Raw genomic sequence first — 57479 nt, forward strand, 5'->3', positions numbered from 1 at the left:
CAGTCTTGACATCTTCGATTATATGGCCAGAAGAGGACAGATTCTCCTCCTCACTGTGAACTGCTTTCACCACCACTTTTGCATCTCCTTCTAGAATTACTCTGTTGAAGCCAAGAGTATTACACAACTCCATTGCATGCCAAAGTGCCACAGTTTCAACCTCCACAGGATCTTGGACTAGATTCTTTTTGTAGCAGGCACAAGCCATAATATCTCCATTGTCATCTCTCAAGACTATACCTAGTCCCAAACTATGTTTACTAAGGAAAGCATCCCAATTGGCCTTGATGAAACCTTGCATAGGTTTTAGCCATTTTTGATTAGCTCTGTCACCCCCTCTTACCCCATTTGATACAAAAACTTCTTCATCCTTCTCTTCCTTTGAGCCTTTCAAAAGTCATCAATCATTGCATTGGCAGTTCTTACCAAATACCTAGGATCCTTGAATTTATCTTCGAAAATAAAAGAGTTTCTCCTTAGCCATATCAAACGCATTAAGACAGCTGCAAATTCTAACTCTTCATCAGTCCATGAACTTGTCCCATAGCAGTAGAAAGTTTTCTTCTGCATTGGGCCACTTTTGAGCAGCTCCGAAGGACACAACCCATACGTCTCTTGCTGCTGGGCATTGCCATACAACATGCATAACAGTCTCCTCCTCCTGACCACAAATTGGACAGGTTGCAATCTCCACCACTTTCCTCTTCCACAAGTTTTTCTTTGTAGCTAATAGGTCATTCCACAATTTCTAGAGTAATGCTTTGACGACTCCTGGCACATTCAATCCCCAAATACTCTTTCATTTCATATCCTTCTCACACTCTCTAGAGGTTTCACCTTTAAGTGCTCTTTTCCTACCCTGCTCTACAAAGTATGCACTCCTCATAGTAAAATATCCTTTGTTAGAAGGCCACCAAATTAACTTGTCATCTGAGCCTAACTTACTCAAACTAGTACTGCATATCAGATTTGCTTCTTTGGTTATGAAAGCTTCCCTCACCAAATCCTCATTCCAACCATTTCCACCATAGTTCAGTAAATCTCAGACCCTTGCATTGCTATCAAGAATCTTGATAGCAGATTGAACACTGAATGATTAAGGAGAATTAAGCCACTTGTTACCCCACACATAAATACTTTTACCATTCCCAACTTTCCGCCTCATCCCCTCCTTTAGTAAGTTCAAAGAACCCCAAATACTCCTTCAAATTAAAAATGGGTTAAACCTAAATTAGCATCCAGAAGGTGTTTAGCCTTAAAATACTTTTCTCTAAATATAGTAGCTGCCAAAGAATTAGGAAATTGCAAAAACCTCCAAGTTTCTTTGGCCAATAAAGTTGTATTAAAACTTTCAAGATTTCTAAACCCCATGCCTCTTTTTATTTTCAGAATCCCCATATTTTCCCAACTCTACCACTGTATTTTCTTTTATCCTGCTGCATTGCCCCCACCAAAACCTTGAAAACATGCTATTAATCTCTTTACATAGGTTCTTAGGCAATTTAAACACACTCATCGTATAGGTGGGTACTACTTGCAACACTACTTTGATTAAAACTTCTCTACCTGCTGGTGACAAAAGCTTATTCTTTCAATAGTTAATTTTTTGCCAAATTTTGTCTTTAATACTGTTAAAAGTATTATATCTGGATCTTCCAACCATAGAGGGTAAACCAAGGTATTTTTCATAACATCCACAAGCCACAGATCTCCCTTCCTTCAAAATTAAAACCCTTTCCTCAGCCTTAGTTTTTGAACTAAAGAAAACTGATGTTTTTTCTTTGTTCATAAATTGACCCCAGGCCCTCTTATAGACCTTTAGTAATCCCATTAGCTTCTGCCATTCCTCAGCTTTTGCCCTACCAAATAGGACACAATGATCTGCAAAGAGCAAATGATTTATCCTAGTGCCCCCTTTTCCCATTGTGACACCTCTTGTTAGGCCACTTGCATCAAAAGAATTAAGCAAAGAGCTCAATCCTTCTGCACACACTAAGAACAGATAAGGGGAGATGAGATCCCTTTGTCTCAAACCCCTCTTCGAAAAAATTCTCCTCCCTGGCTTACCATATCTTAAGACTGAGTAAGACACAATAGACACACATTCCATGAAAAGATTTATCCATTTTTCACAAAACCCAAGCTACTTCATAACAACCTTTAGGTAGCACCATTCAATCCTATCTTATGCTTTAAACATGTCCAGTTTAATAGCCATAGCCCCAACCTTTCCTTTTAATCTAGTCTTCATAGCATGGAGGGCCTGATAAGCCACCATAATGTTGTCAACAATCAACCTTCCTAAAATGAAAACACTCTGTGTTAGGGAAATAATCACTACTAACACCTTCTTAAATATGTTAGCCAAGACTTTAGAAGCAATTTTATAGACCACATTGCACAGACTGATTGATATGTACTCACTAACAATAGCTGGATTTTTAACTTAAGGAATAAGGGCTAAATAGGTGTAGTTTATCATTCTATCTAATCTTCATCCAATGGTTTTGATAAAAACAAGCCCCTAAACCATCTGATCCAGGGGATTTCAATGGAGCCATTTGTTTGATTGCTAATTCAATTTCAGCTCTGTTGAATGCTTTTGATAAGCTTTCATTCGTCTCCTTAGTCACTCTTGACTTCATTACCCTTAATCAATCATTTAACTCCTCTTGAGTTGGTTTTGTAGAAATGAACAACTTCTCAAAATAATCATTGAAAGCTTCTTCCATATCCTCCCTACTGGTCAGCTTGTATCTTTGTTCATTGCAAATATGAAATATCCTATTTTTCCTCTTCCTTTAATTGGCACAAGCATGTAAATATTTAGTATTTCGAGCTCCATGCTTATACCAATGTTTTTTAGCCCTTTGTCTCCACTTCAAATCCTCCTGCTCAAGCTAGCCATCCAACTCTTTTTGAATCTTTCTGATCACAGTAGCATTATGGCTCCCTTCATCCATCTGTAAATACTTTAAAACCTCAGATTTCTCATTAGTTTCTCTCACCTTATTTCTCCATAGATTTCTGCTCCACCTCTTCAAAGACCTAGTACACCCATTAATCGGCCCTTTCAGTTTCTCAAATGGTCCTCTTCCCAAATCTGTTTGCTGCCAGCTGATTACACTCAAAGAATAATGCGGTAGTTATAGCACAACTTTGGGGTGTAGATTCCACAGAGAGACAATTCAAAGAATTGTAGAAGGAACAAATAAACTAAAGAAATATATTAAATGATTAATGGAGAACAAATATTAATTTTAAATGCAAATTAAAGTGAAACAAAATGACTAACGAAAAAAATACTCAAGTTTGACAAACAGTAAAGCGTTGGGAATCACTTGCACAAGTCTGGTATTTTAATTATTCTTAATTCAGTGTTTTAAATTTTGTACCGTACTGGCCGGTACGGCCAAAATTTTTCGTTTTGGCCGTCCGGCCGGTACAGGTACTATACTTGTTCCGTACCGGCCAAAATACCAGCCGTATCGGCCTGAATTTCGACCTGTACTGGCCTATATTTCGGCCTGTGTTTTTTTTTTTTTTCATTTTTTCAAACTACAAGCTTATTTTTTAACCCCCAATTCAGACTAAACTATTTATAATTTATATATATATGTATTTATATATAATTTATTTATATATAGACTATTATTTTGAAATATAATTTTTATATATATTTATATATATAATTTATTCATATACCGACTATCCCGAAACGTTATCCCGAAACGGTACCGGTACCGAAATATTTCGTTCCAGTGCCTTGACCGGTACAGCGTTCAGTATGGTATTCAAAACATTGTCTTAATTCATTGAATAACTCAATTGGGAACACAATTCCCAAAATTTCCAATCGGAAGGTATAAATTTATAAACCAAAATTAAACTAAATGTAATCCTTTAAAAAATCACTCACCACTTTTAAAATACGTAAATTATTATCACTATTAAGAAAATCCAACGACGACAATATACTCAGAAAGTGATATTGTAGCAAAGTCTTAAATCAATATAGATAAATAATTGATCCAAACATAATTAAAGAGCTAATCCATTCAATACAAAAAGTATGACTGAATCCATAAACAGAATAAATTTTATGATTATTTGGAGAAGAAAAACATCAACAATGAATTGAGAATGATAAAACAAAAGAGTTTTAGTAATTGAAAATTAAATACATAAATAAAAAATAAATTTAAAATATCATCTAATGTGCAAGTTCATCCCTAGACCTACTTGAGAATTTAGTTACCCATAAATATAATGGACAACAAAAATCTCAAGAGAAAAATAAAACAAATGATGGCCATGGAAATTAATTTCATCTCTCCCTCTTCAGAACTGAGCCATCTCTTCCATTATGAACTCCCAATTTCGTGCTAATGAAATATTTATATAGGGTAGGAAAAAAAAACTCTAATGTCTTCATATTTTCTTATACAAAATCGCTTAAATTTTAGGACTCATCTTGGTAGCCACGTACGTGCTTTAGGAGTTCGAATTTGAAAATTTCTGTTAGAAACAACTTTGTAGCTCTTTAAGATATATTTTCAAAGCATCAAGAATCGTATCAATCTGATATTTGAACAGAAAGTTATGATTAAAATACAAAAGTATGTACGACTATCTTCTAGAGAATTTCGGACTGACTTTTTCTGTTGATTCGAATTGCTCTCAAACCCCATCATTATTCTTATTTGAAGAGTCATACACTCGTTGAAAGCTTTTAAGTTGTTCCAATGTCTTACCCACTTGAAAGTCCTTTGAATTTGACTGGGTTTGGACTTGCTCTTTTATAGACTCTGAAATTAAACATAAAAATCTGTTCAGAAGTTTCCCAACGAAAATAGAAACTCAATTAAGGAATACACATTAATTCCTATGATTTCTATTCACATTTTAACATTTTTGTCCAATAATAAAATATTTAGAGTGCACTTTCATACACTCATCACAAGCCCTCCCTCACCACTTTCTCACAATCTGTTTCTGTAGCCCACCATACCTCATACTTGAAGTTCCTGCCACCATATATAGCAGTCCCATCTATTTGTGAACAACTCAATAACACAAGTCTATGATTAGAGCTCCTGGCCACTAGAATCTCCACATTAATCTCCTTTTGTGACTCAATCCATTCTTTGTTAGCAACCACTCTATTCAGCATTTCCTTTGTAAAAGTGTCATCCCCATGCCTATTACTCAGAGTGAATTTGTCTCATTTTCACCCTAGATCAGATTACCTTCCAGCCTCTAATGCATTCCTGAAGTTGTTCATCAAATTATCTCCTTTAGGCCTTCCACCTTCATTTTCATCATTTGTGAGTATTTCATTAAAATTGGCAATGACACACCATCCTTTGTTACCAGTCGGCATGAGAGAAGTTAACAAATTCCAAGCCACTTGTCTCTTACTAGTCTAGGGTTGCCCATAAAACCCTATTAAGAGCCATTTTTTTCCTCTCTTCATTGTTACATATCCGAGCACATATGTGCCTTTGTGTAAAACTCAGTATCTATACCATTCCCTCATCTTTCCAAAACAGCACTAAACCACCCCCTCTTCCATTCAATTTCACCCCAAAACACCCTTCCATCCTCATCCTTCTTCTTATGCCATCCAACCTGTTTGTCTTCAATTTAGTCTCCATCACAAACACTACACTAGGCAACTTTTCCTCCACTTAATAGTAGAGGTCTTGAACGGTTCGAGAGTTGCCAAACCCTTGATATTTCCAACTTAGTATTCTCATAATGCTTGGCGTGGTTGTTGAATAGCCTATGCCAATCGTTCTTGTACTCCTCCTTCCAGCCATTCTTTTTTCAATTTTTGTTTCTTGTTTTCCATCCCCCCATATTGCCACACAGCTCTCCCTCACAAGGCCTTTTAGCTGCTGCAAATTGGGTCAACCTCCCACTCCTATTGCCCATAGCCCGAGCCTTTCTTTTCCATGATTTTACTTTCTTTACCATATCCTTTAGAACCTCATTCTTCTTCAGCCTCACCTCTTCTATTAAGTCTATCTCATTAATCTATGTTTCCTTGACAAATTCCTTGAGTGTCATCTCTTCTTTTCAACCTACCTCACTACCCTATGTCTTCTTCACTACCTCCTCAATCCTTACTAACCCCATCAGTATCCTTGAGGCCACTGTCACCCCCAGTTTCCTCAGCCCCTTCACTCATTTGCTTTTCATCCTCATCAGTAGCATTACTCACCACCTGCATTATCCAATTTTCTTCTCTCAGTTCTCCTTTCCTCCATTATGGCTTGACTCCACCTCTTCCCCTACCTCCATTCTCCAAGACCTCATTCTGCTATTAGCTCCATTGTAATCATGACTACTATTTCTTCTCCTTACTGAGGTCACTCTTAACCAAGCCCCAAACTGCTCCTCCTTTTCACTACTCCCTATACTCAAATATTTTTTCTCGCTACAACTCTTAGAATCATGGATTATCCTACCACATGAGAAGCATAGGAATGGTAGTTTTTCATACCTGGATGGGATCCACATGCTATTGCCCTGTGGTTCTTCCCCTTGAAGAGTCTTTGTTAAGTCCATTTCTATGAGGACCCTTAGGTAGTTTCCCCATCCACTTCCATCTCCTTTCACATCGATATCCATCACCTTCCCCACTGTGTTTCCCAGCTTTTCTCCTTTATGTTTTTTCATAAAAGCCAGGGGCAAGTTGTACATATGCACCCATAACTCCTCACAATCAAAGCATATCTTCATTGGAGGCGTGAATCCATCAAACACCTTAAGAACCATCAACTGATTGTCAAATAGCCATGGCTTCCCTTCCCACACTCTCTGTTTGTCTGCATGGTTTGCAAATGTAATTATAAACACATTCTTCCCTACCTCTAAAAACTTTGCTGCCTTACTGAGTTTCCAAACCTTGGCCATCGTGGATTCTATCACCCCAGAACTTATGTTCCTCTCCAACCATAGTTTACCAACCAGGCTTCTTTCTCCTTTGCTCCTTATTTCCTTAGGTATGTCCTCACCTAGCTCAACATTCATTTTTTCTTCATCAGTTTGCCTAAGCTTGTCCCACTGTTTCTCCAAATTTTCCATCATCATCAACCTTTTTCCACTCCCTACTACCTCCAACACTCATTTTATGTAAGAGATACCACTAACTCCTCCCTCAATCCACCAAGAACTGACAAGGAATCCTTCTCTTTGAATCTTCCTGCCACCTTGCACTGCTGAGCCTTCTCGTGGACCACCTTACACCACCCTGTACCACCGTACACTGTCAGAGGTCTTCCTCTTACTCCCACCCTGCTCTGCCACAAAACTGTCAGAATCTTTCTTGGGTATAGTACTACCCGCTTCTCCTCTCTTTCCATTAACGCAAACCAGCTTATCTTTTGATAGATATTTGTATCTCCCAAGAATTCTTGGCAAGGGGTCTGATGCCAACGTCGAATAGAGAATGTATAGTATAAGATGATCCAAAAGTAATCGAAAGTGCCACATTCATAAAGTGGGATGAAAGTGAGATGATATTAGTACTGTAGAAATCTATCTATAATAAAAGAGCGAGTTTAGACCTTAACTCGTAGCAATTCATGTGATGACTTGGCCCAAATTTCCCCTCCACAGATTCCATCATGGATTGAAATATCCCTCCTAAAGGTATTGATCCGACCAGCGCGCCCCTGCTACAGTTTCAAGGTTGAGCTAAAATGCCCCTACTACAGAACCAAACATACTAAAATACCACTACAAAATTTAACTAGATAGAGACGCCCCTAGTCCAAATCAAACCATGAAACCAGAAATCTTCAAAATCATTGACAACCAAAAATCTCCACGACCAAAAAGTTGCTAATCATGGAAGAGACACAAACCCACTGTGGTGTTGTTAGTATGAGAAAACCAGACCAATTGCTGCACTGTGGGTCTCAGTTTACTTACCTAGCTTCTCAATTGATGATCTAGAAGACACGGTTGTGTATGCATGTAGGGAGAAAGAAAGAGAGAGAGCCACTTTCTTGGGGTTGGTGGAGGAGAGTTGCAGTATAGAATGTCCACCACTTTCAAATGCGAGCACTGCCATATAACAACTCCAAATTAGAGCTTGTCTATGCATAAAGAACGATGATCATAGGGAGAAGAAATGAGATAGGAAGAAGAGAGAGAAGATGTCGCTGATACGGAAAAATAAGATCAAAATGAAGAGAAATTTTGATGAAGATGTCTATGCAAAATGATAATAGCACCCATCAAATAAGTGTATGGAAATGCAGAAGTAGGGGTGATTTCGAAAATGCACCCTTGAGGTGCGAATTCCCTATGTAAAGGTGCGAGCACTTGCAAACATCACTATATATTTTTTTATGGTCACCCTTCGATGAGCATTAACCGTGTAGCCGGTAGAATTTGCTTGAGCTTTAGGATGCGAAGAAGACTTCTACATAAACCAAGGGTGAGCTTCATTTTTCAGTCCTACACTTCATTTTTCTTCCAAGGGTGCCAATTGGTGGTTTGGTTGGCATTGACATGCCTTTGGTTCATGTGACATGGGTTGGGTTAATCCTAACCTTCAAGAGTTGTCAAAGAGTGATGCAAAACAAGTTCAAAAATAAGAATCTTAGATTTAAAAATATGAAGAAAAAGGTTTCAGGAAAACTATTTTCCTTCCTCCCATCGTTTTGTTTTTTGCCCTATGTTCATTTCTTTCATCCTACCTTCATTTTTCCGTCTGTGCTTCTTGTTTCTTTGCTATCTTTCATTTTCTATTGTACCTTCACTTTCCTTCCTACCACATTTTTCCATCCTACAACATTTTTTCTTCCTACCTTAATTTTTTCGTACAAAGTTTTTTTTTTCCTTCATTTTTTCATCGGAGTTTTATTTTTCTGTTCTACCACATCTTTTTGTCCAACGACATTTTTCCGCCTTATGTTCATTTGTTGATCCTATCTTATTTTTCCATCCTAAGTTCATTTTTCCTTCCTAGCATCATTTCTTTTTGCTTTCATCCTTTTTAGGTCCTAGGTTCTTTTTCCGTCCGAGTATCATTTCTTCGTGCTTCATCCTTTTTTACATCCTAGGTTCTTTTTCTGTCCTCCCATCCTTTTTCCATGCGAGCATTCTTTGGTCACCCCTGAGTCTAAGCACTTGCCTCCCATGTATTTTGAAAACATCACATCTAGTTTTATTTTATTTTATTTTTCTTAAATTTTGAATAGTTTTTATAGGGGTATTTTGCATGTGCCTTCCTACTAGTAACTCTAAATGTATAAGGGTATAGGTCTTTTTCATACTTGGTTTGGTTCTAAATGTTTGTATTCTAGTTGTAACTACTATGTTTCTTGATCAGCTACGGAACGAAAATTCGCCATTAGGCCATGATGTTCTGGCCTCATTAAAAAAAATAATACAAACAATTAATTATAAGTAAAGTACAAGAATAACAAACCAATTCATTAGCTAAAATGGGCACTAAAAAGCTAGAGTGTGTAGACCTTTGATAACATTTTCAAAAACTTGAATGAGTTAAGAGATAAAATCAAAGAGCTAAACTTCACCTTGAATTGAATCAAGCAGAACCAGAGGAGGTACTATTTGAGACATTTTAGAATCAATATGCTATAGCTTTGTAACAAGAGGAATTTTATTGGAAATTGTTACCAAAGGGGATCAAAACACAAATGATTTCCACAAGATGCTACTTCACAAAAGAAAAAGAATTGTCATCTCTTCTTTAGCGTTACCAGATGGGACCACGACAGATAATATGTTCTATATTCACTCCACAACAGTGGATTATTGTCAGAATCATCTTTCAAATGAGGGTGTTGATATTCAAGTTGATGTTTTGAATTTAGTGCTTTAATAAGTCACTACAGAGTATGGTGTAATGTTACTGGATAAGCCTTTTTTGGAGGAGCTTAAAGAAGAAGTATTTTCTATCCCCCATTGACTCAGCTCTGAGACCAAATGGGTTCTTATTTACCTTCTATACATTGAGCGCTAGTTTTTGATTCAAAATGATCTCCTAGAGGCAATCACTGGGATTTTTCAAGGATCTACTTTATCTGATTATTTTAAGGCTTTAGTAATGAGTAAAATAAGTGAAGATTGAATTTGAAAAAGACTTCTTTATTTTCTGAATGAATATTATGTACAGTGATAATCAGGTCGTTCGCGTGGATAATCATGTCGTCAACATATAGAAGGATGATAATAGTACCTGTATCAGTGGTTTGCAAAACAGCGTAGAGCCATATGAGTTGGGAACAAAACCTGGCTAAGCGCAAGGAGCATGTTTTAGAACATAAAGAGTAAGATGAAGGAGGCAAACTTTGTGAGGAGGATGCTCATTGCCAGGTGGAGGTTGCATTTATACTTTTTCAAAGAGGTCACACTTCAAAAAGGCATTATTGACACATTTGATAAATTTTAGTCTCAAGTTGGAATTCCAAGGAAGCATCATGAGTGTGATTGTATTGAGGTGCTAGAAAATCCCAAGAAACTTTTGCATTCCCAAGCTTTGGAAGCAGACTATGAATAGAAGGAATTTAAGTGTTGATAAACTAGAAAAGTATCTTAAAGTGCATGCTATCCCAATCCTCAACACGTGAAGCAAAATCACCTTCAATCTCATCATATTTAGGCTTAGGTAGAGAGATTTTGCCAGACACATAACCCCACAATCGACGTCCTCATAGAAAAACCTCCATATCTTGGGTCTGCAATTAGAAGAAATTTGATCCATTCAATATTGGATCAATTAGATGAAATTTATGGCCAAAATTAGAAGAACTTTGAGCTATCGAGAGAAATCCAATGCAAAACTAGACGGAAAATATGAAACCAGTGTGACAAATTGAGTAGGAAGCACCTGGTCGATATTCAAAATCAACGGTCAAACGAATGATGTGGCACTAGCTGACATGGGCTACTGACATGATGCTAGGCGTGGGATCTAGGGTTGACATGGCACACTGGGATGGAGACACGTGTCTTCGATGTTTGTTATTTGCGCAGGGAAGTCTGTTGACATGTGAATGGCGAGCAATTTCTTTGGGTGGCACGTGCGGCCTCCGTTGGCCTCAATTTTTGTCTCGTTCAACTTGAGGGCCAAACGTTGGTGGGCCTTGGTGGCACGTATGATGGCAGATGAGATCAGGTCTTTCATAAATAAGAGAATTTGTACCTTGGGAACTAGATTTTGGAATTTGATTTTAGAACTAGGAGCAATGAATGTTGGAAAGTATTGAGCGGTGATTGAGCTGAATTATTGCATATTTTATATATTTAGAACCAATATATTCTATTTATTTCATTGCATTATTATTAATTTTAGATGAAAAAATAGTTAAGAAAAATAAATCCGAGTTGTATTTCAAATTGGTTAATAGCATGATTTATACTTAATTTAATAACTTGTGATTTAATTGGATAATGTTCATTCGCATGCATAATATATTTTTGAGATTCTATTATTCTTTTTTTTTTATTATTTCTAATTTCTATTATTTTTATAGGTTAAGAAATGAAAAGCTTGATAAAAGTCAAGGTACCAAAAGGTCAAGAAATGAAAAGCTTAAGAAAAGTCAAGTTTATAGAATGGATACACTTTAGTATTTTAATCATAACTTTCCGCTCAAATATCAAATTGATACGATTATTGATGTGTTGGAAAGCTATCTTATAGGGATACAAAGTTGTCTCTAATAAGAATTTCCAAATTCAAACTCCTGAAGTGCGTACATGGCTGCCAAGTTGAGTCCTAAAATTTAAGCTATTTTGTGTGCGGGAATATGAAGACATTAGGGTTTCTTTTCTACCCTATTTAAGCATATCATTACCATGAAATTGAGGACTTTTGCAGAGCAACGTTGTACATTTGAAGAACTCTTCCAGGGTCCAATTGCCGCTCCAGCCACCTCCTCCATTGCCTACCACCTCCATCTCCATTCATTTGGATTGCTCTTTTCACTCTCAACTATTTATTTAATTTTAGTTTAAAGTTTATGGAGTAATTTTGAGATTTTTGGCTTAGAAATTTGGGCAATTTATTTGCTATTTATTTTACTTAATGTCGCTATTTTTCTTGCTCTTTTAAGATTTCATTGAACAGTGATTACAATTGCTATGGATTAATTTTGAGAATTCGTGATTTGAATACAAGGATGAACCCTAGAATCTTGATTTTGGGGCTTTTCAATTTTTAGTTCGTATTTTGTCAATTACTTTCTAATCTAGTTTAATTCTTAACTTAATTTTATTAATCTCTTAGCTCAATGGCATATTAGATTGATTAAAGTTTAATTAGGACTTAAATAATTTCAGTTTTATTGTTTAATTTTCAGATTAATTAAGATTGTTTAGTTTAGTTGATTCTTTGATTGTTAATTTCAATTTGTTAGTCTTTTACATTTCATTTCGACACTTAAAAATCTAAAAATATGAATCTAGTCCATGACTAGTGCCCTTTTCATTCTTATTGCACTCTTCTATCTATTGCACATACCATCATTTTTATTTTCTCTTTGTGAATATTTTCACCATTTTAAACAAGTTTGATTTTAAGTAACTTTCCATGAGGAGACGATTTAGGAATTTATTCCTAATTATTACGCAACATCCTCCTGCACTTGGGATAGCCTTTGTGCCATTCATTTTTAAGTCAATCAAGTTTTTGGCGCCGTTGCCGGGGAATAGTTGCTTGACGTAAATTTAAACTCGTTATTTTTATTTTTTTATTTTTATCTCAAATGTTTCTTTCACTATATTATCTCTGCTTACATATTTCACTTGTCACTTACTACTCAGTCATTTACTTGAACCTTACTTATGGTATTTGGACTGATGTTTCATGTTATGGATAAGGGACAATTCAAATAGGTTGGTTAGAGTTATATTGAGCATTGAGAGTAGTATACACAGCCTAGAGATAAATAGCTCTTCTGTTTTTTTTAACAGACGAGGACATTGAAATTGAGCAAACCATGGCTGCACCTGCACCACGCACTCTTAGGGATTATTTGCAGCCCAGTTGCACCACTACACCATCATGCATTATTTTATCTAATGATGCACCTAATTTTTCTATTCAACATGGTATGATGTCAGTGATACCTCAGTTTCACGGGATGGATTTTGAGAGTCCTTATCAGCACTTGATAGATTTTGAGTTGGTCTGTACTACTTTTATCAATAGAACCACTACTGATGAATTTATTAGATTTTGTTTATTTTCTTTCTCTTTAAAGGATAAAGTGAATATTTGGTTTAATTCTTTGAGGCCTAATTCTATCTCTAGTTGGTCTGATATGCAGCGTGAGTTCTTACAAAATTTTTTTCCTTTTCAGAGAACTCAGTATTTACAAGAACAGATCAGTTAGTTCAATCAATAATCTGACGAGACTTTCCAGGCCAGCTGGGAAAGGTTTAAGGATTTGGTGAACATCTATCCACATCACGGTTTTGAATCTTAGAGGTTGGTGAATTATTTTTACACTGGTCTCACTCCGCAATGCAAGCAGTTTGTTTAGACTATGTGCAATGGAGAATTCTTTAGCAAGGAACCTGATAGCACAACCACTGATGGCTATTGCTGGTGGGGGCAGATATGAGCTTAAGGAGGACACTGACGTTCAAGCCTGAATAGCTGCATTGACTAGAAGATTAGAGGTCATGGAGATGGAAAATGTGAAGGTCATGAAAACAGTAGAGACATGCTCTATATGCGCTGATTCAAACCACAAGACCCAAGATTGTCCGATTATGCTAGTATTTTAGGAGAATGGCTCTAAGCAGATGCAATCAGCGAACTGGGTAAACAGAGTACAAAATCAGCATTTCTCCAATACATATGATCTAGGGTGGAGGAATCACCTAAATTTCTCATGAAGGAATGATTAGTCTGGCCGGTCTCTACCACCTTCTCAACAGCCATTTCATCAGGCTGCTCCTTAGCACCAGTATTAATCAGAGTTCTTAGAGCTATCATTTTGTAACACCTTCGGGATTTCAGCCTCATGTAGCTGCACAGAGTTCTCAACCTCAATCATCTGCAAAGAAGTCTCTAGATGACAGTATGACACAGATGGCCAATACACTTCAGCAATTCATGTAGATTTAGACCACCACAAACAATTAGAATACTCAGGCCATAAATGACTTGCGGGGCACCATCAATAAGATGAGCACGACATTGAGCACTCTAGAGAAAGGGAAATTCCCAGCACAGCCTCAGCCTAATCCTCAAGTATACCGGCAACAACAACAACAAGTGCATAACGTCTCAGGGGAGGTTTTTGAGATAGCGAAAGCCGTTCTTACTTTGAGAAGTGGAAATGAAGTTCCCCAACCAGAGATGACTATGGACACACAGGTAGTTGCTCCTACACCTGAAGATGCAACAGAGACTAATGAAGCTGAAAAAAAAACCAAAGGTAATGAGACTAGAATTGAAGAAGCCTGCGAGTGCAGATGCTGAAATTAGTAGGGGTACCAACCTGTGGTTCCCTATCCTCAAAGATTGGCAGCTAGCCAAAAGAACAAATACCACATTACTATTCAGGAGATCTTCAAGCAAGTAAAGATTAATATTCCACTCTTGGATGCCATAGAACAAGTTCCTTCATATGCAAAATTTCTAAAGGACTTGTGTACAGTGAAGAGAAAGCTGAATGTAAAGAAGAAAGTTTTCCTAACAGAGCAAGTCAATGCATTGACATTGAGTGAGACTCCTTAGAAGTTTGGAGATCCCGACTCTCCCCACATTTCCATTATGATTGGTGAGTCACGCATTGTGAGAGCTCTACTTGATTTGGGGAGTAGTGTGAACTTGCTACCGTTCTCAGTGTATGAGCAGTTGGGATTAGGTGAGCTAAAAAAGACCTCCATCAAGCTACAGTTAGCTGATAGATCAATCAAGGTGCCGAGGGGTATTGTTGAGAATGTGCAGGTCCAGGTGGACAAATTTTACTACCCAGTAGATTTTGTAGTTCTTGATATGCAGCAGCCAGCCATTACTATTTACTAGGCGCCTGTCATCCTAGGGCGCCCATTCTTTGCTACCTCCAATGCACTGATAAATTGTCAAAGTTGAGTACTGAAACTCACATTCGGGAATATGACATTGGAAATGAATGTGTTCAATACTTGCAAGATGCTTGGTGATTGCGACGAGATAGAGTTGCATGCTGTTGATGTGATTTCAGAGTTTGATGAAATAAAGAGAGAGGCCTACGACAATTCCCGCATGGCAAAGGAGCGAATGAAGGCCTTGCATGACAAACATCTTGTCCCTGATCAGAAAGTGCGCCTCTACAATTCAAGACTGCATCTTTTTCCCAGGAAGTCGAAATCTCGATGGAAATGGCCGTATCTTGTAAAGAAGGTTCATTCTCACGGCACGGTAGGCATTTTCAATCCAAAAAATGGCAATTGCTTCACTGTCAATGGACAACGTCTAAAGCCGTTTCTGAATGTCTTTGATCCACACGAAGAGATCTTGCTTGTGTAAGATTCTAGGGAAGTGTTTTGATCTTTTTCCCCTTTACAGCTTTCTTTACTTGCATTTTGTTTGTTTTTATTTGTTGTTTTGCTTTGATTTTATATTTCATGTTGATTTTTTTTTTGCTTGCTTATTCCTGTGCACTTTGTTTTCTTTCGTTCGATTCATTGAGGACCATGTCTCTCACTAGTTGGGGGTAGCGTGTATTCACAGGCTTAAAAAAAAATTTAATATGATGTGCATTGATACATATATGATTGACACACACTCAATTTCTGGTATTTTGTGAAATCTGAGCATCTTGGTGGAGTAGTTAAGAGAAATCATTTTGTGAAGATTTATTTTCAAGCTTAAGCATAGAGCATGATTTTGATGCATCATATTTTGTTGATGTGTGGCTTGAAAAACCGTGATGCTATACTTATTGAGATGAGACTTGATAACATTTTTGTAGAACGAAAGACAAATTTTGAAGGACATTTTACACGTGCTTACGCTTGTAATGTTTCTTATTTACTGTTCACTGATTTAACACAGGAGAAGTAAACTATAGGACTATCGAGCTATGCTTCAAAAAAGAAAAAAAAAGGAAAGAAAAGAAAGAACAACGAAGAAGAAGAAAATGAAAAGAAAAAAGAGAGATTTGAAAAGATTAGAAAAACAAAGGGATAAAGGTGACTTAGTGAACTTTCCCAAATAAAGGCTTAGAAACTGTTACCCAAAACTTTGGTGGTTGAGTGTTCAACCTTTAAAAACAGAGCTGGCATGAAAACTGTTAGTCCCTTAGGTTTTGAGGTAGTTAGAATCAACAATGATTAATCTTAAGGTTGAAAAACCCTATGACAAATCATGACTAGTAATGAGGAACACACAGTCAATTTAGCTCCACACACACATTTGAGTTCTAAGACATTTGCCTCAATTCCATGTGAAAGATTGTTGAGATAGTCTTGGTGGATATAGCCCCTAGGGGTTAAGTAGTAATTTGTCACTTTCGTGAGAAATCAGAATTGTGTTTGATTGTTTCTGTTTGGATTTCGATCTTTATGCAATATTCATCTCAATTAATTTTTACTATTTTGCTCAAGGATTGGCAAAACGCTAGTTGGGGGGGTGTGATTGAGCTGAATTATTGCATATTTTATATATTTAGAACCAATATATTTTATTTATTTCGTTACATTATTATTGGTTTTAGATGTAAAAATCGTTAAGATGAATAAATCCGAGTTGTGTTTTAAATTGGTTAATAGCATGATTTATGCTTAATTTTATAACTTGTGATTTAATCGGATAATGTTCATTCACATGCACAATATATATTTGAGATTCTATTATTCTTTTTTTTTTTTCCTATTTTTTTTTTTTATAGGTCAAAAAATGAAAAGCTTGAGAAAAGTCAAGGTACCAAAAGCTCAAGAAATGAAAAGCTTGAGAAAAGTCAAGTTTACAGAATGGACACACTTTAGTATTTTAATCATAACTTTCTGCTCAAATATCAGATTGATACAATTCTTGATACGTTGGAAATCTACCTTAAAGGGATACAAAGTTGTCTCTAATAAGGATTTCCAAATTCAAACTCCTGAAGTGCGTACGTGGCTGCCAAGTTGAATCCTAAAATTTAAGCGATTTTGTGTGCGGGAATATGAAGACATTAGGGTTTCTTTCCTACCCTATTTAAGCATATCATTAGCACGAAATTGGAGACTTTTGCAGAGCAACGCTGCACATTTGAAGAACTCTTCCAAGGTCCAATTGCCGCTCTAGCCGCCTCCTCCATTGCCTACCACCTCCATCTCCATTCATTTGGCTTGCTCTTTTCACTCTCTACTATTTATTTAATTTTAGTTTAAAGTTTATGGAGTAATCTCAGTGATAGGGTTGCTAGAAAAAAATTTGAAAAAAGTACTCAAAGAGTCCACGTAGAACTTGTGGCTCTGATGTCATGAACAAAACAAGTAAAAATAGAATTTGAAAAGATTTCAATATTTTCTAAATGAATGTTATGTACAATGAGATTACCTATTTATAGAGAAATAGGCCAAGTGAAATAAGGATGTAAATAAATGCAAGATCTCCTAGTCTAGGTTATATTCTAATCAAAATAATATATATATATATATATCAACAAATGATATGGCTAGTACCTAAAGTTTTAGGCCTATTAGCTTATGTAGGTCTCTTGGAGGATTTTATCCCAAGAAAATGATTAGTACAAGCTATAAATAGACAAGTCCCACACAGTCCCTTTGTGAAAAAGTGAACCTTATCTCAAAATTGTAAAAAATACCTATTTCTTTTAATGGAACTTACTTTTTTACAAGGGTTTATGCAAGACTCATCTAAATCAAGTTTTGAAGGCTTTTAGTTTCTTCAACGGGTGGATTTTTATGGTGCAGTGGTGCTTTATGTTGCTAAAGTGCATTTCCTTGAATTCCACTATCAAGTATTTTCCCTTCAAATAGAGGATTATGTCAAGATGATCATTTATTTCCTTTTCTTTTCATATTAAGTGAACAAGTTCTGGGTAGGGGGATTACAAATCTATGGAATGAACTACCTTGTAAAGGCCGTAAGGGCTATCTTCCGATTACACTTTTATTGTTTGTTGATCATATTCTTAATTCATTAATGTTGCAAAGAAAATTTTAGTCAAGCTACTTGTTTTTTTTGCTCTTCTTATGAGATACCTTGTGGGAGCTAATAAATCCTCAAATAAGCAGTTTTCATTTTCATACAAAGTTATCAAGAACTCGAAAGTTTATTATTATAGCTACTATTATGTTTCAAGGTGAGGGTTTTCCCGTCCCCACCCTACAAAGTTAGAGGGGAAAGTTGGGGCCCATGTACCTTGGTATCGCCCACAGTGGGTAGATTGGCCCTCACAACAGTCCACCCCACCTGCCTGCCCACAAAGAAAAACAACTGGAAACACCAAAAAAATCCAAAACAACTGAAAACCAACAAATCAAAAAACAACAAAAACAAATCCAAAACAACAAAAACAAAACATATTTGAAAAATGATAAATGGCCATGAATGGTCGTGGGTCTCTTCGAAAACCCATAGTCATTCATGCTTCAAGAAGGAGGTGAAGAAAACCTGGAGGAGGTAGAGAAGGAGGAGAGGATGGGTGCACCACTGTGCCGGCGAGAGGGGGAGAGAGTGAGAGATATTGAAGGGGGCAGGAAGAGAGATTGAGAGAGCCAGGGAGGAAAGAGAGAGAACGACAGGAAATAAAAAGATGGGGGAGGGAGGAGTGTTAGGTTCAAGTTAAACCTAACCCTAAAACAACATTGTTTATGTCGTTTTATTTTTTATTTTTAAAAAAATATAAGATACAATAATGTCGTTTTATTAAAGAAAATTGTTGTTTTTAAAATATATATGTATATGTATCTAGGCTGAGCGGAAAGGGCAAACCCGGGGCAGGCTTGGGCCCAGCTTGAGCCATACCCCTGGTTCCCAGTTGCATGCAAGCATCCCTCAACATGCCCCTTAATTGCTGATAGGGGCACCTGTCCCGCCCAAGCAGATGCCAAATGGGGTGGGGCGGTGTGGTAGGTGGCGGTGCTCCACTGCCCAGCCCTACTAGGTGCTCCTTTTCATTACAGAAGGCAAATTCATTAGATTTCCTCCTCCCTATTCTGGGGTGAGTTTGAAGACCACTAAAAAGAAAACTGGGTATATTTGCAGACCAATTGAAGAGGGTGGCCTAGGTTTGACCAACAAGACGTGTTTAAAGCCTTTCGTTGCAATTGAGCCTGGCAGATAACTACTTCAAATTCATTATGGGACAAATTCATGCAGAGAAAGTGTATTTGAGCAATTTCTAATTTCTCTCAAAATACAAGTTAAGCCACGACATTCCTCTTTGTGAAAATCAATTTTTAAATGCTTTCCTTTCATTCTAAAGGAAAGCACATGGAAAATTAGAGAGGGAAATATCAATTTTTTTGTTTCAAAACTGGTGTTGGGGCTGTTTGTTGTGAAAATGATGTTAGAAAAGTAAAGTAAAACAAGAAATCAATCACATGACACAAAGCTTTACATGGTTTGGCAATGTGGCGACATACACGGAGCTGTAGAGGATTAAATTATCACAAGGAATGTCAAAGCACATTGTGGGGGCGGAATTTCAATGCTCAGAACTGGCCATACTATTCATTATATGTATATATAGGGTTGTATGACAAACTCTAATTTTACAATTATCACATTATTGGCTCGAATGAGCCTCGAGCGAACTCTCTATCTAATGTCCACTCAAGCGACATGTCGAGCGAGTGTTGAATGAAATCTTTGCCCTAGTTTTGCTCGAGTAATTTGTCGCACTAACATTGAGAGAACTTTCTGTCTGGTGTTTCGCTTCAACTTGCGACTATCGGCCCAAGCTTCATTGAAACTCTACCAAAAAATCATAATGATTTATTAGCAGGTCGGGTCATCAAATCGGACCGCCACTAGAATAATCCAAGCTCTAGAAGCCTAACAATCTCCCACTGGTACAGCCAACACGACCATCTACCCTTAAAACATAAATCCTCCACCTCTACCCCTGTCTACAAGCTAGAAGACCAACTAAAGTTGTTCACAACTTCAGCTCCTCACATGTAATGCCCTAAGTCAACGCATCTGTATGGTAAATCTCAACTCCCATTGCACTGGAATATCTAGTCTCATACAAACTTTGGAACAGATCAAAGAACCAATAGTTGAGCCCTCTCTAAACTTGGCAATTGACCCTTTCTCCTGCTGCCATCTTGTTTAGTCTTCAATTGTTGTGCAGTGCTTGCTTCATCCTTTGAAGTCCAATCAGCTTCTTGACAATTGACTCCCATTTGCTAGAACTCCCATCTTGGAATATCTCTACGTAGTTTTATGGTTTCCCACTTTCAGTCAGTAGGATATAGTTCAAGGTGGATGAATACCGCTACGGAGGTCTGGTCATCTAGGAAGCTTTGCGTGCATAAACTGTGTGTAGATGATCCTAAATCACTAGACGCACTCTCCCCCCATATATGATTCCTTTGCTTTGCACTGTAGTCTCAAAAAATTTACCCAAGCTTTTAGATTTAGATAAATTAGGAACTGCAAAATTGACCCCCTTTTGCTTCCCTAACCTCACGTTCAAAAGTGACTTCCCTTTCTGATTTATGTGACCAAGCTTGTTGCGCTGCAACTCTATATTATTCTTTACTTCAGTGACATAAATCACATCACTCGGTCTGAATGTCGTATGTAGAGTATATGTTCTCTAACCACGAGCCAAAACCATCACACCTATTGTCACCTCTTGAAAAGATTACCAAATGATCGCTATCGTCAAGCTGTGCCACAAATATCAGGTATTGCTTCAACTCGGGAGTGTCTCACTTTCTTTAAAGTCCACACATTCCTGTTTAGGATTACGATGTGCACATTTCCCACTCTTACTGCATCCATTGCTTCTCTATCAGCCTTCTACACCTTACCAAAATCACCAGCAACATAGTTTTACATGATTTCTCAATGTGACGTGGTGTGAAATGATGCCCATAAATCCAAAACCTAGTCCTTAACCAGACTGTGAACTACAAGAAACAGGGCATCCTATATTTCCTTAATCACCACGTTCACACCGTCGTCCTCAAACTGCTTTGGATTTTGGCATTCTTTTGATGTGGCTCATTTTGCCACAATTCCATCTGTTGCCCAGACTTTGACTTGCTCTTGCCCCTATTCCTGAACTTTGACTTGTCATGTCCCCTGCCTCGAGTGTCAACATATAGGGCAGATCCCGAACTTGAGATCTCACCAGAATCTCTTTTTTGCCTCTCCTCAACAAGAATCAGATATTGGGTGTCTTCGTATTTTAGCTTCATCTTCTTGGCAGAATTACTCAGTCATTCTTATAGCCTCCCAACTATTCAGCAATGATGCCAATAAGATCAATGCCAAAATCTCATCATCAAACTCAATTTTGACATACGGAAATTGATTTGTGATAGTGTTAAACTCATTCAGATGTTGGGCAACAAACGTACTTTCTGTCATCTTCAAGTTCAACAGTTTTTTCATCAGATGCATATTGTTATTCGCCGCCAGCTTTTCATACATACGAGACAAAGTCGTCATGAGATTTATTGTAGTCTTCTCCTTGATAACGTTGTGTGCAATTGATCTCGACAAGGTTAGCCGAATAACTCTCAGGACTAGTCGATATAACATGTTCCAAACAAAATCCTCCATGTCATTCAACTTCTTCCCCAATAGAGGGAGATGGAGTCTCTTCTCGTAGAGATAGTCTTTTATCTGCATCCTCCAGTACTCAAAGTTTGTACTTTCAAACTTCTCAATCTCAACCTTCACTTCTTCTCTTGTCATCGTTCTCTCTTAGACTCGAACTTGGCTTTGATACCGGTTGTTGTGAAAAACGATGACAAAAAGTAAAATAAAAACAAAACAAGATATCAATCACATGATACAAAAATTTATGTAGTTCGGTAACATGTCTACATCCATGGAGCTACAAAGGATTTTATTATCTTGAGAAATTTGAAAGTACATTGTGGGGCGAAATCATAATGCTCAGAACCGGCCATATTGTTGATAATAAACAAATATATAGGGTTGTACTACAAAAATTCTAATTTCACAATTATTACATTATTCACTCGAGCGAAGTGTCAAGCAAGCCTTGAGAGAACTTTCAGTCTGATGTTTGCTAGAGGGACATGTTGAGCGAGTGTCGAGCTCTCTACCTGAGTTTCGCTTGAGCGACTTATTGCATAAACGTCGAGCGAACTTTCTGTTTAGCATTTTGCACATTAAAACTCTACAAAAAAATCGTAACGAATCATTATCAGATTAGATCATCAAATTGGGCCGCCACAAAAATAAATTACACTCTACAAACTCAACACGGTTCTCTCAAAACCAAAGGTTTTATAGTTTTGTACTGAACCTCAACTGATGTTAAAAGAGGTTATGGTTGGTGGAAGATGGTGCATTCCTTTGTTACATAATAGTTGAGGTAATGATCTAGTGCAAGAGATCTCCAAACACCTAATAGTGTTAAGGTCTGGGATGGATATCAAATTATGGAAGCAATATGTAGATGTGGTTTTTTGATCTAGTATTGCATGCGTTTAGAAGACATCATTGCAATCTCCTTGCATATTACTTGTTGAGTTGTTTATTATTTAAACTTGCAACAAGATTATATTTTCATTGAGACTACTTTATGAGTTGACAGACGCCCTAGCTGCAACTAGCACTTTGGTTGTGAATCCTCACTTGACCAGAAGGGTCGGTAACGATCATTGCAATTTTACATATCCTGGTGGCTACTTTGGTTTCTGGTTTTGTTCTGTTGAAATGGGCTCTGTGCTCTCAACTAATTTCCCCCACTAGTTTTCGTAATACCAACAAGAAGTAATGTAAATATCATTAGTATTAGTGTTGATTCTGCTTGCACTCCTAATGTACTTCCATCTTTTTGGTGAAAAGAATAAAGTTTTACCCGTTGAGTTCTACTTCAACTAGCTAGTATGTCTTTCTTTTATAGTAACAAAGGAGGGGTGAGATTTTAGATTCTAACCCTACGTAGGAATGAGCCAAAGAAATCATCAGCACTTTTTCCTTCTAAAAACAAGATAAGTTTTACAATACACATATTTTTCTGCTTTACTATTTTTACACGTGTATATAAGAAAGCAGTTAACTTACTATTATTGTATTTTGACTAATGAGGGTTTGGGAACAACTTTGTATATAAAGCTCATGTAATTTCACTTGATGAATACAACAGAATATCTTCTTCTACTCTGGAAATTAGTTCCCTTAACATGGTATCAGAAGAAATTAGGGTTTCTTTCTAGTTTCCTCTTTCGCGTAACTTTCCTCTTTTGCACAACTTTCCTCTTTCAATCATGACTGAAGGTGATCGTGTACATTCCACTAATTCCGCTGTTAATGTCGAATCTAATCCAAGAAGTCCCTATTTCCTCACCAATGCTGATCATCTTGGCCTTGTTTTGGTGAGTGAGAAACTGAGCAACAGTAATTACCATTCGTGGTCTTGCTCAATGTTTCTATCCTTGAAAGCGCGAAATAAACTCGGCTTCATCAATGGATCTCTTCTTGTTCCAGCCAAGATTGCTGTTCTGTTTCCTTTTTGGAGCAAATGCGACACCATTGTGTTGTCTTGGCTTCTTAACTCTTTGTCTTCGAAAATTGCTCAGAGTGTAATCTATGTTAATTCCTTTCATGCAACGTGGCTCGAGTTGAAGAAACATTTTTCTCAAGGTAATGGATCTCGGATCTTTGAGTTGAAAACTGCTATTTCTGCATTAAGTCAAGAACAGAGTGTTGTTAGCACATATTTCACATATTTAAAGGTACTATGGGATGAAGTTTTGAATTATCAACCATTACCTATCTGTCATTGTCATGGTTGCACATGCAATTCCTCAAAGATTTTTGCTCAATATCATCATCAGACCTATGTTATGACATTTTTTATGGGACTCAATGATGTTTTTGACAATGTGAGAGGTCAAATTTTGATGATGGAACCTTTGCCTTCCATTAATAAGGCATTTTCTCTTGTTATACAAGAAGAGAGGCAGCAAATTGTTAGTCATCATACTTCTCATTTTGCCTCTGTTGAAGATGTTGCTTTGGCTTCTAAATCTAAGAATTCCTTTAAGAACATTAAAGGAAATGCACGTAGCAGACTTCTCTTTAGTCATTGTGGTCTTGTTGGACACATTATTGACAAATGCTTTAAAATGCATTGTTATCTTCCTAACTATAAGTTTAAGGATAAATCCAAAGCTGGATTTGTCTCAGCTAATTCAGTTCAACAATCCTCTATGGTTGCTAATAATTTGTCCAACAATTTTCCTATCAGTGTGGATCAATATCAACAATTGCTAGCTTTACTCCAACCATCTCTTTCTGCTATCACTCCATCAGTCAATATGGCCTTGGTTCCTAATTTCTCAGGTAACCTTACTTCTTTTTGTCTTGATACACCTTCCATTGGTTCCTTCTCTTGGATAATCAACAGGGGAGCTTCAGACCACATGGTCCATTCTCCAAGCCTATACACCAGCCCACCTACTGTTGTATCCATTTCAGTTCAACTGCCAAATGGTACTTATGCCAATGTTACACACATTGGTGACATTATTCTGAGTCCCACCCTCACCTTAACCAATGTTCTATGTGTCCCCATTTTTTCATTCAATCTCATTTATGTCAGCAAGATCACCCAATCCTTAAACTATTGTTTAATTGTTAAAGCTGATTGGGATGGGTGAATTGCATGATGGCCTCTACAAGTTGACTATTTCAAATTTCTCTGCTATACACAATTATTCTCTCATCCCTACTTGTGTTTCTGTCCAATCTAATGTAGCCTTGTGGCATTTAAGATTAGGACATTCATGTTTTTCCAGATTACAGCTTTTGAATAAGCACATTCCTCATTTGTCTTCTAAGTTTGATTCATGTACCACTTGTCTTATTGCTAAACAAAAACGTTTGCCTTTTCCAATTAGCAATAATAAATATATTGCTTCTTTTGATTCAGTGCATTGTGATATATGGGGTTCAATGTCAATTCCCACAAAAGAAGGATTTAGGTATTTTCTTTACATAGTAGACGATTTTTCTAAAGTGATTTGGATTTACCTAATGAAATCTAAATCTGAATTTGGTTTCCTTTTGCAGTCTTTCTTTGTTCATATAGAAACTCAGTTTTCTGCTAAAATCAAAGTCCTCAGGTCTAATAATGGACTTGAATTTGCTCTAAAGTCCTTCTTTGCTTCTAAAGGGGTCCTTCACCAATTGAGTTGTGTTGCTACTCCGCAACAAATTTTTATTGTGGAGCGTAAACACCAACATATTCTCAATGTGGCAAGGTCCCTCCTCTTTCATGCTAAAATTTCTGTCTGTTATTGGAGAGACAGTGTGCTTACTGCTGGTTATCTCATTAATAGAACACTAAGTCCCCTTCTTTTCAATAAAAGTATTTTTGAACTTTTATGCCATAAAGTTCATTCTTACTCATATCTTAGAGTGTTTGGATGCTTGTGTTTTGGCTCCACACTTTCTTATAATCGATCCAAGTTCTCTCTAAGAGTTGTAAAATCTATTTTTCTAGGCTATCCCTTTGGTGTTAAGGGTTATAAATTTTTGAATCTAGAGACTCAGATTTGCTACATTTCTAGGGATGTAGTATTTCATGAAGATGTGATTCCTTTTGAAACTTCTTCCTCAACACCATTTTAGCCTCAAGATTGTTCTATTCCACTTTCTGCTCCAAATTCTGATATTCACCTTCCACCTTCCATTTCAATTTTAGAATCTAATTCTACTATTCCAGTCCCTTCCCCACCTACTCAGTTTGATCCTCCTCCAAGATCAACTCGAGATAGATATCCTCCTTCCTATCTTCAATCCTACCATTGTCATCAGGCTACTTTGCAATCTTCTCCTTCCTCTCATCAACAAGCTGCTGGGTCTTCTCCTCAGAATACTTCTCATCCCCTCAATAAGTTCTTGACTAGTGATAGATTATCTCATTCTCATAAACACTTTATTCTTGCCACTTCCACTCTATTTGAACCCAAGACTTTTTCTCAAGCTATGTCTTACCCTGAGTGGAGAATTGTCATGCAATCTGAAATATCAGCATTGGAAGAGAATCATACATGGGACTTTGTTCCTTTACCTGTTGGAAAACACCCTGTTGGTTGTAAATGGGTGTATAAACTGAAATTTAACTCAGATGGTGGTGTTGAGAGATGTAAGGCTCGATTTGTAGCTAAAGGTTACACTCAATTGGAGGGTTTTGATTACCATGAGACCTTTAGTCCAATAGCTAAGCTTACCACAATTAGGTTTTTTCTGTCCATTGCTGCTGTTAAGAAATAGAACATTATTCAAATGTATGTGAATAATGCTTTTTTGAATGGTGACCTCCATTTGGAGGTTTATATGTCTTTGCCACCTGGTTTTGACAGCAAGGGGGAGTCTAAAATGGTTTGTAAGCTTAAAAAGTCATTATATAGCTTAAAACAATCCTCAAGACAATGGTTTACCAAGTTTTCTTCAACTTTGATAGCTGCTGGTTTTACTCAGTCAAAATCAGACTATTCTCTTTTCTCTAAGACTGAAGGCAACTCAGTCATCATACTTTTAGTCTATGTTGATGATATTTTAATAACCAACAATGATGTTGCATATATGACTTATTTAAAAGCATATCTGAATGATAATTTTAAGTTGAAAGACTTAGGCCCTGTAAAGTATTTTTTGGGTTTATAGGCTGCTAGATTTTCTAAAGAAATTCAACTGTGCCAGAGGAAGTATTCTTTAGAAATTATTTAGGATTGTGGCTTGCTTGGTTGTAAACCAGCAAATTCTCCAATGGAACAAAATCTGGTTCTTAATTCCAGTGATGGTGATGAATTGGAAGACCCTTCTCCATACAGAAGATTAATTGGCAGATTGATCTATTTGACTATTGCAAAGCCAGATATTACTTTTTCTATGCAAAAGTTAAGTCATTTTATGCATAAGCCTCGAAAGCCATTTCTATGCAGCAGCTCACAGAGTAGTCCAATATATCAAAAACACAATTGGTTTGTGTCTGTTTTTCTCTGCTTCTTCCACTGATCTTCAACTTATGATATATACAGACTCTGATTGGGCAGCATGCCCTGACACTAGGAGGTCTGTTACTGGTTATAATGTGTTCTTGGGGAATAATTTAGTCAGCTGGAAATCAAAGAAGCAACACACAATTTCCAGATCTTCCGCAGAATTAGAATATAGGGCAATGTCAGCAGTTGTATGTGAAGTGATTTGGTTAAAAAATTTGCTGACAGATTTTGGTATCAAGCACTCTCAAGCTGCTCTCATGTATTGTGATAGTCAAGCTGCAATTCACATCTCATCCAATCTAGTTTATCATGAACGGACCAAATATATTGAATTGGACTGCCACCTTATAAGGGAGAAGCTACAAGATAGGATTATCAAGCCGTTTCATGTAAAGTCTACCAACCAAATAGCAGATATTCTAACTAAAGCTCTCGGATTGTATCAATTTAATCATCTCATTGGCAAGATGGGACTAGTAAATATATACAATCCATCTTGAGGGAAGTAATAAGCTTTACAATACACATATTTTTCTGCTTTTCTATTTTTACACATGTATATAGGAAAGCAGTTAACTTACTATTATTGTATTTTGACTAATGAAGGTTTGGGAACAACTTTGTATATAAAGCTCATGTAATTACACTTGATGAATACAACAGAATATCTTCTTCTACTCTGGAAATTAGTTATCTTCACACAGGCGTACAACACTCTTTCTGTCTCTTCCTCTCCCTCTTGATTCTGTGTCCCTTTTAAATCTAAGTGTCTCCGTCTCTTCCTCTGATCCCTAATGTTTCATTTCTATAGTACTTGACTTTACGCCTTCCCTGTTCCAGCTTATTTATATAAATGCGTACAATTGCTAAGAGTATTTAACACTGAAATTAATAATAATATCATTTGAGCATTAACTAATTAAACATACATCCTTCTTATGCAATAACAATCTATCAACATATAATTTTCGTTACGAACTTATAAAGTCGCGTCAGAATTATGTAAAGCTCTAAACATATATAATTATGATGACTTTAGTCTTGAAACCCAATTAAGTAACCTATTTTGAAAATTTAAAGGCCATTTTCTGTTTCAAACTTAATATTCTCCTTTAGAGAAAGATAATTTAATTTAGTTTTAGTATATTAATCCATTTATAAAAATTTAGATATCACAATAATCTTTATGAAATTACTTTAATTATTTCGCATAAAACAAGAATGGTGCAGGGTATCTCCTCCTATTTCGGTAACTGGAAGACTTCCTTCACCATCCGCCTTGTGCCTTCTTGCCTGAAGAATTCCTGGAGAAACTCTGCATAACGATAGCTCCGGTAAATTGGAGGATGTTCCACCTCGTCGATCAAATCCTCAATTGGGCCAATCACAGTGTCCAGATTCGGCGCATAAAACATTGCGAAAGACACTCGTAGCTGTGTTTTGTTGGTTACGGCCCTGTGGTGCACACTCTTAAATCTTCCATTGCTCAGAACCTACATGCATGCAAATTAAACCCACACATAAATCCATGGTATCATGTCATGCTACGGATAATCTCTCTCTCTCTCTCTCTCTCTCTCTCTCTCGTTAAAGGAATTATATAAAAATAAATTTACAAACTGATTAGACTTGATATGGTACGTTATATTCATGTAAAGTTACTTTTATTATAAAGTAGATTTAACAGATTCCATGAAACTATATCAGCTTGTAGATTTATTTTATGTAATTTTTTTGTGTCTATAACAAATATCATATATATATAGGAAATACGCATGCATATATATTGGTTGCGATCCTCTCAGATAGAATCGTTAATAATCATTAACGTAACTACCAATTATAACATCTATATACAACCACGTTGACCCACCTAGCTAGCTAGCTGGTAATTATGAGCACAATTAACATGGGAAAAGTGTCTATGATTGTGAAATTACCACTTTTTTCAATTTAATGGAGGCCAGTGTGAAGTCAAGATAATCCATCTCATAATGTACAAAGTGGAAATATTAGATTTGCAGACACAAGCACTATTTAATCGGGTAATTAATTAACAGGTGTAGTCACTGCTCCTATTAAGGGTTTTTCTATTTTTTTTCCTGGGTGAAGTAAAATTAGAAATAATCAGAGATGGAGTTACCTGCATCTGATCACCCAGATTGATGACAAATGCATTTGGAATGGGGTCAACTGCTACCCATTCCCCATCTTTTAAGACTTGGAGGCCAGTCACTCCTGCTGATTGTTGGAGCACCGTGAGCGCTGGGACATCAGTGTGAATAGCCAGACCCAATGTCAGGTCAGGGTTCGGACATGGTGGATAATAATTAGCTTGTGTTCTTAGTTCTGGCGGGTCCCCCAGTCTTTTTTGCAAGAAATCTTTCTCCAACCCAAGGGCTTCGGAAATCAAGCTGAAAAGACTAGTGATCAAGGTACCAACCTCCTTTGCATATTCACCAAAAGCCTCGCTAATCAATTCAAATTCATCTGTATGAGACATATCACAGAAAAGACACACCCACACCCACATCCACATATAAAGCTTGTGTATCTTAAGAGGTACAATTAAGGAGAATTAATACCGGTATTCTGGTGGGTTTCTTGGCAAGAGACGGGCTAAATCCTCCACCCGATGCCAAGGATGAGAGAAAGTTTCACTCCACATTGAGACCTTCTCCTGGCCTTCAACCTTAAGGTTATAATGGAAAACTTTTACCTGCTTGGTATGATCTTCCGTGACAAACTCTGCTCTTTCTTCAGGAGGCAGTTCGAAGAAGTCAGTTATGGCAGTCATCATTCTGTCACATACTTCTTGAGGGACACCGTGGTTGATGATTTGAAAGAAGCCGTATTCCTCACAAGCCTGTGATATCTTCTGAAGCAAGAGGTAATGACCATTTTTGCTGCCATTGTCATTCAAGTCAATGACAGGAACCGAGGCCAGGGAGGATATCTGTGCAAGTTGCGGTCTTTTGTCCTCTGGGAGGATGAACTTTGAGGTAAGTGAAAGAGGTATGGCTGAATTAGCCATTTGAAAGGATTGCATCTGATCCATGAAGATTATTTGAGAATTGACAAGCTCTGCCTCTGGTGAATCAGACAATTTGACAACTACGACTAACTTAAGGGAATCAAACTAGATCGAAATTTTATTGATCGTTAATAAAATAATAAAAGATTCTTTAGAACCTTTTTTTCTTCCCCTAGTTAGTCTCTTCACGGAACACGCACATGGTGATAATAATTATTCAAATCATAGAACGGCATAATTAAGAATCCTCATTATTTTATGGTTTCCTTGACCTGAAGGGAGATGATAGAAAATGGCACCGTAATAAAATAAGTTATCACAACTTTGCTTTCCGAACCTTGGCCTTCGCTATGAAAAACCAACTCTTGATGAGTTTCGTTCCTTGTTGAGACAAAGTTAAACCATAAACAAATTAAAAGAATAAAACATAAGTTACGATTTGAGAGTGGATTTGGAGTTGACAGTATGGGTAGAAGTGGGGTTTAGCCATTTTTTTTGGCGAGATGAGGTTGATTTAGAAGTTCAAAGTTATTCTCAATGCCATATACATGCAAAGCTGAGATATGGAACATAGAGGGATGAATGGTAATTAACTGGTTTCTAACTTTCTATGGTCATCCCGATGCAACACAAAGGAATGTGGGTTAATGAAACATGTTAAGAATGTTAAAAGCAGAAACGAATCTTCCATGGTTGGTTATGGGTGACTTTAATAATATTTAATATGGCTAAAAACAAGGTGGTTTCCTAAGTTTGCTGTCCATAAAGTCTTGGTACTTCCAACAATCTCTTCACTTCAGATCATACTCATTTGTTTCGCTATGTTTCTATTCGAGGACAGAGCTATACTACAAAGAAAACCCTCTTCCGATACAAGGCTAGCTAGGTGGAATTTGGAAGAGGAATGTCATGCCATTATTCAAGACATTTGGTCGAAGAGGGATAGTTCTGGAGGAACTTTGTCATAGGTTTTGGACAAGCTTGATAGCAATAAACAACTACTGCAGTGGAATAAGATTAAGGTTAGGGGTTTGGATGCAACTCTCAAGACATAAACAAAGGAGTTGGGACAACTGCTGTGCAATATGGATAATATTTCCATGTCTTAAACACGCTCTCTCCAACAGGAGATTACTGATTTAATGGACAAGGAGAACCTGGTATGGCAGCGGAGGGCAAAACAAAACTAGCTAAAGTATGGGAAATAAATACACGTTTTTATCATATGTGTGCAAATCAACGAAGGAAGAGGAATTTGATTACTAGTGTGGAAACTGAAGATGGAATGGTTTTACATAATGCTAAGAATATCAGTATTGCTTTTACAAATTGCTTTCAGAGCCTTTTTACATCTGGTTCAGATTGTATAGAGGCTAGCCTTGCTGTGGTGGAACATTGTGTGCTGAAGAAATAAATAAGGAGCTGACGATGAAGTTAGGACTACATTATTCCAAGTGGCCCCATTTGTAATCCCCCGGGCCTGATGGTTTTTTCTGCAAAGTTTTTATCAGTCTCAATGGGCTGCTGTTGGGGGAGATATTACAGGTGCTATTTTGCAATACTTGAACTTGGTTGTCTCTAACTTCAGTAAATAAAACTTATATAGCTCTTATACCTAAAGTGAAAAGTCCCCAAAAGTTGATAGATTTCCCATCAGCTTGTGTAATGTGTTTTATAAAATTATTATGTCCTAACAAATCGCCTAAAAATGTATTACCTCTTATTGTTTCATCTACACAAAGCGCTTTTATCTTGGGTCGACTTATTACAGGCAATATTCTAGCAGATTATAAGACTCTTCATACAATGCATACACGTTTAGGAGGAGGGGTTGCGTATATGTCAGTGAAGTTAGATATATGTAAAGCATACGATAGAGTTGAATGAGATTTTCTAAAAGCTACGATGGTGAAAATGGGATTCTATATGGATTGGATTAATCTCCTTGTGGATTATGTTACATCTGTTTCATACTCAATACTCTTTAATGGAGAGGCTCAGCAGAGTTTTTCTCCGATCTTTAAACCATGCGGAAAGGAAAGGTGTCATTACAGGAGTTCCAATAGCTGGAGGTTGTCTCTCATTTTCCTAAACAAAACAAACCCATTGAGTGTCTAAAATGCTTTCGGGAACATTTTTTCCCTTGCAATAAATAAGAAGATGAATAAGAAGCTTTGTAAGTTTATATGCAAACAGTACCAATAATTACCGAAATGAAATTCAAAACTTTATTTTGTATGTAAATACTGCCTTGAAGTTCCAACTTTCAATAGTTATGATGATGACAAACAACTTGTGAATTCATCACTTATTCCAAATATTTAAAGTGATGAAAATAAGTAGATTTTATTATTTATATCTTTAGCACTCCTTATCACAAAGTGAGTCCAATACATGAAATATTTAATTAAATGAATAAAATGTACAACCAGGATTCAAACTCAACATCCCTATTAAGCTGATGGAAGTAAGAAAATTCTATTACTTGTATTTTTAACACAATTCCTAAATCGTACAACACTAAGTATTCAACTGGATATACGACACCATAATTAATCAATTGTTCCAAAATATAGAACTGCACACTACACCATTATCATTCACTGGCATATGCGACCATAATCAGCTGCTTACTCGTATAAACATCTACACATGCTACAAAATATATCTATATATGCATAACCCCCCAAATACTCAGAAATCCAGGTCAAGGGAATGATAGTCTGACTGTCTGATAGAATCACAATTGTTGATCCAACCAAGGGTCTCTTGAAGTTTTTCTGTCTCCCGCATATCCTAAACTTTCTGAAACACCAGAAACAAAGTTATTCAACAATGAGGTTCCCCAGGCTAGCCAACCGGTTTGAGCTTGTTGCTTGTCCATTTCAAGCATGTTCCTCCTTTGCTCCTCTGCTCTGATATCCAGCAACCTCTTTGCCATGAACTCAAGTACAGCTTCTACTCCTTTATTCACAATCTCCATGGGGGGTATTATGAGAGGATTCTGATCCAAGTTGAGTTTCCTTAGATTCTTCAGCTCGCCAAAAGAGTCTGGAAGAACTCGGATTTGGTTGTTACTTAAGTCAAGCTCCCTAAGGTTCATTAGATCACTGATTGTTTCAGGAAGCTCTGTCAAATCACTGAAATTACTGCTGAGGTTCAGGACCTCAAGATTTGTCAATCTCCCAATAGCATGTGGCAGGCCACGCAATTCATTGAAATGAACATCTAGATATCTCAAAGACCTCATTTCACAAATTGATGCTGGAAGAAAACGGATTTTATTCAGTTGGATGGAGAGCCTTTCAATATTGGCTACTCCGTACCCTATATTTGTTGGCAGACACATCAAATTGTTAAAGCTTGCATCTAACTCCACCAGTGAGCTGAAAGGAAGTAGGAACCAATCATGAATAAATGACTCAGTGAAGATTGCCAAGAAAGAAAATAAAAATGCAAAATCTACCAGGACAGTAAAGAATGAAGGGCAATATCAGGAATTAACCTGCAGCGAGAAATTGCTTCAGGGAGGCTATTTATCTTGTTTCCTGAGATATTGAGGACCTTCAGGTTAAGCAAAAGCCCAATAGAATCTGGCAGGGACACTAAAAGATTGGAAGAAACATCAAGCTCCTCCAGTTTCTGTAGCCGTGCTAGTGAATCGGGAAGGACCTGTTTCCCCTCAGGAATAAAGCAGATATCAAGAACACAAAGAGAGTCTAAAAGCCAGTTACTCTTTTTGAACAAAGGAACAAGAGGAAGTTTCTTTACCACTCGGCATCCCTAATGTCTGTTCCCATAAGTCCTGCTTGAGAGTTATGGTCTAGTTTATCTAAAACAATAAATGAAGACTACATGCATCCTACGACTCAGGTTCATATATTGGCAGCTAAATGCAGTTGAATAATCTCCTCAACTTGCAATTAGCATGGCAAATGGCCGACATTCTCTTTTAAGTTTTAAGTTCTGTACATCAGAGACCAAGTTTAAAGCCCACAAGGCCACAAACTTTTGCAATCAGAACAAGATTATACATGTTAGTTGAATACTCGTGAATATTGCACATATTGGGATGTCGTTCACATTTACTTCTTGTTGAATGAGTCCTTTTCTTTCTTCTCTTTTTCTTACGATCCTCAGAACCGAGTGGAAGTAGAAGAAATATAATAGAAATAGCATGGCTTTACTGTTTCCAAATTAGGCACTTTTTTTTCCTTTTGTGACCATTAATGGTTTAATTTCCATTCTTTGCCAATTTTTTTCTTGCAACCAAAGAGAGCGACTGAAGGAGGGGTGTTTAAAGCTTAGAGAGCGAGAGAGAGAGAGAGAGAGAGATAATAGTACTAACCTCTAGCTGATTATGGGACAGATTGAGCACGATCAGCCCATGAAGCTTCCCAAAAGCCTCAGGAAGAAACCTCAGCTGACGCCCACAAAGATCAACCCTCTCTACAACCCCACTGTCTGCCTCCTTCAATATCCCAATAACCTCCTCACTGATCACTTCCTGCTCCTCTAATTCCGCCACAACCGACCCATAAACCTTAACCAACCTGTCCTCTACTCCTCTCAACTGTCTCTCATATTCCTCATGCATGTCCTCCAACCTCATCGCCGCCTTATATATCTGCATATCTGCCTCTGCTACTTCTCCGAGCTCGTTTTCATTCTGTACCCCGTCAACAACACCTTTAACCGTAGCGTGTGTTTCATTTACTTGCAGGTTCTTTTGGAGTTTGGATTGTTTCTGCTTGATGTCGGGGATGGCTTGTTTAAGTGCGGCTAGAACCTTAGGGTGGTTGAGATAGGGCATCTGGGTCAGCAGGGGTTCTTGAAGCTGTGGTGGAATATGGGATTTGGGGTTGAGTAGGAATAGGACATAGGAGAGAATTGGGAAGTCTGTGGGGTTTGGATCCATTGAAATGAGAAAGCAATGGAACGGTGAGCTTGCACAGGCAGAAAAGACGGAGATGAGAACGAGAATGAGGAGCGTGCGAGGAGGGAAGCCTATGGAAAATAGAGAAACTGGAAGGTTCTTAAGAACACTGTGGGCCTCTGTTTGATAGTTAGCCATAATGTCGTTTTCTGAATATGGCGTGGCAACATTGAGAGATAGATGCTGTTTGCCGCACTTTCATTGGCCGGTTGTTTTGAGCATTTTAAGTCAACACGTCAGAGATAATTTTCTAATAGTTGGAACTTAGCCATGAAGCGTAGGTAAAGAGAGGATTAGACTTGTGTGCAGATTACTTAGAGCGTCAGTGCTTTGTAGACCATTCTGGGCTGTCCTCGAATCTTCCAAATTAGACTACATTTGATTTTTTTTATTCTATTTGTTTGAACAAATTACACCCCGTTTATCACACGATACTCGTAACCTGCACTCCGCAGATGTGCCACTCGCTCATTTTAAGGCTCATCTGCAAGTTTGCATTTGTTATCACCCAATCTTCCACTCAGGCATTATTACAAATACTGGAGCCAGTTTTCACATAACCACATGTGCGAGAAGTGGACTCATGTAATTTCTGAGCAGCAGTAAGACAGAAAATAGAGAGTCTGAGGTCGTAGAGACCAGAAAAGGCCATGAAATTCACTCTAGTACCAGCCCCTTCTCCCAAAAAAGAGGGAGAAGAAATCAAGAGAAACTATTATCTATCTAATAAATAAAATATTTCAATCGTGATCAAGAGATAGCTATCAAAATTTCATCTGCTTTAGTAACTTTCCCTCTTTTCCCAGTGAGGTTTTAAACAAACTCTACAACCGAACAAGGGTATCTCTGATATTTGCCCGTTTATAAGCATAACAAGTGAAGCGATATATGCTTTAAGCACTCAGTGGGCAGCCTTTTGTCTTTCATCAACATCTTCGTGCTCAACCTAACAAACAGAAACACAGTTGAAATATTTAGGATCCTGATGGTATATAGCTACAAACAGAAATACGAAACAAGTAGCATATATTTGCGAGAGAGAGAGAGAGCGAGAGATTATTCTCATCTGTGCATTGTCTAAAAAAGGTGTGAAAAAATTCAATAGTTCAGATAATTATGAAGAGAAAATGCAGTAGGATACTATAATCTTGCCCCACTGCATCCACTCTTGATCTATTCTCCACCCCTACCTCACTTTTCCCCCCTTTTTTTTCCTTTTGATCAGAAAGTTTAGTAATATGCCAGGGGACAATACCAAGATACAAAAGAGGACCACATCCACTTTTGATCAGGTAGAGTATCAACTAAAGCAAGAAATAGAAAAGGAACCTAAGTGCCTCTTTGAGGATTGCGCAAGTATGAGGGATGGTGGACTGCTGGGTGGGGACCCAAGTTCCAACTATGTACTCTTGGATGTTCAGAGCAACAAAATACTTAAGACATACCAAATCAGATGGGATTCGTAACAGACATTAAACTCCAATGTTGTAGTGTTTTACAAAATTAATTCTAAAATTCAGACACATGCTCCTTTTTATGATGAAAGACCTGTTTGCCCATTGTTTGGAAGATAAAAATCCTCCATAAAATTACAGCAAAGAAACATGATATAGCTGACCCCAACTATAGGAGAATCTGTTTACCAGAGCAACATCATGTATGCTAGCATTCTTATAAAAATCAGTTGCATATGACTATTAAGTGCCAGCACAATCACCATAGTATTAAGTGATGGTGCATGCTATCAGTTTACAGTGAAATTTAGCCATCCACACCAACCCAATTAAAAATGTACACTATATTAGCATTAGCTAAACAACAACAGGCTGTAAGTCTATACTGATAGAGAATTATTCGTACCATACAAACAGTTTGAAATTTGAATGTAGCACAATGTAAAAACACCAAAATTTCATTGGACATTACCTCAACAAGCACCCTTGCTCTCTTCTTCAATTTTGTACCAGGTTCATCTTTCCCAAACTTTCCTAAGCTTGAGGTTGCTTCCTTCCTCACTCTCTTGCCAGCAGTTGGTTCAACCTCTTCATCATCTCCATCCGTTTCAACTGCATCATTAAACTTCTTTTTCTTACTCCATTTGAGATAGACAGACAGACAGACAGACAGACACCAAATAATTCTCTCACGCACTTCCATTACTATATGCACCAGCACATCTGAGAATTATCTGACACATGCTTTTTTCCAATGTTACACAATCACACTAAGAATTCTCTCGAGCACTTTTCTCCCACTATTTAATTTTTTTTTTTTTGACAACAAACCTTGGAGACCGTACACACAACATGTTTTTTACCTGGTTAAATCCCAAACCCGTACAACAAGCCCGGCATCACCCCAGGTAACTCATCTGCTTTTAACCATGGGCTGTGACCCCTAGAAATTGTTTGCACCCAAGGGTTCAAACCTTAGATCTAAGCGGAGCATGCATACTCTCAAGACCAAGACCCTTACCCTTGAGCCAACCCCTAGGAGTTTCTCTCATTATTATATACACCAATAAACACACAGCCCCGGAACTTATGCTTTACTCGTAACGCTAAAAAAGGACAGCCTACTTAGCACAAGTAATTACTCCATCTAGTCTAATTTAAATGCTTGATTTGAAATGACATGATTATTAATATCAATAACAACAATCTTTACCATTATCATAATCCGCATGAGACTGGGAAATTGCAAGACCATCAAAATCTTCTATATCCTCTCCCTCTTCAAGTTCCTCATAACCCTCAACATATTCTATCTCTGGTTCCTGCCATTCCAAGAAAAAATAAAAGGGCACTTAATTATCTAGGAGTAATATCTTGAGTGACCACAACAGTAATCATTAATATTCAAAATTATAGTTATAAGAAGCTCAACAAAAAAGGATTTTACAAATATACCATCTCATCTTCATCTTCGCTAGCAGCCTGCCCCTCTTCTATATCAAGAACTTTGTTGTATTCCTTAACAGGATAATTGTATATGTCACCATAAACTCCTTGCTGAAGGCGTTCTAATAGTTCTTTTTCAATGCTCTGCAGAAAAACTAGAGTCTAAATGAGAGCTGTAAAGACAATAAATAGTCAATGTACACCAGTAGCAAGAGCTCATATACAACCTTATCCAATGCTGCTGCCCTTTCGGCCTTTTCCTCTCTTCTAGCCTCTCTTTTCTTTTCCTTCCTTGGTGTTGTCATAATTTTCTCCCTGTTTAGAAACAGAAACAATTTTCAATATTACAAAGTCCGTTAGTGAGGAATGACTATTTGACCAAGAAATATTACAACTGGACCCCTTTCAGTATCAGAACACCTAGTCCAAGGGTTGCCAATTGTTAGCACAAGACTTTTAATGTAACACCCAAGTCCAGCACCAAACCGCATTCTAAAACTTTTTGGGTTTATACGTATGAAAAGCCCACTTGAGATTAACGAGTAATTTTGGAATAGACTACAGGCCCAATTTTTATTTTGGCGGATATTGAATTTTTATTGGACTTGCTAAATAAGTTAATATCATTAAAATTTTTTGGATTAGGTGGGATCTTTTTATAAGCTGAGAAATTTCTAGGACTAGTTGTATTATTTTTAGAGGCTGAGGCCCGTAACTCACAAAAAAAGCCCAAACCTTGTACACCCAAAACCCAACCCCGTGAGAACCAACGATCAGACTCCACACCATGCACGTCCTCCACACCCGTCTTTGCGCCATGCACGTCTCCTTCCCTAGGGTTTTCCAATTATCTATATATATACACACACTTAAATACACAAACCCACTCACGATAGACCCTTGCACATAAATCATCTTCAGCCTAGTACTAGGGTTGCTGCATTCCAGACCTCTTCTCTTTTATGCTCAAGAGCTTCGCTGCCTAGCTGTAGCTTCCTCCCCAAAGCCAAGCCTCTCCCCTCCGCCAGCCACCTATCCAGCAATCCACCGCGCACCCCACACCTAGGTTGTTTCTCTATCACCAGTGGAAGCCATCTCAGCCGTAGTTGCATCGTGACGTCCAAACCAAGAGCCATGACAGAGCACAATCGCGTATGACCACCACCCAATGCTGCTGAGTTTTCTCTTGCACAACGGAAGCCGCCAGGCCCACTGCTTCAAACCTCCAACACACGCCACCGTAGTTCGCCTTGAACCATGTGTAGGATTCTAGGAACCACAACGCAAGCCTCCACCATCCTCTATTTCAGGCACCCAAAACAGAGCAAGAAAACCCCTCCCCACGTCCCTCAGTTTTCAACCCCGTTACACGACAGAAGCCACTGCACGTTGCACGCCTCCTCGTTGTCTCACGGTGAGCTCTCTCTTCCTCACGCCGTACTCTCTCCATTTCTCCCTCTCACATCTTGCTCTCCCATCATTTCTCTCTCTCTCTCTCTCTCTCTCTCTCTCTCTCTCTCTCTCTCATTTCGTATTCTGCTTCCTTGGAAAGAAGCTGACACTTCTTGTCGAAAACCGCAGCAAGAAACCACGTCGCATGGCCCCCACGACCGACATCGCATAGCTACTCCCTAGTAAGTCTCTGCCGCCCCTCTACTACCCACCATGAAGGTTTGCCTTGTTTTAAAACAAAATAAATAAATAAAGTGATTTACATAAAGTTTGTTAAGCATAGAATGTGATTTACGTTTATGTAGAAAGTCAATTACGTTTACGTTGGTTTCAATTAGAAAGTGATTTACGTTAGTTGATCCCTCACAAAGCTTGTTAAGCATAAAGTAGAGTAACAGGGTGAGACTTGTGAGGATATTACATTTATGTCCTTTGAGTTATAAGCCTGAGCAAATGTGTTATAAACTTAAATTTTTGTTGGGCTTGATTTTACGATGGGCTATTTTAAGTGGGCTTAGTCTCACTTTATATTAGCCCAAAAAGATTTCCTTTTAACAAGAATAATTTAGAGTTTAACGCATTAGTCGAAGTTATTAATTAGATATAGATTAATGTGAGAAGTGATGATATTTTAGGGTTACAAGAATTTTAGAGTTTTAGGAAAATATAGGTTATTTTAGTATTTCATGTTTAAGTATCGAAATATGTGTTTGATTGAAAATTTATGGAAACTACGTGCCTATTTTATAGGTGATGATTAATATTCGTTCGGCATTGTTGTGAAAAAATTCAGAGAAAATAAAAAGTCAAGGTAAGCGGGATTCTTATACTAGACTTTGCATAAAAAGAAAATGAATTGGAGTTGAATTTATGAAAAGTGTGAATGACATGTTTCAAAAAGAAATGTGAAAACAACTTGAATTATGTATTTTGCATTACTCATGAAATCTATATAAAAGAGTTTTTTGACATGACTGGTGTAGACATGAGCAATATTTTGACATGTTTTTAAACTGTGCAAAAAGAGTGGATATGAAACCTAAAAATTTGTGCATAATTATATGACGATGATTTGATTCTGTTGTGTTTTTTAATATGTTCTGTACTCCGATATAATATGATGTGCTCTCTGAAAACCTCTGGCATAACATTCTATTTTTGTTCTATTCCGACCTTACCACAGGTGTAAAATTGTGACCTCTACTCGGATTGGTACCAACTTTTCTGTTTCCGGTGCACCCATTTTGAAAGCGAAGTAGTTTTCTTAGTAGTATTTCCTGTGTGCATTCTAGGAGTTCCGAGAATAATAAGGGAAAGATTTCACATTCTGTTTCTGCCCGGTTGGCCACCGAGGTTTGCACAACCCTACCACGGGAGTTCAACATAGAATTCTGTCCTGATGTGATGTTTTAGTTATGCTATGCCAAAAGACTTCTAAATAAGAATATTTTCGAATTTTCGCTACGATATTTTTGATAACATGTTCTAATTTTGCATTCTATAAAAAAAAAATTTTTGTTCTGCATTTTGAACTCTGTGAATGCCCATGTTTACATAGTAGTATATGTTCTCTGCTTACTGAGTTGTTGATAACTTACTCCTTATCTCTACAATATTTTTTAGATAATTTTGATGGTTCAGCTGGAAATCAAAAGTAAACAGTATTAGCAAGATTTGATGATCGTAGAGGAATAAGTGCCAACGGGTACAAATTATTATTGGAGAGTCATTTTTAGTAGATTTATTATTTTTTGTTATTTTGGGTATCATGAGACATGGATATTTCCGAGTCTTTATGGAGAGTTTAATTTATTATGTTGAGATATTTCTTTGATGTCTTTATAGAGGAACATATATATTTATGTTGAACGGATAAATTTATATTTTATGGAGTCTTTGGAGTGTATATAATTGTGTTATGGGAGATGATTTAGGTAACAAGAGCTAACTCTCCAGACCTCCGAGACTAGGGCGTTACATCTAAAGCGTTCACTTTTTATTCCATGCCCTGTTTTTCTTATTGTAAATAATATATATCAGTGATAAACTTTCTCACTCATAAAATCCAACCCATGCAACAATGTCACTTGTCTTAAAACCATTCTTGCCTTACCTCCTAACTTCAGGCCCAAACTAATATATATTCCAATCCTGATTTGTCTATGAAACTCGTTTATTAGAAGAAAGAAGTTGGCTTTGATTAGATTAGCAAAGATTTAGATATTAGGTCAGTAAGTCATTGTCATCATAACAGCATAACTTCAAAAATTTCTTAGAACTGAACAAGCAGGCTATAAAAATCAACTTTATACCTTACAAAATGTTATTGTAACATGAGTAAGCATTTCTTGCAGCAAAATGAAAAAATTGCAATCACAAGAAGAAATAAACCTTGTTTTCAAAGCAAGCTTCCTCATGCGTATCCGCATTTGAGTCATCTTGGTCAACCGCTGTTTTGTTTTGTGTACAAGGAACTTAGGCCAATACATCTGTCAAGTTGAAAAGGAAGGGGAAATTAACCTACATCAAAATCACATTAAATAACAGAAAATTTTCAAAAACAATCTAATTTCCAATACCATATGTTTGTCTATTATCTCAAGTGCCTTCTCATAATTTCTGGGCAATTTCACTCTCTCCCACAATTTGTTTGGCATATGAGCTCTTTCTATAGTTTTCATATAAAGATAGAAGACTCCTGCAGCAGACCAAGCCAGCCATATATATATATAAATATATATATATATAAACAATACTCATTGTCATTCGTTAATATACAAACACGTTAATTGACGTACAACATCAAGTTAATCACAGCCACGTATGAACAACAAAGGTAAACTGCCTAATATCCACTAAAATTAACTAAACTACCATATTGTAGCATATTTTTCCAACGTCCTCAGCTTACACAAAGAAGCTACATGGCTGAACCTTACCAAAACAAACAAACGTATTCTGCTCAACTGGGTCGATATTTCTGCTTTTCCGAGTCCCATGACAAATATAAGACTCAATATGTCAGTTGCTTTCTCTACCTGCTTATTCTCATAGACCATATTTTTTTTCTGATAAGTATTCTCATAGAGTCATAGACCATACAGAGCAACATTGCAATGATTAAAATGCATATCTGTGCAAAAAAAAAAAAAACTGCTGGCAGGTCCAATCCACAGAAAAGGTAGAAGGGTGAGAAGAAAAGAGTAAAAATTACCATCATGGTCGCGAATGGTGGCATAGCGACTATTGGCGAGCGGGCAGGAGCTCCGGTTACAAATCCCAGTCACGTTATAGGGGTTTCTACAGAAATTTCCAGTGGCAATTCTACAAAATCACAAGCCGAACAAGATTGAAAACTCACGGCGATATTAACACCCACAAGAAACAAAAGTGAAGGAAAAACATTGGCATATCATTATAGAAGGTGATATATTATTTGAGCATAAGAAAGACTTACTTGGCCATAAAACTGCAGTGGTTGTGCCTGATTACCTGCCATATCACCTCGTCGTGCTGCATCTTTAAACAGACTATTCAATTTTACTTTACAGCCAATTGGTGTTCTTCGGATGGAAAGGTCAGAGTTTTCGGGTTTTAGGACAGAAGAGGAGAAGTGGGTGAATAGAGTTTATGTTTCAGAGATCAAAGACTTGGGAGTTGGGGCTTCAAAGAACCACGAAATAGGGTTAGATCACTGTTCCTCAGTTGAAGTGGGTCCCGCCGCCCAAGAGCAGCTTGTATATCTTGGATTTCAAATTGGTCGTTTATTTACACGCGGCGCGGCTGTGCGTGTGGTGCAGCGGCCTCCACTGGTCACGACGGCAGTACTGGCAGAGGGAACAAACAGAGGGTTAGAGAGAGAGACACACGAGTTTGGGAGAGAGAAATACGGACGGAGAGAGTAAACAGAGAGACGAACGGAGAAATGGACGGAGACTTACAGGCGCTGGGGTACGACGTGCTAACCGAGACGAAGTATTCTGGCTAGACGGAGTGGGAGGCGTGAAAGGTGGTCGTGCAGAGGAGGACAGCGGTGGCTTGTTGCCGCTACGGGTTGCGGCTTCGTGCACAGAGAAGAGAGAAAAACAGAGAGGCGTCCTGTGGTGCCAAGGCGTCAATGCTCGGTCCAAGATTCAAAATTTTCAAACGGCGTCGCTTCTCTTGAAATACCATTATACCCATGAAGAGTTCTTTTTTTTTTTTTTTCATATATATATATATATATATATATATATATATATATATATATATTTAAGTCCCCGTTTGACAGTAAAAACTTCTTTCAATAAAACAGTCCCGCTTCTAAGCGGTCAGGCTACTTTTCTTAGTATAACAGCCTTCCACACATCTGCTGTCACGTCACAAATTACACCAAACTTATAATACATTCATGCACATGGTAAAACACTGAAATCAAAAGCAAAAGAAGCTGAGGCCAGAGCAAAGCACTGTTGTTGCCCACCACAATGGTAGTCACATTACATAAATTCACAGACTTTCCCAAGTTGAATATGGTTTTTCCCTGCATTGAAGTTCATGGGAACTCATATTAATGTTACGTTTAGATGTTAAACTGAGTTAAGTTGAGATGATAAAATATTATTAGAATATTATTTTTTAATATTATTATTATTTTAAGATTTGAAAAAGTTAAATTATTTATTATATTTTGTATTAGAATTTGAAAAAGTTATAATAATGAATTGAGATGAATTGAGGTGAGTTGAGTAACCAAACGAAGCCTTAAGAAATCAAAATCTTAATTCTAGAGCTGGTATGTTTGGAATAACAAAGACTATCAAAACCGAGGACCAACTTCTGCAAAACAAGTAAAAGGAGTGTAGGATGTACCTCCCTTGACCTCTTCGATTGCTTTCCTTTTCTCCTGGAGCTATTGCTGAAGGCTGTCATTTTTTTTTTTCCTCTTTCATCCTATTAAGCTCTTTGTTGTTCGGGATGTCAAACTGGTCTTTTCGGGTGATGTAAATCTTATGCTTACCGTACTCCTTGAACGAGATATGTCCAGTATCAACTAGAGTATCCAATGCCTTTAGAACTGTCGCCTTCTCGAGGTTGAACTTTTGCAAATAATCGACCACATTTTGTGAATTTTGTTTTGTTGTACAAGAAAAGAAAAGAAAAAATGCCCAAAATTTAAGATACAGAAGAAAGTGTGAATATCAATTCAATGCACCCCCATCAAAAAAGAATTAATCTATTTTCTGAGGAGAAAATTTGGTAAATGATTAAGAGTGAGTATGATACATGTGATTACATATTCAACTTTCCTCGGTGGCGAAAGAATGGAAAACATCCCACTTGATCAAAACAAAGACAACCAGATGAATGATTGAAAAGAAACCATCACCTCATTTGAAAGAAAATGAGAAAACAAAAATGCCAAAATAATCAACGAACTTAGTTCTCCATGAGGCCTTCGATCCAAAAATGAGAAACGAAACCACATAACATATAACAAAGTACCAACAGAAAATTATGCTCAATCATATGACAAGCCTCTATTTTTCACACCCAAAAATAGAGCAACCCATGTCCAGCAGCTCTTCCACACCTTTTTCCTCAGCCTAGATAATGCCAACCAGTCTTGTCATTTCTTTGAGCACCATTGTTCGTTCGTACTCCTCCGCCTCTCACCACGGTTTATAATCAACGAATGGTTGCCGGAGACTACAAGGCAAAACACAACACATAAGGGTAAAATTTTTCTACAGGAAAAAAAGGAAAAACCCATCTTCGTACAGGGCACCATAGTTTTCGTCGCCCACCACAGTAGCTGCCCACTCAATGGTGGAAGACGAAGATGGCACAGGAAGCTTACAGAGTTTTGTGAGTTCCGTCCGTCGCAGCTTGGGGTGTCGACGTCCATCCTTCGTAAATCTCAGTATCAAGCTCCGTAGCAGCTCGATAAGGTGGAGTTCTAGGTTTCATGAGGGTGAGTTGGTGGAAGACAAATACGGCATGGGGAGAAGATTTGGGGGCTGAGTGTGGGTGTTTGAGGCGGTGTGAAAGGGTTGCCAATAGATGAGAATCCAATAGTTGAGAATTTGATGTAGTGCATATACAAGATAGTTATGGTAGAAAGCCTAGGTGTCACTTAATTATTAGCAGGCTGTTAATCGAAGAACCTTGGACGGACCGATGTTAAGTATTTCTCTAAATAATAAAAGTGTTTCATTTCATTTCTTCATTATAATTTTTTTTAAAATTTTTACATAAAATATAATAAATAATTTAATTTTTTAAATATTAAAATAATAATAATATTTAAAAATAATATTTTATTTAACTTTCTACTTTATCTTAAATTTCATCTCAATTCACTTTCCAAACAGTATCTTAATATGTTTTTTTCCATCTCGACCGTATCCTTTCAGCGTCTCGCTCCTGCTCTGAAAAGAGCTAGTAGAATTAAGAGCTCTCGAAAACATATCTTGAGAATCATCAATGAACCCACAAACTCTGAAACGCTAAACCCTTTCTCCTCCGCCAATGAACTTAAACCCAGAGTGGAGAGGACATTCATCTTGCCCATACAGTACGGGCTTGAGCCTTCACCTTACTCATGATTTAAGTCTCAATGCCAAATGGGCCCATTAAAGCCAAGAAGGGCCCAACCCACTTCCCATCCCCTCTAAGTAACCACCCAGTGGCGATAAAGGAAGGACAATTATTATAACAATCCATTAGAGCAAGAACCCTCATCCCCAAGTTTGAATTTAAATAATAGATATATCTATTATCACTTAGGCAACATAATGGTTCAGAGGCTCTATATAAGAGGAAAACCCAGGTACGTAAAAGGGATCGAATTCATTAGTATTATTATTATTATCTTTAGTTACTGACTTAGGCATCGGATGCATTCTCTTGAACCTCCAAACCCTTTACTCTTTGGTTGCAGGTAATCGTGAGGTGGTGGCGGAGTAATACGTCCATAACAATTGGCGCCGTCTGTGGAATTTCCTAAGTCTCACACTTAACGTGTTTTTCACACGCCCATCACCACTCGGTCTTAGGCAACTAGAGATTAAGGAGAAACTTCAGGAAACATGGAAGAGAAACTTGCGAAAATGGAGGAGATGATAAAAAAGTTTTCCATAGAGGTGGACTCACTGCGTAAGAAATGAGACTCAAGTCACGAAACGGGCTGTCAGGAGAGGATACGACATCCAGTCAGGCCGACAGGGTAGAGATGGAGGCAAACAGTGCGGAAAAAGGCCATCAAAAGAACGAGGAAGTGAAAAAGTTGCATCACAACGTACGTAGCTTGATGGATAAATATGAGGAAATGGCCAAGAAGATAGGAACATCCTTTTTGGTCGATCAGTTGCTGCCTAGCACAAATCTACCATTTTCTATAGAAATCCTGACGATGTCTCTACCCGCAAAATTTAAAGTCTCGTCGATGGACCTGTATGATGGCTCGAAAGATCTCATGGAGCACATTGAGACTTTCAAAGCCCATATGATGCTTCATGGATTCCCAAGAAAAATTAGGTGTAGAGCTTTCCCTTTGACTCTAAAAGGATTGGTGAGAGGGTGGTTTGGTGCACTTCAACCAAATTCCATAGAAAATTTTGAAGAACTGGGACAACAGTTCTTGACCCAGTTCATGGCGAGTAGAAAGCGCAGGAGACCCGCTGCATACTTATTGACTGTCAAGCAATGAGAGGATGAAAGTTTGAAAGCATATTTGACAAACTTCAATAAAGAGAAGATGATGGTCGATGATCAAGATGAGAAAATCATGCTAGCAGGGTTGCTAGGAGGTGTTTGGCCAAGGAGCCATTTTATGGCCGAGCTGACTAGAAAAATCCCTTCCACTTTACGAGAGTTCATGGACAGGTCTGATGATTTTGTTAATGTTGAAGACACCCTGATCGCCTTGACCACCGAACCAAAAAGAAGGAATAAACGGGAACAGAAAGGAGGACAGAGAAAAGATAGAGATGGAGGTTAAAAGGCAAAAAGAGACCAACAGAAGTTAAGGCGGGATAGTAATTTAAGAAGACATAATGGCGGTTATGTGCACTACTTAGACAAAACAAAGGAAGAAGAACCAATCAATGATAATGAGTGACAGACCCAGAAGTACTGCACTTATCACAAAACAAGGAGATACAGAACCGATGATTGCTACAAATTGAAACGAAAAGTAGAAGAGATGAGGGGCAGTGGCGAGTTGGAACGCTTGATCACCCAAAACATCACCCCTCACGGCGAACGAGCGAACGAAATAATGAGCACAAAAAATAAAGAAATAAGAGCCCTAGGCGATGGGAATCACCAAGAAAGGAGAGAAGGTCAAATGAACCTCTTGACTGAAGAACAAGAGTAGATGAAAACCGCAGAAACCCACCTTTGAGCGAGATACACGTGATTGTCGGTGGATATGCAGGAGGTGGCCCAACTGCCTCAGGAAGAAAGGCCTATGTAAGATGGGCAAGATATGAAAAAGTTTATAATGCAGAGAGGCTCGTCAAACAGCCTTGAGTACAAATGTCCCCCACAATATCTTTTGGCGAGAAAGATTGCTGAGGGGTTGTATATCCCCACGATAATGCTTTGGTGGTAACAATGCTGGTGGCAAATTTTACCACTAGGAGGATATTAACTGACAATGGAAGTTTGGCGAATATCTTATTTTGGGATGCTTTCAGCAAAATGGGAATCGGCAAAGATCAGTTGAAACCAGCACTGACTAAGATGAAAGGATTTACTAGAGATGCGGTAACACTAATGTGGTCCATTACATTGCCAATTTCTGTAGGCACAGACCTTTATGTCACAACGGCGATGACTGAGCTTTTAGTAGTGAGAACTCGGTCAGCATATATTGCAATCATTGAGTGAACCACGTTGAATGCTTTAAAGGCTATCACCTCGACCTATAATCTAAAGATGAAATTCCCAACAGGCGAGGTGCGAGGCCCAAGAGGAATAGGTGAGGTGCGCGATGAGCAAGTCTTAGTTAGAGAATGTTATATGCAAGAACTCAGACAAGGGAAATGAAAGGTCAGTATTGTGGATACTAAAGAACACATAGTCCTCTCGCTAGGACCTCAGGTAATGGTGACGGAGCTAGAGACTAGAGATGACGATACTCTGAAGCATGGGAAGGCAGATGAGCCCTTGGAGTTGGTCACTCTTGAGCAGAATCATCTCGAGAGACATGTGAAGATTGGGACCAAATTGGCACAAGAAGAGAGACATCAACTGTGACGCCTCCAGATCGGACAGACATCCGAAGTGTTGGGACATGCAACACATGATTACTTGCCCTCATTTATGACATATAAGACGCAATGTTCTTAATATGCATATAGCATTATGCAATACTTGCGGCGGATAATTTTTTTTTTTTTAGCAATACTATGCACCAAATTTATAATATCCCAACTAGTTGAAACATAATCCATGCATACCTAACAAAATAAACATCCACTATTGCAACACGAGTCTCAGAAGACTGTAATCTCAAAACAAAGGAGATTTGGTTTCATAATTACATTGCTAAAATATACTATTGGGCTAGTTCGTTGAGTAACTCACGTAACGCGACTAACGATACCAGAATACTATCCAAAGACCTAATTATGGAGGCTGCAAGCTCTGTGTTGCGTCTATGGCGTCTAGTCAACCTCCTCTAGTCTGCCAATGTCAGCTTCTTGTTCTGATCCTGACATATCGCCTACCATTCGGGGGGAATGGTAGTTGGGAATATCACGACTGAGATTTGATTACAAATCTCAGCAAGTTAACAGGAAACTTCCACACAGGTTAATGATGCATGTCTGGCAGTAAAAGCATTAATGCATAATCAAATTCATAAGTAACCATATTATAACTTGACATATAGCATCTCATAAATGACATAATGTGAACTGAAACTGAAACTTAGTTTGACGTGACATGGCATGTACATGAACTTAAAATATAACATGGGATAGCAACATAGCATGAACGTGAACTTGAAACATAGCATGAATGTGAACTTGAAACATAGCATGAACGAGAGCATACATAATCTGAACATCAACTTGAACATAACATGAACCTGAGCATAACATAACATAAATGTGAACTTGAAACATAATATGAATGTGAACATGATATAACATGAACGTGAACATAACCTGACATGAACAAGAACTTGAAACATGATATGAACTTGAAACATAGCATGAACATGAGTATACATAACCTGAACCTAAGCTTGAACATAGCATAACGTGAAACATAACTTGAACGTGAAATACATGAACTTAAAATCTTATTCAATAGATTTAATTAATGAAAGTGACCATACGAGTGCTACACAGGTCCCTTTAAGCCGTATGTCTCTGCCGATTACCACATTACAACACATGTGTTTATACCAGCTGTGAGTGCGTTAATACATACTCTATAGTTACCGTGGTCCCACGTATTTTACGTGTCACAATCATTATGTCTCACGTAGTATGTGCTCCACAGTTGTTGTAGTCCCATGAATTGTTTGTGCCATACTTGCTGTGGACACATGTAACATAAAGTGTGGCTTCATCTGCGTTAGTGTCTGGCGCACTCCGGTGACCAGCTAGTTAGGCCTCATTCACAACTTGTTGATTGTACTTTGTCAACCTAAGGAATTTCACACCTATTTAGATACTCCAGTGTGAACAAATGAGTTCCATTAGGATATTACCTTATTTTAGTGCTCAGGATCGTGATTGACATGAATAACTTAACTGTCATAAATAACATTTCATAACCTGATGTAACATGAACGTGACATAAAAGACAGAGGTCCTGACATAGCATAACGTGACATGAACGTAAGACGATAGACATGACATATTTTGAGATATAAATGTAACAGACAACATTCCATAACATGACATCCATATAACATACAATATTTTGTAACATGACATACCATGTAACATACAATATTTTATAACATGGCGTAACATGTGACAGTGAATATTACGTGACATAACATACATGTAACAGATGATATACATAATGTGACATACTTGCAACAGATAGTAACATGAGGCAAAGTATATTGTGTAACATATAAGATTTTCGTGATGGAATAATTCGTGTAATAGATAAACATATGATGACATGACATGACATGACATATATAACAACATGTGAACATAAACTGTAGCTTCCTTACCCATCACACATACACAGTAAACTGATAGTAAGTTAAAAGCTAACTTACCTCAATCGTCGCATTCTACGAGAATAAACTGCGAAATACAAAGAACTGTATGAGTGTATTCTAGAAGTTAGGAAATTAATTACTAAAAATTAGAAATGTGAAAAGAAACAATTTAGAGTAAATTTACTATTTTACCCTCTACATGTAGAAAAATGATAATTTTACTCCTAATTTAACGATTTCATATCCTAACTCAAAAAATTACTAAAATTTACATTCATCATATAAATTTTGTCCTAAACTCAGATATCAACTTAGAAAAATTTAAAACCATTCACAACTATAGAAAACTCACTATGGCCAAAATATTCATAGGTAATTTCTCTTGATTTTGGTTGTAATTTCTTCCATTTTCAAAACCCATGATTAAACCAAAATTTTGTAACAAAGATCTTCCTATCTTAAGTTTAAAAATACACTTAAAATATTTATTAAGAAAAAGCTAATCATTAACACCAAACTTTTTGTAAGAAGACCCAAACTTTTTAATAAAAAGTAAACCCTTAAATTACAAGTTTTGATTTTAATAAAAACATCTCCAAGAATTCCAAAAAAATAAATTTTACTTCTAACATATTTATAACATCATCCTAAGATCAATCATGCTTTAAATCATCAAACAAAAGTCACTAAAAATCACAAAACAACACTTGGAGTTTTTAGTTTTACACTTAGTCTAAAAACATAAACTTTTCTCACTAACTTTGATCAATCTTTTGATCCGTGGCTTAAAGACATGTGATCTTCAAACTACAACATCACATGGTTTAAAAATGTATCTTAAAGAATATCCAACCATCAATCTTAAAATCACATGGTTAAAACTCAATAAAACATGGATCTAACCCAACAACATCAAATCTTAGGCCTAACTGAAATCCTCTTGTATAGAAAAATTATATCTTTAAAACTAATACTAAATATCTTCAAAATAACATTCTACAACATATATATAAGAGACTTAGGATCATCAAACAAAAATATCAAAGTCTTTGGAATAAGATTAAACCACGTAATATTCAAACTTTCACAAAACAAAAACTGTTTTTCCACTTCCAGTTTTCAAGTTTCAAGATCTAAAAAAATATGTCATAAAAAACTTTATTCATGTAACAAAACCTCAATTAGCATTCATAAACACATGCTAAAGGCACTACATAAAATTTTTGGACCAAGATTTGTCCATTAGGTCAAAAATTTCAAAACATAACACACTCTTTAGTTTCACGCCCATAATGACCTTTCCATGGTTAAAAATACTTTTGACCGACCAAATGAGCATGAAATAAGACTAATAAGATATCCACGCAAACTAAACAAAAAGATGAAAAAATTTTATGAGGAGTCATTATGCAAAAATACTTACAATGGGTCAAAAATCTCCATGCAAAAAGAACCAAAAATCTGTTTGAGAGAGCTCTTTTAAATTTCTCTCTAAGAGCGAGATGAAGAATTGATGAAATGGAGTGAAATATGTCTTGCACGACTTTAGAATTCTGGAGGGAGAAATTATTGTCTTGAATTACCCTTGATTGAAGGTGGCTATGTGACATAAAGTTGAGAATAGAGAGGAGAAATGACTGCCTACAGCAGCTGTGAGATATGAAGGTTGATGGGGTGGATTTCTTCTTCACATCAAGGCACTATTGGGTGCAGTCATTGACAGTGAGTGGTCTGTCATGTGAGGGAGGAAATTTCTTCAAGAAGTTTTGCCAAGGTGGCCAAATTCATGGGCCTTGATGGGCCTCAACCAAGTGGGCTTCAATTTGGGGTTTAAAGGAGATTTGGTTAGGGTTTGAGATGCTCTCAAGCCCAAATCTAATTTTTCTTGACCCAATCAAATTTTCAAGATTTAGAAGGTTGGATAATGATATCATAACAAGGGTTTGATTAATTAATAGCATGTGAAAGTGATTTAATCAAATGATTAAACACAATGCTAGAAATCGGATTAAAAAGGGTTTGGAGGCCAACTTTAGGGTTTGAGAAACTGTTTAGGGTTTCAGTTTCAACAAGTTTTTGGGGTTTCAATTGGATTCCAACCAATTAGGGTTTCGGTAAGATTGAATCCCTTTTTGGTCTGGCACAATTTAGTCGATCAGATGAAATAAAGTTTTGCTTAGGTGGCGTGATCTCACACCTTGATTTCCTTCACAAATCTATCTAATGATTCCTCATGGTGCCAAGTGTCTAATACTATTCATTATGTGTGGCTAAGATCTTTCCAAGTATCTAAATAAAACTTCTCTAACATAATTTGGATAGTACACATTGTGATTTTGAAAACACTGCACTGGATGCGCTTATCGAGGTTACTATTCATTCCGAAGAAATGCATAATAAACTTAGTACTGAAAAATCTTAAATATTCATATTAACCTATAGTGAAAATCGTGTACCAAAATTCAACCCCGAAGTGTCCTACAAAATAATTTCACAATTTCGAACAGGCGTTTCATCCAGAATTATGAAAATGAGCTATTGTGCCATAAAATTCTAAATAATCAATTGAGTCTAATAGCGTAGACCAAAACACAGTTTGACACTTATAACTACCTTAAATAATTAAACTCATAGTTCTAGCATCATAGTGAGTGATAACACTGACTATGTTGACAAACTAAAACCTGCGCGATTGATCGATTCGTAAAAACTTATGAGGTTTTTATGAGGTTCCTAAAGTCAATAGAAATTCTACCAGTAAATTTCTAGCAGGCTGTTACATCAACTAATAGATTTCCTTCTAGATCATAAAGACGTATTCGCATGTAGTCATACAAATATGCTCGGGATAGGCGAGAAGGTCATCCAACACAAGCTGAATGTAGACCCAAAGGTACGCCCAATAAAACAAAAGAAGAGAAACTTCGACACCGAGAAGTATGAAGCAATCATAAAGGAGGTGGATCGGTTATCAGCAGTTGGATTCATCAAAGAAGTACAGTATCCAAAGTGGTTGTCCAACGTGGTATTGTTGAAAAAATCCAACGAGAAGTGGCGAATGTGCATGGATTTTACCGAGCTCAACAAGTCTTGCTCGAAAGACAATTTCCCATTACCGAGGGTAGATCTGATAATAGACGCAACAACAGGGCATAAGATGTTAAGTTTTATAGATGCCTATTTAGGATATAATCAAATTAGGATGAAGGAAGCTGATTAGGAGAAAATTGCTTTTATAACCGATCGAGGATTATACTACTATAAGGTGATGCCTTTTGGCTTGAAGAACGCTGGGGCAACTTACCAGAGGTTGGTGAACAAAATGTTTAAAGGCTAGATTGAAAGAAACATGGTAGTGTATGTCGATGATCTTCTAGTGAAAAGTATGGAGTTTGACCAACATGCGGAAGACCTTAGGGAGGCTTTTCAGGTTTTACGTCAGTACCAAATGAAGCTCAACCTAATGAAGTGTGCATTTAGAGTATAATTAGGAAAATTCCTCGGTTTTATGGTGTTAGAGAAAGGAATCGAAGCAAATCTCGATAAGCTCAAAGCAATAATAGAGATGAAGTCACCCATAAACTTGAACGAGGTACAGAGGCTGGCAGGCAATATATAAGCTCTTAATAGGTTTGTATTCTGATCAACGGATAAATGTCTGCCCTTCTTTCAGGTGCTTAAGAAAGCACGAGACTAGGATGCCAAGTGCAAGGAAGCATTTACCCAGCTAAATGAATATTTGGTTAAGCTGCCATTGCTCAGCCACACCAAGCCAAAGGAGCTATTATCGCTATACCTAGCAGTGACCCAGGACGCAGTGTCAGCTGTATTGGTATGAGAGGAGGGGAAGGAACAAAAGTCAATGTATTACATAAATAGGGCCTTAAGAGGAGCCACGACCAGATATCCAAAGGTGGAGTTAGTCGCCTTTGCCATGGTCGTATCAACAAGGCGATTACGACCTTATTTCCAAACTCATCCGATAAATGTGATCACCTCATCACCTCTACATAAGGTGTTGTAAAAACCAGACACCTCGGGACGACTGGTCAAATGGTCAATTGAACTGAGTGAATATGACATCAGTTACATACCAAAAAGCATCGTGAAGGGACATATCTTGGCCAATTTTGTAGCAGAATTTTTAAATTTCAGATAAGAGGTCCATAAACCACCTGAGAAGAATCTGTGGCAAGTATATGTGGATGGATCAACCTGCCGAGCATGGGGAGGAGTTGGTGTGCATGTAGTAACGAGTGAGGGGGAAGAGTCGAACCATGCAGTACGATTGGAGTTCAAAGTAACAAACAATGAAATTGAATATGAAGCAGTACTCGCCAGTATAGCAATAATGAGGGTATTAGGAGATGAAAGCTGATTCACAGGTAGTAGTCGGGCAAAGCACTAGGGAATACTTGGCGAGGGGAACCAAACTAATAAAATACCTTCACCAAGTCCAGGAGCAATGCAAAGGCCTCAAATACTTTCGAATCGAGAAAATACCACGTGAAGACAATTTCAAGGTTGATCGATTGGCGCACGAGGCCTCGGCAAAGTAAGAAGAAACGTTGCCATGGAAGGTTGATTTACGAACGATGGCTAGACTAGTGGTAGAAGAGGAAAGTTTGCAGATCGAGGAGAGTACACCAGGATGAGCTAATAATATAAAAAAGTATTTGGAGACAGGTGATCTTCCACCATCTCGGGAAGAGGCAAGAAAGTTAAAAAGCAAGGCGACCAAGTTTACTATAATTGACAGAGTGCTTTATAGGTGGGGCTTTTTAAACCAATTATTGTGATGTGTAACAAGTGAGGAAGCAGAGAACGTGTTGAAGGAAGTACACAAGGGGATTTGCAGGAGTCACTCAGGAGGACGATCACTCGCTGTAAAGTTTGTAAGGGCAGGGTACTATTGGGCAAACGCACTCAAAGACGCGAAGGAGTTCAGAAAAAAGTGTGTACACTGCCAGATTCATGCACCAATCCCAGGCGCACCTCCTGAAGAGAAGTGAGAAGGGCTATCCGCAATGCCACTAGGAGGGCTAAATGGGCTGAGGCTAGAAGCGAAGCTCTGGGTGCGCAAGCAAGGTTGAGAAGGGAGGCTTTGGGCGCGCAAGGCAAAGCGACCGAAGACCAACTACTCCCCACTGAGGGGACTAATCGGGCCTAGAAGAGGAGTGCAAAAGCAGAGGCGAGAAGAAAGGCTCTGAGCCGACAAAGCAAGGCGATCAAGGAGTGGCAACCGAGGAGCTAAACTGTCCAAGGCGAGGAGGGAGGCTCTAGACGCACAAGGCAAGGTGATCGTGGAGCAATTGCTCGCCACCTAAAGGGTGACCAAGTTATTGGAAAATCCTGAGAATCCAGGCAATGAGGTAAATCCTGTGATTTCGGGGGATTGAGCGATTTGCAGGATTTGACCGATTTAAATTAGGAAGTTTATCTATTTGTTATTTAGTTAATTCGTTTCCTTTGTTTTAGGAGTTGTTAGGATGTTTTTTTAATTTTAGAAGTTTGAATTATTTTGGATTGTGATTTCAAAAGAAGTCGTTCGAGAGAATAATTGGGGGAGAGCTGGCCGAACCCTAGTACTATTTATTTTGATTTTGCGTTGTAATTGATTATTATGCGATTTTCAATAAAAGTGAAGCTTGTGTTTTGGCACCCTACATATGCCTTAGGCTATCCTTGAGGTTTCTATTCCACTTCGGCAGCCAAAGCATGTGAAGGGAGAAGTTTTTGTGCAATTTACAAAGGAAGAACTGGATCGTTCTACTGCCTCGTTTCGCTTCTCTTTGGTTTTGAAGTTCTTGCGGCAAAGACCTTTTCTGGATCATATTAGAGGATTCATTCATAGTCGATGGGGCCTTTTGATGCAGCCAGTGGTTTCTATGATGCGCAGGGCATGAAATGTTTTTGTAAGGTTCTCAAATGAAGAAGATTTCTTGAAGGCCCTTTCACGGGAGAGTTGCGACATTGAATGGGCTGCATATCGGGCCTTTCAATGGAAGATAGATTTTAAAGAGGATGAGGAATCGGCGTAGGTGCCAGTGTGGATTATGCTACCTGGCCTCCCTCCAAATCTATATCAAGAATCATATTTACGTAATATTGTGGCTTCAATTGGTATCTTTTTGTGAAGGGATAATGCAACACGGTGTGCGACCAGAATTGATGGTGCAAGAGTTTGTGTGCTTATGAACGTTGATCAAGATCTAATTTCTTCCATTTGGATTTGAAGGAAGGAAAAGAATCCAAGAACTTGAGGACTATGAAATCAAATAGATTTTGGGTTCCTAAAGAGAAGGAGGATGAGGTCAACGTAAAGAATGATCTGCTAGGGAAGACAATAGAGTCTTCTCCTGTCTTGGTTCTTCAAAACTTAGAGGCCAATGATCATGCGGTAAAGGATGTAAGTGATGCACGGGTTGTGTCTTTAGAGACTGAGGTTAATAGGGAGGAAGTTGAGCCCTTAATGCATGAGAAAGACTTGACGATGTGTGCAGAACCAAGTAGAGCCAAAACTGATAGCGAATTGGTTTTGGTGATGGACTCTGAACAAACGTCGCAGCCTGTGGTTACGTCTCCCATGGATGTGTTGAAAGATAATTTTGAAGTGCAACCAAGAGTTCCACAGGGTTCTATATCGGAGGATTTGTAGATGGTGATTTTTAACCAAGAACATATTGGTATGGAATCGAAGTCTGAAGATGAGGACGATTTGGCGCATCCTGCGAAGGAGAAGGATGGAAGCTCTGACTCTTAACTAATGAGGAAAAATGTAATTCCTAAAAGAATGTTAAGAAATTCTACAAGGGT

General features: G+C 37.7%; 3 protein-coding genes across 3 annotated transcripts; all 3 read right to left on the reverse strand.

Moving 5' to 3' along the window:
* Positions 1 to 28384: 28384 nt before the first annotated feature.
* Positions 28385 to 30220, reverse strand: LOC121256412 (protein DOWNY MILDEW RESISTANCE 6-like). Its single transcript, XM_041157205.1, has 3 exons — positions 29748 to 30220; positions 29306 to 29633; positions 28385 to 28655 (listed from the first exon to the last, which is right to left on the reverse strand). Exons 1-3 carry the CDS (start codon positions 30218 to 30220, stop codon positions 28404 to 28406), a joined length of 1053 nt encoding a protein of 350 aa, XP_041013139.1. The 3' UTR covers positions 28385 to 28403.
* Positions 30221 to 32649: 2429 nt separating this feature from the next.
* On the reverse strand, positions 32650 to 35285 carry LOC121256413 (plant intracellular Ras-group-related LRR protein 3-like). The gene is made up of 3 exons (XM_041157206.1): positions 34545 to 35285; positions 33702 to 33868; positions 32650 to 33582 (listed from the first exon to the last, which is right to left on the reverse strand). Exons 1-3 carry the CDS (start codon positions 35268 to 35270, stop codon positions 32937 to 32939), a joined length of 1539 nt encoding a protein of 512 aa, XP_041013140.1. The 5' UTR covers positions 35271 to 35285; the 3' UTR covers positions 32650 to 32936.
* Positions 35286 to 35699: 414 nt separating this feature from the next.
* LOC121256414 (protein MAK16 homolog) lies at positions 35700 to 43621 on the reverse strand. Its single transcript, XM_041157207.1, has 10 exons — positions 43426 to 43621; positions 42942 to 43293; positions 42699 to 42808; positions 42064 to 42182; positions 41876 to 41973; positions 38260 to 38347; positions 38042 to 38176; positions 37800 to 37908; positions 37059 to 37198; positions 35700 to 36078 (listed from the first exon to the last, which is right to left on the reverse strand). The coding sequence occupies exons 2-10, from the start codon at positions 43001 to 43003 to the stop codon at positions 36034 to 36036; spliced, it is 906 nt and encodes a 301-aa protein (XP_041013141.1). The 5' UTR covers positions 43004 to 43293; positions 43426 to 43621; the 3' UTR covers positions 35700 to 36033.
* Between the last annotated feature and the right edge of the window lie 13858 nt (positions 43622 to 57479).

Source organism: Juglans microcarpa x Juglans regia, chromosome 3D, assembly GCF_004785595.1.
Source record: "Juglans microcarpa x Juglans regia isolate MS1-56 chromosome 3D, Jm3101_v1.0, whole genome shotgun sequence".
Lineage (NCBI taxonomy): Eukaryota > Viridiplantae > Streptophyta > Magnoliopsida > Fagales > Juglandaceae > Juglans > Juglans microcarpa x Juglans regia.

Bases quoted from the DNA above. Each gene is read 5' to 3' on its own strand.
- LOC121256412 (XM_041157205.1), bottom strand. From the start codon at position 30,220: ATGGATCAGATGCAATCCTTTCAAATGGCTAATTCAGCCATACCTCTT. The intron at 29,634-29,747 runs GTATTAATTCTC...TGAATTGATTAG, and splicing joins AGAAACCCACCAGAATACCG to CGAGGCTTTTGGTGAATATG. The intron at 28,656-29,305 runs GTAACTCCATCT...GCATGCATGTAG, and splicing joins ATCTGGGTGATCAGATGCAG to GTTCTGAGCAATGGAAGATT.
- LOC121256413 (XM_041157206.1), bottom strand. From the start codon at position 35,270: ATGGCTAACTATCAAACAGAGGCCCACAGTGTTCTTAAGAACCTTCCA. The intron at 33,869-34,544 runs GTTAGTACTATT...GAGGGGAAACAG, and splicing joins TGTCCCATAATCAGCTAGAG to GTCCTTCCCGATTCACTAGC. The intron at 33,583-33,701 runs GTTAATTCCTGA...ACTTCCTTTCAG, and splicing joins GAAGCAATTTCTCGCTGCAG to CTCACTGGTGGAGTTAGATG.
- LOC121256414 (XM_041157207.1), bottom strand. From the start codon at position 43,003: ATGCAGCACGACGAGGTGATATGGCAGGTAATCAGGCACAACCACTGC. The intron at 42,183-42,698 runs GTAATTTTTACT...GGTCTGCTGCAG, and splicing joins CACCATTCGCGACCATGATG to GAGTCTTCTATCTTTATATG. The intron at 38,177-38,259 runs GTTGTATATGAG...GTTTTTCTGCAG, and splicing joins GGGCAGCAGCATTGGATAAG to AGCATTGAAAAAGAACTATT.